The sequence below is a fragment of the Dendrobium catenatum genome, unplaced genomic scaffold (genome assembly GCF_001605985.2).
Source record: "Dendrobium catenatum unplaced genomic scaffold, ASM160598v2 fragScaff_scaffold_231, whole genome shotgun sequence".
NCBI classification, from domain to species: domain Eukaryota; kingdom Viridiplantae; phylum Streptophyta; class Magnoliopsida; order Asparagales; family Orchidaceae; genus Dendrobium; species Dendrobium catenatum.
The window spans coordinates 4,142,754-4,214,842 of NW_021318693.1; the positions used below are offsets into that span (position 1 = coordinate 4,142,754).

Genomic DNA, 72,089 nt, shown 5'->3' on the forward strand with positions numbered 1-72,089 from the left:
TCAAAAGGTTACACCGCTATTTTAGTAGTTTTTGACCGTTTATCAAAGTTTTGCTCATTTTGGTCCCTTACCTACCACCTATTCCACCTCTCGAGTTGCCGATCTCTTTGCCCATATAGTCGTCCATCTACATGGTTTTCCAAAAACCATTGCTTCCAATCAAGGCACCATTTTTTAAGCATTGTTTGGCATAAACTCTTTGCTTTAAGTGGTACCACACTACACTGTAGCACTGCCTACCACCCACAAATAGATGGCCAAACAGAAGCCATCAATCAATGTTTAGAACAGTATCTTCGAGTCTTTACCTCCACTAATAAAAAAATATGGTTCACCTTTCTAGGTTGGATCAAATTATGCTACAATACCTCCTACCATACAGCTATAAAAATGACAACATATCAAGCATTTTTTGTCAGGTTACCACCATCCATTCCTTCCTATATAAGAGGTACATTCAATATCGCTGCAACTGATACCCTTTTAATCGATTTATATACCCTACTCCAAACACTTCAACAAAATATACACCAAGCTCAACGCTGCATGAAAATCAAGGCTGATCGTCATCACAGAGATGAAAAATTAAAAGTTGGTGATTGGGTTATGGTTAAATTACAACATTTCCACAAATCATCAATCATCCAACATACCCATTCTAAACTCGCACGTTATTTTGGACCCTATCAAGTACTTTTTGTCATTAGTCCAATCTATCGTCTCTCCTTACCATCAAAAAGTCGAATACATCTAGTTTTCCATATTTCCAATCTTAAACCTTTGACCCACCAATCACCCCTCTTGCTCTCCCAAATTTCAACCACAACAACCATCCTCTTAGTTTACCATCCAAAATTCTCGCTTCACATTTAATTCACATCTGTGGACATCTTCACAAACAGGTTCTTTTATAATGGGCATTATCCCCTCTAGAAGATGCTCTTGGGAAAATTTTTCAGCTCTTTTTCCTCATTTCAAACTCTCAGCCTTGAGGATAATGTTGTTTTTCATGGTGACAGAAGTATTAGGCAGCAAGTTATTCAATTGGACTCCACTATAATTCAGAATAAATGGGAATATTAGATTAGAAATATGGAAGAACAGGACAAGGACAGCAATACCAACATTCAAGTCTATCGATGACGAGAAAAAGCTCACAAGATAGACCAGCAGATGTACCAACAACCAGCAGAAATTCCAAGTAGCCGCAGCAATCCACAATCCCCAATAAGTGCCCGCCCAGCTCAAACCGCAGCCAGCAAGTCAAGTCTGAAGTAATAAAAAGCAACATTTGTCTTTTATTAATGTATTTAATCATTTCTTGTATTATTTTCTTTAAAATAAGACATGTCATCGTTGGACCCAAAACCGGTTCAGCCTAGCCAAAATTTCGATTCAGGTCTCTATAAATATCCAATTGCAGTAAAAAACAAGAAAAGGAATAAAAATCTGTTTTCCACTTTTCTATTCTCTTCTCTCCTCTCTTCTTCTTCTCCAAGAAATCCACACAGACTCAAAAGGTGCCTCATCGTTCTTGTGTAATCAAGAAGCCTAACATAGACGAGGAGGTATTAAGAGGTGTGTATTCCCACTCTAGTTGTTGCTTCCTTTCCAGCTGGTTCGTGAAGAGAGATTTGTTCTTTAGATTGAGTACTCCTACTATGTTGTAATTATGCTTTTAATAGTCTACAGCAATCCTTTCTTTTGGTGGTGCTTTGAAAGAATCATTGATGATGACTGTTAATAGTCCCATCAGTGGCTATATGTGCCTCAGCGCGATGGATAAGTCATGAATAAATGGTGTGGACATCCAACCATCCATGCCTATCCGAGGAGCTGAAGATCGATGACTGTCATCGTCCCACGTTATCTTATATTTTATTTGAATTTTTATTTTTTTTATTATAAATTTTCCGTTTTTACCCTCACTTAAGAGGGTCGTCCTATGTAAGCCATAGGGGCATATGTGTCTTGTTTTAGTTTCTTAGGCCTATATATAGAGGCCCTTTCTTATGTAATGGGATGATGAATTATTGAAAGAAAAGTTTATTCTACTTGTGTGATCTCTTAGTGAGTTCATGAGAGGAGAATGATCTCTTTGTGAGTTCCGAGATTCCCAAGATCTCTTAGTGAGTTCTTGAGGAGGAAGTGATCTCTTTGTGAGTTCCGAGATTCCCAAGATCTCTTTGTGAGTTCTTGAGGAGGAAATACTTGAGGTTTGTAGCTCCCTAGATTTTCCTCTTTTTTTTCTCTTATTTCTCCTGGCATTTGTTTTCCCCTTCCCCATCTCCCTACACCCGCCGGCACCCAAACTTCCCCACCCGTCGTTCCCTAGGCACCACCACAATCACCGGCCCCTTTCCCACCATAGCTCCCAAAATCTAAATTCAATTCCATCATAAAATCTTTCCTAATTTAGCCCATCAATTTCGGAGGAGATTTAAAATTCAAAGATTTTAATTTAAATCCTCTCTTAAATCATCCCCCTCTAATTTAGGAGAGGTTCTCAATCAACATAAATCTGAAATTAATTTTCAGATTTATGTCACCAATCACCTTAATTGCTTGAGCCCACCTCCTTAATGCCTAACCCCTCTCTCTCTCCTTTGTCATTAAATGATCCCAATTAAGACTCCTTAATCACCTCCCTCTTGTCCCCATTCCATTAAGATGATTTCAATTATCATAACTCCCTTCCTAAATTAAGTCCAAGAGAAAAGAAAAGTAATTACCTCAATATGAAATTTGAAATTCAAATTTCAAAAACATTCCTTATTTGCAAATCTTAATTAGGAAAGTGCCTAAACTCAAGTATATTTGAAATTCAAATTAAATTGGATTTCATGATAGCTTTCCTAATTCCCATGAGTTATTTTGGAAGCTCTTAAATCCCTCCACAAAATCCTCCTCCCTCTCTTAATGCCGTCGGCCCCATGATTGGGCTCCACCTTGGATTTCCCTCTTAAGCCCAACTCCCATTTGAATTTGAATTCAAATTCAAATTCTTTCTCTCTCCACTCTCCACCTAAGCATCAATCAATTAATCCCTCCCTCCTGCCTTGGACCCGCCGCCCGCTTCCCCTATCTCTTACCTTCCTCCACGGAACATCCATTTGTCAAAAGGTTCAGTTTTTCCCTGCTGTCCCAGAATTCCAGCCAAGGAAAATCTGGATTCTGGCCGCCTAAAATCTCCAAACTGTGGGCTGCTCTCTCACAACCTGCTGTCCAACTGTTTAGGCCCTGTCCTGAGGAGTTTCCAAGGTCAAAAACTGCTGTCCGCTGATTTCTGCAGGCTTCCCAACACCGTATCTTTCATCCGAAAGACTCCAACTGCTGTCCACTTCTTCCCCAACACCAAAGCGACTATGCCGGAGCTCCGTATTAGTCTTTCCCTTTGGAATATTAAGCGTGCAAATTTCCTTTAAGCAACTCATCCATGCAATTATGTTTCACATCAATAAATGTCAGCAACGTCAAGCATCAGAGTTGTGTATAATGACCTAGGGCAAAGTTCTCCCATAAAGAGGTGACTCGTAGGATGGAATGATTTTTTCTAGAAAATCTTTGGAAATACTTATAGAATGACTTTCCTTCCCCTTATTTGAATGAATGATGGAAAGTGTGAGTAGCTCTTAATAATCCTTCAATTCGCAATGAATTTGTAAATGAAAAACCTCACTAATTTAGCAAGAGAAGTTAACCTAACTCTAAAAAAATAAAAAAATAAAAAAAAAAAAAAAGTTAACCTAACTCTAAATGTGCATGCCTAACCAAAGTTTCGCATGGGAAAAATAGCATAGAATTAAGTTGGAGATATAGTGAAAATGCATGATAGTCATTTACTGGTAGACATGCTCATAGAGGTCAATAGTTCCACCATAAGTAACTTGAATAATTGGGGAATAAGATGCTAGAGGACAGTGACAGAGAACAATGATGTTTCTTGAAAATTCTAATGTAGGAGAGATTAGGCTCTACCTCCTAAGGCAAACTCTACCTAGACAATGCAGTACTTGCAAAAGAGTGCTGAGTACACCATCAGTTAGAGACATCATAAGGCATCACTACTGCTTTCTCCCTCGCATGTAGCTAGAAGTAGGAGACTCAATTCGAATTGGAGAGTCAAGTTTAGGTCTGTCGCAAAACTGATCCTACCAAAATATGCTTAATCTAAACACAACAAAATATTATACAAGTTAAAATATTTAACCTAAAAAAAATTTAAAATATTTAACCCAAACCCGGCTAGACCTAACCCATCAAACCTAAACCCAACCATCTTGACCTGTTTATTATATAGATCATGCAAATTTTTTATATTAATATGACTCCTTTAACTCAAAATTGGATCCATTTAACTTGAACATGACTCGATTAAGATAAACCCGAATGATAATCAAGTCAACTTCAGATTTTCAGGTCAACCCAAACTTGACTCGATAAACTGATCAACTCAAAATTTCAGACTCAAACTCGGCCCAAATAATTATTAGGACAACATGAACTCAATTTTTTTGAGTTATATTTCAATCGAGCCATTTATTGGAATCACAAGCTAGAAGCCAAACTCGAGGGAGGGGTTCTGGACTAGCGAAATTGAGCTAACTGATTGAGCAAAAACTGCGATGAGCTTAAAATGCTTTAAAGTGCTTTACAATTTACATTTGTCCCTATGATACTCATTTTTGTCAATTCATTGAGCATTTTGGAAGTTGAACAGTTCTGAATTAATTGTTAAAATAATGTTGATCGTCAATTCTTTTAATTTTTTAATATCTGTATCTTAAAAAGAGTAATGTTATACAACCCAATTCATAACCCGTTAACAAAAAACAAAAAGGTTATGACAGCTGACGTACCTAATTGGCATTAAAAAAAAGATAGCAAACTACACAATCACGTGTGGGCTAAAACATGCTCTATCTCTCTTAATGACAGAGCAACAAAAAAATTTTAAATCCTTAGTCAGGCAGCTTACCATTCCACTATAGATAGCTTGATTTGTTTCACCCTAAAACGCTGAAATCCAATATCTTTTAAACACCGGTTGAGACTAGTTCTCCCAGAAATTGAATTTCTTAGCAGTAAGCAGTAAAATGATAGACAAAGCAAATCTAAATGACATTAAAAAATATTAAAAATAAGGATACAGTTGTTTTTCACAATATTAATAGCTGAAAACCAGATTGAAATGCAAAGTTGCAAGAAAAAATAACTCGAATGTACACAAAAAATGTTACATCGAGAAAGGCGTTTCAGTAAATAAGATAAAGGGACTGCTTACCATCAATCAGACATTGGTTCGAAATTCATAGTAATATACAAAATTATCCAAAGTGAAGATAATTGATCATAGAATATCTTACAAGATAATGAATGCATGGACTTAATTTTGTTAGTCACGAGTGCTCTATCAATTGGCATGGGAAAGATATAGCATTTGATTGATGGAAAAGACTAATCAATCATAAAAAAGAAAAAATTGGCAATGGAAAAGACATAGACCTATTATTTGATCCAAAAAGAGGAGTCTTACAAGATCTTAGAACATATTCATTGAGTTGATCTATGGGAACATCTTTGAGGCTTGACGTTTTCCAATTAAGATGAAATGTTCAAATCACACCAGTCTAGTTAACATTCATAACCGTTTGATTTAATTAACTATTTAAGACTTTAGATGAAAACAAAATATATAAATATAAATCATGACAGCGATAATTTAATAATTGTATAAAAATTCAGTATTATAAAAGAATCATACAATTGACTGGAATCTACACACAATAAAAAAAGGTCAAATTATACCAAATTTAAAAATAAACATTCTTGCTAGCAAATTAATCGCTAAATTAGAGAATACAAAATAATGCTAAAGAAAAAACTCATCAAATAATAATCCAAGCATGTGTCGGTACAAAGGGATAACTTTTCCTAAAAATTTGTAACATTCGATTGTACCAAGATTGAAAGGATCACACACAATCATTAGTCAAGCATAGAGAAAAAATAATTTAAGAAAATAAAAATACTAATGGAATTCATCTTTGCATGCCTTAAACACCTCCATTATGATCTCATTTCTTCAAAAGTAGATAATAGGAATGTAACACACCATGCAAAATATTGTTCCCTCTGACCCAAGTCACCTCAACTAAACTAAACCTCACAATTTTATCTTTCTTTGGGCATGTGTGTAAATTCCCAAAAGATCATCCATCTAAGAAGTGCTCTATTACGTGCATGCTTAATTATTGAGTTCCCAATGGGCATTTGCTCATTATACCAAAAAGTTTCTTGTATAGCATAGCATAACTCTTTGCTAATATATAGCCTAGCATTATGTCCTTCCTTTAAAGAGAGATTTGATTCATTCATGCCCTCCCTTTCGCTTAGAAGCATGCCAATAGAAGCTCATCTTCCTTATCTCAACTTGAACAATCACTCATCGCTATCATCAATCTACCCTCATTAGATTTGAGATGTTATAGGCCGACAAGCTTCCACTTAGATCATTCCTTCAGCACACATCATGGCAAAGGATTGTAATGGCACATATCACATTATGCAAATCTATTGTCCACATTTGCCCAGTTCATCCCATATTAGTTCAAACTTCATATTTTTAATATTTTTTGTAAAACTTCCAAAAGACAGACAAAGCCGCATAATAGTAGAGTTCTTATACGAAATCCATATGTTCCATCAAAAGGCATCTTGTGTAATCATACAGCCTAGTATTTTTTCTACTATTTTGATATAAGATGTGGTTCATTCCTTACAACAACAACATCATCGAGCATTTATCCAACTACGTCGGGTCGGCTATATGAATCTTTTTTCTCCATTGTCTTATTAAGACTCAAATTCTCATTTAAATCTAATAAAAAGATCATTTATGCTATTTTTTTTACCAAGTCTTTTTAGGTCTACATCTACCACTCTCAACATAAGTCAAATCTAATACATCTACTCTCCTAACTGAGTCATCAGAATGCCGACATTTAGTGACCAAACCATTTAAGGCGACTCTCTCTAATCTTATCTGCCACTGGAGCTACTTCGGCCTTTTCACGTATATGCTCTTTTCATAGTCTATTTCTAAGAGTAAAGCCACTCATCCACCTAAGCATCATCATCTCTACAACACTTAACATAATTGTATGCTTCTCTTTTAATGGCCAACATTGTATGCCATAAAGCATTGCAGGTCTTGCCGCCATCTTATAGAATTTTCCCTTAAGCTTGAGAGGCATTTTTTTTACACAAAAGACCCGATGCATTCCTACATTTTAACCATCCAACTTGAATTCTACTAATAATATCCTCATCTATTTCACCATCACTCTGAACAATAGACCCAAGATATCTAAAATGTGTACTCTTATTAATGACTTGATCGCCCAAAGTCACAATTTCTCCATTAGATATATTACTACTAAAATTGCAGCCATAGATTTGGTTTTAGACCTACTCAAATGAAAACCTTTAGACACTAAGGTTGACCTCCATAATTCAAGTTTACCTTCAAATCCTCTTCTAGTCTTATCAACAAGAGGAATATCATCAGCAAAAAACATACACCATGGCACATCCTCATGCAAATGTCTAGCAAGAACATCAATGACTAAAGAAAAAAGATATGGGTTGAAAGCTAATCCTTGATGTAATCCAACTAAAATAGGAAAATACTTGGTCCAACCTCTTTGTGTTTGAATACAAGTAACATCTACTAAATACATATCCTTAATGACTAAAGTATAAGCATTATTAACCAATTTCTTTTCTAAAACTCTCCATAGCACTTTTATTGAAACTTTATCATAAACTTTCTATAAATCTATAAATATCATATGTAGATCCTCCTTATTCTCTCCATACTTCTCCATCAAACCTCCCAATAAATGTATAGCTTCCACAGTAGACCTACCTAGCATGAATCCAAAATTGATTTTGAGAAACATTAGTATCACGTCCTAACATTTACTCAATAACTCTATCCCAAAGTTTTAAAGCATGACACATTAACTTAATTTTTCTATAATTCGCACACTCTTGTGCATACCTTTATTCTTAAAATTATGAATCAACACACTCCTCCACTCATCTGTCAACTTTTTAGTCTTCAAGATAATATTGAAAGTTTCGTTAAGTCAAGAAATTCCTTCATCTCCTAAGCATTCTCATACCTCTATTGGAATATCGTCATGTCTAACAACTTTTTCACACTTCATTTTCTTTAAAGTCTCTCTAACTTTGGTTTTACTAATATGCTGATAAAAATAAAAATCTTTATTTTCATTTAAGGTGCTAAGGTCATTAAAGTTAATCGTATTTTCACAATCTTCATCGAAAATCTAATCAAAATATCTCATCCACATTTTATGAATATCCTCTTCTAATAAAAGCATTTTTTTTATCTTCATACTTAATGTACTTCACTTGAACTAAATCCTTCTCCTATCTTTTTGCTTGACCAACTTATACATACATCTTTCGCCCTCTTTAGTTATGAACTTCTAGTATTTGTCATCGGGCAAGATGAAAACAATGATTGTTATTACTATGACCTTTTATCATGGCTTATTGAGTAGGTAAAGCAGTCAATGGCTCGACTGCATTTGAGCTTGTTGAGTCTGATATTACACCTGCTTGAGCATTGCACTAGTATTATAATATTTTGTACTTTTTTAAAACTTGATTTGTAGAGGTTGTCATACTAATAAAAAAATTCTACTCATTTGAACTTCAGGATCTTGAGAAATTTACAGATGAATATTCAATTTATACAATGATCACATATTTGCTTGCTTGAAGGCATTAGCTTATGTCTTGCATTTATATAGTGATATTGATATTGACTATGAGTGATTTTAAATGTTTATTTAGGGATCTCGATGAGTGCAAAATGATCCATCTAAGAAAAGTTGAACCTAATCAAAATTTTTGTGTGAATATATTTGTTGCAAGAGCTTTATCCGTTTATTAAGCTTTGGGTAAGTATAAACTATTAAATCTCATCATTTGGGTATCAATAATTTTTAAAGGATAAAGCGAAATGCTATAATAGTCAATTTTACAAAAATGCAAATTTAGGCAAATTATCTAATTGGATAAAAATTGATTCAAAATTTTATTGCAATTTAAGTATTTGAACTAGATTCTGATTTGAATTTTCAACTCCTGAACTCATTTGAATGGGAGATGGACAAGAGCATGAGCAGTATGCATGAGTTTGAGGGTATGACGGCTGTAGCTACCTGTAATTGAAAAACAGCAAAAATAAAGAAGAAAGACAGATAAAGATGATGCATGTTTAAGTACAGGCAAGTAGAGATCTTCATATATAATTTAGATCTATCACGCTTATTTGGTTCTTGTAATTTCTATAAGATATTAAGAACGTTTCCTTTTTATTTGGCTAGAGAGATTCAGAGCATCTCTTTGTGTTGAGACTGGATATACTAGATTTAGGGAAGAATGTTATCACGTGCCCTTATTATTAGTACACTTGTGTGCTTCTTGATAGTGAATCATATTCTCTCCCCACTCCTATGAATGTAGACTATTATTTTGATTGAACCACATAAATCTCAGTGCCTTCTAGGTGCTTGTTCTTTTTATTATTATTTCATGCATTCAACAATTGCTCTTGATAGCCACTTTCACATTAAAAAAAGTTTTTATAAAAATTGGCATGCACTCAATAATAGATGCTTTTAAGTTTCATGAAGAAAACAGCCACATGAGAGCAGCAAAAAATGATGATTTGACATTAACAGTCTACCAAAACATTTATCCATCAAGTATAAATACATTGTACATGCATGCATCCATCCATCCAGGCAAGCACGTATGCAAAAATCTAGTTCCAACAAATCCAAGAGAAAAGGGAGAGAAAAGAAATAGGAAAATTATATAGAGATGGCGTGTGGCACTAAACTAGGTGGAAAAGATTAAAATTTGAAATAGTCCAAGAAATTGGATAAACATCAACAGATGCTATCAATAGCATTATCCTGCATAACAATAGAAGTACTGAACAAGAAAGTAATAGGAAAAAAAAATCTCAGGTCTCAATTAAATTATCGAAATTACAAATTGAGAATAAAAATCCTTTAAGTTGAAATGTGCAAGCTATGCTCATCTGTGAGCAAAGAAACAAGAGAAGGCGTCCAGAATAAATTGATAATCAGAAACAGACTACACGAGTTGCATCTTCTATTTGCTAACAGATAGATCATTAAAGGGAACAAAAACATTAGATGCTCTATCAAGACTGTTTCAAACTGTATGCAACAAGTGATTCAAAAAAACAAGAAAGATTAAAAAGCAGCAATATCAAACCGTAGTCAATTGATATGAAGTACGTCGCATAGCCATATGATTGAAGCAAAGATACTACCAACTAAATGGAGCATCTCACTGCATTAACTTGGCTTAGGTTTCCTCTTAACTTTAGCTAAGAAACTATCACCAGATTTCTCAACAATTCGATTCTATAACATCATCCGGGTCCATCCATCTGGAGGATCCTTACAAAATAATAATTTATGCTTCCTGATGCACACATATAGAATCAGGCAAAAAAAATAGAACAGATCCACATGGAGAAAAGATGCAAGCATTCAGATATTAATATGACTCAAATCCTCATGTAAGCAGCAAATAAAAGCATTCAAATTCCTCTTCCAACAATCATTACAAAAACAAACACCGCCAAAAGTCAAAGCACGAAGCAGGAAATATCAGTGAAGATCACTATTAACCAAGCAAAAGAACCTCATCATCCAAAGAGCAGCTCGTGGCCCCTATTGATCTGACGCGGTACATTAGGAACCGCCGGATTTATAGCGGTAGAGCTTGCCAAACACGTGGAGCGCAGTAACAAACCCGATGAAGCACAAACTCATCACAAGCACGACCGTCGGCGACATCTTTAACCCGGGGGCATCATCAGTGTAGAATCTCAGCATGTTGCTCCCGCCAGCACCGCCGGTGAATCCCCCAGACCCCCCTCCGCTGCCGCTGGCGATCCTTCGTCGCCTCAACCCGGCGGCAGCAGCAGGCGTGCCACGGGGTCCCGCTGTAGTCGGGCGGCCCGCACCACCGGCCGATGATGTCGTCTGCGACTGCGAACTTCCCCTCGCCATAGTCGATCGCCCACTTACCGCTTAGGGTTTGAGATCTAACAGAGAGAAGAGAAGAGAAGAGAGTTGGATGGGATATTTGAGGCCTTATATATGGTCTCCCACCGCTTAGATCCGAGCCAACCTCTTCGTCTCCGCCAGAGAAAGGAGGTCGTCGTTCTCTTTTCTTTATGATAACCCGCCAGAACATTTTAAGTATGGAAGCATAGACACGTGACGGTTCCACGTTGGTTGGGTAGTTCTAGATTTTTATAAAGTATTAGTTATAACTTAAGAAAATTAGAACAAAATTTGTGCGTGGATATTCCATTTTTGTGACATATATTTAATTATAAGTCTCAAACGTTTTCACTTAATATAATTAAATTATTAAATAAATATATTTAAATTACTAAATAATGTAACTAAATTATTAAATATTTAGAAGTATAATAATTACATCACGGATATAAATTTGCTTATGAATGACATCCGGCTTTAGTGACAAACAATCTTCTAAATGGGAATTAAAGAATTTAGAGAGATTTAAGTTAACATGTTGAATGCGAGAGATAAATGAGTGAAAAGTATGCTCAAAATATGACTAAAAATCAAACAATGTCAAAAGTGTATATTTCCATTCTTTGATTATAGGGTTCACAGTGTCACACAAAAATAATAAAAATTAAAAGATAAAGTATGATGCTCAATGTGACTCATCATAAATTGTATATAACAATGTGTTATAGCTTGAAATTTATAAAAAGGATTGATTACAAAATTTGAAAATTTTAAGGTGCAACGATGCTACATTGTACTTGATGGCGCAATGATGTTAAGAGCATTTTGGCATCAGCGTGGTGGCACTCCACCTTTGAGTTCTTAGATTTTTGTTAAGAAATGGGTTTTGAGTTATCACAACAATGTCGGGGCGGCTCAAATGCTACATCGGGTCTCTAGTGGCTAGCACAGTGATGCTAGGTAGTTAAACGACATGGCACTATGACAAATTAGTAATTTTTAAAATAATAAAATATTTTAATTCATTCGCTAAAGCCATTCCACCGCAACCATGTCCCATTTCATGCATGCATTGACAGGGGATAAAGGAGCGGAAGGGAGAGAAATGAGGAGAGAGAATTTTGATCATGTCTTTTTCATCCGTCAATTTTATTATGATATTTCTTATGCTCGTGTTAGGTAACTCAAATTCTACATTTATTTCAATAATTTTACGTTATATCAATTAATCTCCCCAAAATCAATAAAAATATATTTTCTCTTTACTTATCATATGTTTATCATCTAAGTTTTTATGTATAATAGCTATCATCATCCTAAGCATTTTTACTGTAATACTATTAAACTTCAATGGATAAATTGATAGATTTTATTTTTTTTAGTTAATGCATAGTGTATAAATATTCCTTCATTTTATACATGATATTAACTTACATAGAGAAAATGATACGATTGATATTAGATAAATATGCATTTGCATGTAAGAATGGAAGATTGGCTATAAATATTATAATTAATTCAGGTTTGCTCTTAAAATGCAATACTCTGCATAGGATGGTGAGTCGACATGTTTTCCTTAAAATAAATGTTTATTGTGTAATTCTCGAGGTTAGCCTATAATCGATTGACTGATTATGCCGACGGGTTGATAATGACGACCCTTCATTGATTATTAAAAACCACCCGTTGAATTAAATGATAGATATAAATAATTAAAATATGTGATTGATAGATAACAATATATTGATATGATAAATGAATAATAGATTGAATGATGAAAATACCACTTTAAATATGAATGTCCTGTCTTATTATTCATAATTGTATTAATATTTGCATTTACATGACAACTTATGATTAAATTGAATTGATTCATAGATTATATATATAACTGATAGAATCAACATTTAGATTGATATAATATGATACAACATATGATAGAGATATTGCTAGATATTGATAAACATATTGATAAGCATATTAATATATTGTATTAATAGTTAAATGCGACACAATGATTGATAGAAACATATATCAGAACTATTAGTATGAATATAACTGATAGATTGGTGCTTGTTTATGTATTCAACCTCTGCTATTAATTTATAGACTTTTGCCAATTTTTTATAGATTTATAGAATCTTTTTTGCTTAATAGATACTCTATTTTTATTAAAAATAATCGCCCGTTAAATTAAATGATTTATAGAAATAATTAAAAGATGTGATTGATAAATAATAATGGATTGATATGATAAATGAATGATAGATATAATGGTGAAAATACCACCTTAAAGATGAATGCTCTATCTTATTATTCATAATTGTATTGCATTTACATGATAACATATGATTAAATTGGATTGATTCATAGATTATATATATATATATATATATATATAACCAACATTGATATTAATATAATGTGATATAGCGTGTGATAGAGACATTGCTAGATATTGATAAACATATCGATAAGCATATTAATATATTGTATTGCTAGTTATATGTGACACTATGATTGATAGAAATACATAACAAAATTATCACTATGAATATAATTGATAGATTGGTGCTTTTTTTTTTTCAAACAACCCCTCATATTAATTATAGACTTTTGCCAATTATTTCATCAATTTAATATATATATTTAAATTTACTTATTAGCACTTTAGTATTTATGTTATTGCAATTTCATCCAAAGAAATAGTCATTTTAAATTGATTGAAGAGGTAAAAGGTCTTACTAAAATTTCTTTTTTTTTGGGACATGTCTTACTAAAATTTCAAGGATGAGCTTCTAGTGAATTAATAAAAAGCCTTAACAAAAGGGAACGGCGAAATAAATAGAGACCAAAAACTGCAAACACGTAGACGGCGTCACCGAAGGTAACTCCCTCTCTCTCTAACCCCTCCGTTTTTTTTTCCATTCCCGCGAGCATCGTCTCAGAAACTCGATCCGAAGCCCTAAATAAATGATCGATGGGAATCAGCATCTTCTAAGGTGAAATTGCAATAAATGACTCAATATTAGTTTTATTATATATATTTTTATAAGTTATGGGAGTTTGGTCTTAAGTTTTGATAATTACAAATATTATTGGATATTTATTTATTTATTCTTGTATTATATATTGGATATTTATTTTTGTGTGCTACTAACCATTTCAAGTACATACACCAAGCAAAGAACTAAAGAATCACCTTAAGAAAGTGTAGCGTAAGTGCATAAGTTAGTATGTATTTTACAGAGTAAGTATTTTTCATTTTTCTTGAGTCAATTTATGTATTAAGTGTACGTTGGCTAAAAAACTATACACATACATAAAGAGAAGTAAAAGTGAATATTTACTTTTTATATAATTCATGTTATTTGATCCAAATCATAACATGCAATCCAAATCACATTATATAATATATTCAAATAAAAATTATTTAAATTATCTAATTAAATAATATTAAATTAAATTAGGTTATAACTAATCATACCGTATAACCATCACATTGTATATGATGATCAATTGTATTGAGAAACCCCGCTGCCAAATCATGGTTACTTAAAATAAAAAAAAGTCAAAATTTAAAAATTGACATGATTTCACCATATGAACATTAATTTAAATTGTCTAATTTAATTCAAAGGATTAAGGAATCAAATTAGATCTAATCAACATTAATGATCTACTGTACAAACCAGTTTGTACTGTGTCATTCACCCGAGAACTTACTGCATGACCATGATAATTCTTGGACGATTTATGATTTGATTTAACCAATCATATTGTATGGTATACACACCTTATTGTATGATCTAAATACTTAATTTGAAAATTATGATTTTTGAATGACCACTTTATAAACTTAGTATGTCTTTAGTGACAATAGTTCTTTAGAGTTTCAGAGATATCTTTGTTTAGTGAGAGAGCTTGGAGAGAGACCACAACTCAAATGAGAGAAAGAGGAGGTGACGTTAAGAGAGGGAGATTGCCTTGACGGACTTAATGGGCATAAGAGGGATCACACAATTCCTATGGCTAGCTAGTACCTTGGTTATGTAATTGTGTTTATTTATGCATGAAGCTCTTAAAGGAAAGCTCTATGAAGGAGAGTATTTGGAACGAAATACTCTCACTAGTTGAGGAAGTTAGGGATCAACATCTTTATCGGAGCAAGGAGCTAAAGGAGGAATGACAACTCCGTCGAACTTAGCGGTAAATCAACATCTTCGTCGGGCTAAGAAGGTGAAAGAAGGGATAACATCTTCGTTGGGCCGTGGAGGCCAGAGGAGGGAGATTTTTCATGGTCTAAAGAGTTTGTAAAGGTCATTCTATGCCTGGTCAAGAGAGAAGGGCTTCTTCGCCTAACTGTGTGTTGATGGAAGACAAATTTAATGCAATGCTCAAAGAGGAGGACCTTTGGGCGTGGACGTAGGCTGATTTGACCAAATCCCTATAATATTGGTTTGCATATTCTTATTTTTTATAGTTTACTTTTCTTGCAATTTTAGATTACTGCACTCTGGTTTGTTTGTTGATTATCTTTGTGAAATAATTTTTTGTGAATCTCTGGCTAAAGTTTTAAGTTTATACAAAGTTTTTAAAGCACAAAAAAATTGTATTTGATTTTGAGTTTAGTTTGAATGCTTTATTTTCTCAAACGCTTTCGTATGTTATATTTTAATCATCTTTTGATTTTAAAAGTAAAATATTTTTAGAAAATATTAAATAAATATTTTAAAATATTGGTTTATATATATATATATATATTTATATATCTTATCTCAATTACTCATTTCCTGGCCGTCAACTAAAATAAAACACTAAGTTGACACCATGTTTTTTTTTTCTTATTGCGATACAATGGAAGCTCTTTTATCTATAGAATAGATGTATGATATAAAGCTTAACCACTTAAATTATAATGTTTGAATACTTTTTTTGTATTGTGCATACCTCTATTTCTCTTTATTTCTTTTGGCCTTTTAAACCATTCCTTAACCTTGACGGGGTTCTTTGCAAGGTGATGACTTCCTCTCACACTCTCTTTCTCATTTAGCTTGTTTTCTCCCTCTATCAAGGAGCTTCTATGAACAACAATATTTCATTTTATCTCTCTTACTCTCTTTTGATCATGAATCTTTCCTTACTTTTCTTATTCCATTTATTCTCCCCAATTATGTAATTAGCTTGATTTGATTGCTCACTCTCAGTGCCCTACTCTCTCAATGCATCCTTTCTCACTCATGCATCACTCACCTTAGAATACCTTAGCTGTCTTTAGTTATTCACAAATCTTATCTCAAATAATGTGGTGGGTGTTTTTTACAAACTATGTAAAATATGAATATTCACGCAAACCTTATGAAAAATTTCAATAAGTTTTGCATATAATGAAATTACCTTTTGTATATTTATGATGTGTCTTTTTTAAGATATTTAAAGAATTGATTAAATCTTAAGACTAATTTGCGCCACAATTTAATTTAGTTATGTTTAATCAAATTATGTAAATTAGAAGTCATAACTCCTAAGTTGTATTTATATTTCCTTATAACATTAAAAAATAAAAATATAATTTAATTTTTTTCATCAATTTAATATCTATATTTAAATTTACTTATTATCACTTTAGTATTTATGTTATTCCAATTTCATCCAAAGAAATAGTCATTTTAAATAGATTGAAGAGGTAAAAGGTCTTATTAAAATTTCAAGGATGAGCTTCTAGTGAATTAATAAAAAGCCTTAACAAAAGGGAACGGCGAAATCAATAGAGACCAAAAACTGCAAACACGCAGACGGCGTCACCGAAGGTAACTCCCCCTCTCTCTCTCTCTAACCCCTCCGTTTTTTTCCATTCCCGCGAGCATCGTCTCAGAAACTCGATCTGAAGCCCTAAATAAATGATCGATCGGAATCAGCATCTTCCGCTCCTCCAAAAGTTTGATATTGAACCGACGAAATTCTGTTTTCTGATGAGAGCCAGTCTCGCCTTTATCTGTCCCTCTGTTTGCTGGCGTTTTTGCTCGATTTCTATTATATTTACTTCAGCAACATATTCTCTCTGTTTCTGACTTAATTTTTGCAGGGGAGAAATCGAGATAGGTCTGTTTGGGAATGGCAGCCTTTGCTGATGGCGGGGTATGATGATGGTTATCCCTTATCTTCGTATTGTCGAACAAATTCTTGGATCTGTTAGAAGTTTTATAGCCTGTCATTTACTGTACTTAGAAATTTATTTATCCTTTTTGTTTAGCCTGGATAGTTTGTTTATTGGCTTTTATAATTTATTACAACAAGCAAATCTAGCTACAGAGTTGTCGTCATCTAGCTTTGTCACTTTGCTTCGTCTATGAGGTTATTGAGGTGTGATCGTGTGAAGACGACTCTATTGGATGCTTGTTTGTTACTTTGTGCAAATGAATACGGCTGAATGTATGTTCTCAATTGCATGCTGATTATGGAAAAAGAAAAACAAAATTGTGAATAGTTGCAATTCTTTCTAATAAGAACTATCGCATGCTTCTTTAACAAACAATGAATTGTATGATGCTATAGGTTTTATTATTAATCCACATCTTGAATGTGATTGTTTGTGCACATGGTTTTGCTATAATCGTTGAAGTTTAATTTTTTTTTGGGTAATTTGATCATTTGATGCAATGGTTTTTCAATACACAATTTTAGGATAATCTAAACTTATGTTTGGAGCATGTTCTTCTATTAGGAAGCTAGTTTTGTTATTGCATGCTTCTCATGATTATATCAAACACGGTATTGCATTCATAGTTTATGGTTATGAAGTTTCAAAACAGTAATTGATGCGGAAGAAATCAACATTTGGGAGGTTAGGTGTACTGTTAGATTCGACTACTTAGGAAAAGAGAGTAGGTTAGGTAACTGAATGTAGCTCAATTGAAGCACTCTATGCTTTTATGTGACAAAAAAAGGAGATATTCAAAGTTGAATTGAGAGTTGTAGTATCAATTTTATAAGGTATATATTTAGAGTTTTGAGATATTGATCAATAGATTAATATATGAAGTACATGAAGAAAGAAACTGCCTAAAGAGCCATTGGGCTAAAGGAGCAATAAGCATAACCCAACCCGAGGGTGTTGGACTGACCAAACCAACCCAACGAAACTCCTTTGCTCGAACATTTTTCAAGACATCAATTCTTCCCTCTCTTTGGTATAAAAGTACCCAAGTTATAAAATATATCTTCATGAAAGGCTGCATCATTTAGTTACACCTCTTCATGAAATGTTGCATCAATTCACTCACACCTTCTCACGTAAAGAATACTTAAGCACCCAACCACATGTAAAAAGAAGGGGATGACTGCATGGATGGCCATCATGTGGCCATACTATTCCCATTCCATGCTTTGTACCCCATATTCTCATTGCCAGGTCCCAAGCCCTGGATGAGAGAAGTGGAGGATTGTATTAGGTAGTCGATAACGAGCGTAAAATTTGTCGAACAATCATAACCGGAACCCACTTAGTGGGATAAATGCTGGATGTTGTTGTTGTTGAAAATTCATTGTTTTCCACTTCACGCTTAGTTGAAAATTGATTGTATGTGCTTTTATTTTTCTTTTGTTGAAATTGTATCATCCTCTCCTTTCTATATATATGAAGTTCCTAACTTCTAAGCACTCAACTCTCATATTTGGTGGAATTCTACTTTTACCCAGGCAGGCTAGCAAGCTGGGCAATACACGTACACTCTTCCTTTAGTGGAGCTTCTTAGTTGAGGATAATGCAATGATTAATATATTTGCAAATGAACAGGATCCAACTAATATTCAATGCTTATACATATGATGATGGCCAATGGAACTTCTTAGTTCCATAATTTCTCCCTCGATGAAACTTTGTACTGTAAAACTTTATCAAAGTTTGTTTTGTTGCTTGAAAGGTAGCGCTAGGTCATTGTGTATGTCGTGAACAATGAATAAGTGGCCGAATGTCTGATTTTCATACAAAGAAAAAAAGAAATGGCTAAGAAATAATTTGGGATGGCCCAAAAAAAATGGAGGCTTGGCATAGCTGCCAAAGTCATCCATATTGCAAGTAGTAGAAAGATTTGATCAATTTCAATGAATATTGTTGGAGTTATATAGGGAGAAGTATCATTGAAAATATTGGGCAAAGGCCTTGAGCAAGTTGCAATCTAAATTGGCTAGCAGTTATGTATGCATGTGAATGGAAACATGATGCAACAACAATGCACATCAAGGAGGCAACAAGTGATTGCACACGGAAGGAGGTATTGCGAGCACAAATAATGAACAAGTAAATTAGTGTGGGGTGCAATGGAGATGTGTACGAGATCAAGTACATGAGCATGTCAGGAGATATGAAAGAGTGAGGGACCCGAGAATAAAATGCATTTGGTAGAAACAACATAACGCATGCGCATGTTATTGTGGGTAGGAAATCATGCTTGATTAAGAGAACGTTTGTTGTTATGAGAATGTGGGAGGTTGTGGATGTGAGAGGTTGTGAGATGGTCTCAGCTCGCACAAGGGCGAGTAATAATAAGATGCATGTGAAGTTGTGATATGGTCATGTACAAGATTGAGTGCATAGTGGTATGAAGAAGAGGCAAGAATAAGCAAGTGCAGTTATTGTGGCATTGGAGCGGAAACAATGTCTAAAGTTATGATTATAGGGGGGAGAGAAATTTTCATTAGTGTTACAAATTATGCTTCTTTTTATATAAGATTCATAATGAAGAACAATTGATAGTTTTAGTTGAGGTAAACTTAGTGTTACATTCAGGCTTTGGAATGGAGAAAAACCTACATATGTCTTAAGAAGTCTTATCTTGCAACAACATGATGTTGAATTAGGTGGGCATCAAAGAAAGAAGGGTATATGCTAAGCATGCTTGCCTATAGTGAATAGCTCACCATAGTGTAGATGCACCTTGTAGTCATAGCACATATTGTAATGTTAACTATTTTAAAATAGTACAAAACACTAGATCTTGAATAATTTATTAAAATATCAATAATATAAGGGAAAATATCATAATGCAAAAATGTACTATCAATGTCATATTAATTGAATTTGTTAAGCATACATGAAAATTATTGAAAGACAACATAAAATTCAAAGCCACTATAATTAAAAAAACTTAAAGCGTCAAAATAATAACACTATATATACTTGATTTCCTCTAGCTCATTGCTTCTAGAATGGAGAATCATGAATTTTGGATCAACTGATTGACAATGATTCATAATGATGACTATGATGTTGAATACGCTTTTGGATTGATGAATGAGTCACATTTTGGATCAAAGGTAACTTGTAACTTTTTTAGCATTAGTGCCATGGCTTTTTTCGACAATGATGACAATCATTGCTTTGGATTGATGACTCAAGTCATTTTTGTTATTGTGATAGATTATCATTATTGTTGCTCACATTTTAATGGGAGGTTGAAAGGTTAAGAATTAGGACCCTTTAAGATGCACGAGTGGGTGTGATTGGTTTGATGACATTAAATTTTAATTTATCTAAAAATATTTAAGAAAACAAAAGATAAACTAGGTTAAAAGAAATTAATAAATAAAAAATAAACTTGAAAAGTAGCATGTGTCATGTGTGCTATGCATTAAAGCACACTCAATCTGTACTATTTTGCTTTATTTTGCATTGCTATATTGTCACACATTAAAAAGCATGGGAGAGAGTCATTGAGCATATGTTATGACGTGATATTAATGTTTCTCAAAATTAGTTTGGATTCATGCCAGGTATGTCTACTATAGAAGTTATTTATTTGTTGAGAAGTTTAATGGAGAAGTATAGAGAGAGTAAGGAGGATCTACATATGATATTTATTGATTTTTAGAAGGCATATGATAAAGTTCCAAGAGAAGTGCTCTTGAGAGCTCTTAAAAAGAAAGGAGTAAATAATGCATATATTCAAGTCATTAAGGATATGCATGCAGGTGCTATTACTTATTGTTCAAACATAAGATGGTTTGACCAAGTATTTTCCTTTTTCAGTTGGATTATATAAAGGATTAACTTTAAGCCCATATTTTTTTGCTTTAGTCATGGATGTTCTTACTAGACATCTGCAAGAGGATGTACCTCAGTGTACGTTTTTTGTTGATGATATTCTTCTTGTTGATAAAACTAGAAAGGGAGTTGTGGAAAAAGTTGAATTATGGAGATCAACTCTAGTGTCTAAAGGTTTTTGTTCGAGTATATTTAAAATCGAATACAAGGAGGTATAATTTTAGTAGTAATAGATATAGTGGTGGATGTGACATTGGTGATCAAGTCACTAAAAAGAGTGTGCATTTTAGATATCTTGGGTCTATTGTTCAAAGTGATGAGAAAATAGATGGGGATATTACTTGTAGAATTCAAGTTATATGGTTGAAGTTGTGAAATGCATCGGGACTGTTGTATGATAGAAAAGTTCCCCTCAAACTTAAGGGAAAATTTTGTAAGATGGCGGTGAGACTTGCAATGATTTATGGCATAGAATGTTGACAATTAAAAGAGAAACATAAAATTAAGTGTTGTGGAGATGAGGTTGCTCAGGTGGATGAGTGACTTTACACTTAGAGACATAATTCAAAACAAGTATATATGTAAAACGTTTGGAGTAGCTCCGGTGGCAAATAAGAGAGTTGCCTTAGATGGTTTGGTCACATAAAACACTTGTCTCTCGATGACCTTTTTAGGAGAGTAGATATATTAGATTCGGCCTACCTTTTTAGGAGAGTAGATATATTAGATTCGGCCTATGTTAAGAAAGGTAGAGGTAAACCTAAAAAGATTTGGTTAAAAAATATTAGAAATAATATTTTTTAATTAGATTTAAATGAGAATTTGACTCTTAATAGGACACAATGGAGAAAAAAATATTTATGTAGTCGATCCCACATAGTGGGATAAAGGCTTTGTTGTTGATATGTTAGTTGTACATTGCTATGAGCTAGCACAAGAGATGTTATGTTATGCTATGGCTATAACACATTCTTTTGTGTGCTATTAATATGTATGATGATAATTGTGCAATTATGTTTCTAATTGTATGCACGGGCATTAGCCAATTGCTTTAATCTTATTTTTTAAGGAATTATTATAAATTAGCTAAATCGAGTCCAAGTTATCCCTCGTTTGAGCTCAACTTAGCCATTATTAGGGACCTTGATCTTGAGCTTAGCACTATTAGTTTGACTAGTTATTGACTTTGGCCTTGTCAATCAACTTAACAAGCTGTAAATGGGAGGAGGAGAAAGAGGTTGAGGAGGGTGAGGGTGTCAATGGGGGTGAGGACAGTACAATGTTTTGGGAGGAGAGGAGGAGGTGCAGTTTGTAGGGAGGAAGAGTGGGAGGAGGGTTGTTAATAAACTGCGTTGGGAGAAAGAGGATGGTGCTGTGCATTAGGAGGAGGTTGTGAGATCAGGAAAACAATAAATAGTCACTTCACGTCTTCGTAAGAGAGTAGCAGCAATGATGAATATGGTGGAGCTGGATTTAAGAAGGGTAGGAGCAATGATGGCTAAGAGGAAGAAGATTTGTGTGCAATATAATTGAAGACTTGGCTGCAACTGATACTAATATGATAGATTTTATTCATCGGAAATACAAATCATGTGCATTGCTATTAGTCTATTTCCTTTATGTCTTAGTTTCTATTTTTTAAGTTAGCTTTTGATGTAACATGCATATGATGATGGCGCTTATGAGAATGCGGTGTGTTTTTGAGTGTTTTGACTACCTCATGGTTTTGGTTTACTACTATAAGTTTGCTCAATTTAGCCATTGATTTCCTTAATTCAGATGTTTTCAATTTCTTCTCTTTCTTTTTAATCACAGGTTAGTCACTATTTTCAAAGAGTTCTGTTGCTATTGCAGTTGATTTGGTGTTTTGGTGGTGTTATAAAAATCAGTTCCCTGTTTCTACCTAGTTTTTTTATTCAGAGACATATACTGTTGTTATTTCCTTGTGTTGTCCTATTTACTCCTTGATTATGAAATGTAGCTCTAGATTGGCACCCGCAGTCTTGCAATTATAATGTTACTGTAACTATTGCCTCTACTTTAGCATACTGCATTTAATTCACCTGTTTTCTTTCTTCGACTTCCCTATTTGAGGCCATATTCAGTTGGTTCTTTCCTTGACAAATTCATATCGAATCTAAGTTTGCTGCTCTATTTCCTTATTTTTTATGGAATTTCAGATTTTGACAACTTTTATATTAAAATTAGAGTTGGGAAGCTGTGGATTTGATTTTTGTGTTTGTCTTTTTGTATTTTATCCTAGGTTTGCATTAGTGAACCTTAGACTGTAAAACATCTTTAGGTTTATCAAGCCAGTTAGAAGTAGGATATATTAATTAGATTTTTCAAAAAATAATAAATGATGCTATTTAAATAAAATAAGATAAGCTATGATTCTAAATAAACACATCATCAATATTGCAATGATAAAAAATTATATTCTTACATTTGATAAGTGGCATTCTATTGAGGAGTATTCCTAATAAATCAATAGTTTGGAACAGTTCTTTGGATATTATGATTTATTTGATTCTTTATGATTTTGACGTGGTTAATCAAAAGTGGCTTGACATACTCAATTATTTTGGTGAAGTATTATAAATGAAATTAAACTGACATGGGCTAACCAAATATCTATTCTTTAAGGGCAATATGCCTTTAAGTGAAAGGGGTCAACTAGATGAACAATTTATGTGTTGCAAGCAAAGGTGTATATGGTGTTGCGAAGATTATGATAGTTTTATGAGTCTTATAGTTAGAAATTATTTGCTTGGAGAATTTTTTGTTTTAATTATTTATTTCGTTAAAGGTCGCAGACAAGAGGTTAAGAATGAATTAAGCTATAATTTACTAAAGTATTATTTGATGTTTTATCTTGATCTTTGAATGTGAAGACATTATAATCATTTTGCAGGATTACCACACCTATACTTAAAAAAACCCAGCAAGAAATCGTGACATTCTTGTCGAAAACCTGTTAAACATAATTGGCAGGAAAATACTAATAGTTAAATTTGATCTAAACAATGAAATAGTAGTTTAGTGAATATCCTTTTGAAGTTGAATTAGATGAAGATTTATGGTTATCATTGGGTTCTTTGATATTGTGAAATCTGAATCTATACATATATTAGAATATGTTAATCAAGTTGAACCTTTACTTGAGCAAGAGTTATAATCTAAGTTTGAAGTTGAGCTTGAATCTTAACCTCAATTACTAATTGAAAATGAAATTGAAAGTGAACTTACGATTACATGAAAACCTAAATTCGAACTCGAATCTAATTTTGATTGTGGATTTGAGCTTTAACGTGAAATTATATCTACCCTTGAATGCGAACCTGGCTTTCAATAGAATTTGTAGGGTTGTCAATTTCGGGTCAACCCGAAACTGACCCGGCACTATTCGGGTCAACATGAACCCGACCCGTTTTTGTATACAGGTCGGTTTTGCGGACCCGAACCGACCCGCTTCGGGTTCGGGTCAACCCGAGCGGCACGTCGGGTCACGCTTCGGCTTTCGGTAGCAGCAGCCAGCGGCGACGGGCTGCGGGCGCAGAGGCGACTGGCGGACGGGGCACTGTCACTGTGCTGCACTGGGCAGCTGGATCACACGGGCAGCCGGGCATTGCCGCACTAGGCAGACGCGTCACGTACTCACGCATGGCACTCGGCAGCAAGTCGATGCTTGCGAGCAGAATGACGACGCCAGTAGAGGGGGCAGACCGGGCAGCCGGGTCATTTCCGGGTACCCGTTTTTTTGAAACGGATCGAAAACTTGAACCCGAACCCGAAATTTTCGGGTCGGGTTTTCGGGTCGAGACCAATATTGACACCCCTAAGAATCTGGATCTACTTTGAGTATGAACTTAAGCCTCTAATAAGCATTGAATCTAAACTTGAATGTGAAGTTGAACAAATTATTTCTATTATAGTTAATGATTCATTTGATCAAAATAAGAAAGAGATTCTGAACGGAAAAGTGAATAATCAATGTTGAGCAAACTAATAAAATATATATTATTTGTTAATATTATTCCTATGATGCATTTTAATTTTATTTTAGGTTTGTGGTTACTTGAATTTCAAACTCATATATAGAGAGTTGTGGAAATTCAATAACATTAATAATTTTAACAGTTTGCTAATAATTACTGTCTTAAAGAAAACATGAATCCAACTGTTCATCCATTTGGAAGAATCTGAAAGTGCAAGAATCTTCACTAATATTAGAGCTGGCTGAGCTAATTTTCGTTATAGTTGTCCTTCTATATAGACATATCATATTTATGTGGAGCTTCTGATTTTTAGTGTCATCTCATCGTCATCATAGGTCCTTAATAGTATCCCTAAAGAAACATATTATGCTATCATTTTCATGTTCTGCATGATTTGCATGAGAATGTTGAAATTCATAAAAAATAATAATTATTAGTTATGACAACAATAAGCTTACTACTTATGTGAATATGATTCATGCAGATTCAAAATAAGTGATAAGTAGAGGTATACATTGTTCAGTTCAGTTCCAATCAGACTTGCATTTAAAATCAACTAAACCAATCTTGAAACCAAAATTAAAACAATATTATGGCAAACCAAAATAAACTATCTGATTTGTTTCAGTTTATGTTTTATTTTTTAGTTTAAGAGCATAAATATTTAGAAGTTTATTCTTTTATTTTGTTTCACTTATATTTCAAATTGTTTTTAATTGTTTAGTTTTAGTTTGAAAATTTATTTTAAATTTATGGATCATTAAATGATTAAGATTTCTTAAAAGTAAATCAAAGAAAGATTGTGATTCTACCTAAATTAATCAGATGAATGCCTGGTAGTAAATATTAGGAATAAGATTTATATTTATTGTTATTATGCTTAGTTAGTTTGGCTTGATTTGTTTTGGTTTTATAAAACTTCAAACTTAAATCAAACAAAATAAATTGGTATAGAAAAAAAAAAAAAATCTAAACGAAACCAATCCCAAACAAAATGAATTGGTTCGAATTTTTAGGCTTCTTAGTATTTTTGCATACCCTTGATGATAAGGTAATAATGTGTTTGAATCGTGAAAAATTTTTGGTTCATCTTGGTATCCAAGACAACAAAATACTCCAAGAGATTCAACACAAAATGGATTTTTATTTATAGGAAAATCAATTCCGAACAAAAGCAAGATACAATTGTCCTCTTTCGAGAGGAGGACCTTCTCTCCCAAACCCTAGATGACGTTAGGATCCCTCACAAAAGAGAACTACAACACTCAAAATAAAATATGTATAAGAATAAAATAAACCCTACTATAGCTGTTAATAAGCTTCATTCCTCCCTCCTAAACCAGCCTCCTTCCTAATATTTTTCCCTCATAAATATGAAAATAATTAAACTAGAAAAGGATTTCAATTAGGAAAGGATTTTCTCATAATATAATGTTTTAATTCTTTGTCGGGCCCCACCCCCTTAGCGACTCCCCCTCTTTGTCCGCCGGCCCCACTTGGGCTGCAATTTGCTGGAGTGGCCAGTCCAGCGGCTCTTGGATCCACTTGGTGCGTACCTCTGATGCGTCCGCCGTATCAATTTCTTTTTAGGACTTGCAAGAAATTAACTAAAAAAGAAAAATGGGGCCATATAAAATCTTACAGCACATTAGGGTGAGTGTTTGTAAGCTAAATTTTTTAGAAAGTACTATTATTAGAACAATCTTCAATACATCTAATTTGAATTTATTTCATGAATATGCTATTAATGTTGTAGATCCTTCTTTCTTTCCATCTTCTTTTATAAATTCACATAGAATACCTTAGCATTCATGACTACTTACATCATTCAAGAACTATTTTACCTATCGAGATTTTGTTCACTTTTGATGATGGATATTAGGAATGTCCTGATTTTTTAGGTTGACAGAGACAGTTCTCACCATTCATGGTTTACCCTGTAGAAAGCACACTAGTTATGCAAATATTTATTTGATAAATATCAAATACTTAATTTGTCATATCTGAATTTTTTCAATAATACGCAGAATAATACAAGTTTAAGTCTTTATTCATTGGAGTTCTTTTGATGTCATTTTAGCTATATTTGTCTAATTTTATATTTTTCTAGTTTCTTTCTATTTAACATGCATCTGAGAATGGGATGTGCTCTTCAGTGCTTTGATTACCTCAATGGGTTTGATTTATCAGCGCAAATCGATTGATTCAACACTTGGATTCTCTTGTTTAGCAGTTTTCGATTCCTTGTTTTAATATGTGATATGTTTCTTTGGTTTCCTTTCAGTCGCTTCCAAGCAACTATTTGGTCGATTATTGTTGTTATTTTCGCTGATTGGGTGTTCTCATCCTTCCTATTTTTTGTCTTTGACTTTCCTTATTATAGCAATGTTGGGTTGGTAGTTTCCTTCTTTGACATTTTAATAGTGTAGCTAAGTTGGCTGCTCTATGTCCTTAATTCTGGTATTATAATTGGGATTAGCCTGTTAACTGCGATTTTGACCTGTGCTGTAAATCGAGAGTTACTATTTTGTTGGATGAGATTGGAAAATTGGTGTCTTGCTGAAATTTGATGATGCTAAATTCAAACTTGTATTTAATTGGATCTTGGAGGATTCTGAGAAGGTACTAATTTGGTTTTTGGTTTATAAATACCCATTGAACGAAGTAATTTTTTTATATAAATTTTATTTTCTTTGAATTTTCGGAGTGTGTTGTAAATATGGATTCTTGAAATGTTTTGGAAGTCTTAAAGACAATTTTCAGTAGTTGCTTTTTCTAAAGTTATTTTTGATTGGTTTGTACATGTTTGATATCTTATTAAATTTGTTACACACTAATTTTATTTTTGGTGGTGTGAATTTTAATTGTTGTGGAAATTTACATCCAGCCTAAAGATTTCCTGTAGAATTTTGTTTTTTCTTGATTTTTATATTATTATTTGGAGCATATTAAATGTGTGTTCGGATTGTGTATCAAAAGGGACTAATTGTTTCCGTAAAATAAGAGTTCGGCAACTTCAAATTGTGGCCTTGTTTTTTTTTTTGTTTCACATCACTTAAATTTACATTAGTAAATCCTAAACCGTATACAATTCTTCACTGCCTTTTTTTAATCCTCCAAGCATGAATGAGTGCCATGCAAATAAGGATTTTAGAATTTTGCAAGGTGCTATTTTGTTTAAGTTGGATACTTTGTAAATAATATACTTTTCTCTTGAATGACTTAATCCCTCGAGCTCTCCATTAGAGGATGAATTATTCTGTGCGGACACCAGATGGGGAGAACCGTCCGGTTTGTTTCTGTGAACAATGAACTGTGCTTTTACTGATCACAGAGATAAAATTGGACGGTTCTTCCCGTCCGGTGTCCTCACAGAGTAATCTCTTAGAGGGTGGGGGAATTTGTCAGCTGATCAGTTGACTCATGGATTACGTAATTTATTAAATTTTAAATTGTGCAATTTACATCTTGATATGTAACATCCGAATGACTTTTTCTTCTTACGGGTAGCTTTTTTGCATGTTAAATGCCATTCATTCTTACCTCACATTTTGTGATACTATTGCTTTCTAGAGCGAGAATATCCTAAACAGCGATGGCCATGTTTTTTCTGGTAGGATAAATTGGAATTGAATTTGCTGGGCACATTCTGAATGTTTGTTTCATATGAAAAAGTAGCCTGATGTAGAAAATTGATTTGTTTTTTTTATTGTTTGTGCGCAAGGTGATAGGGTAGGCATATTTGGCTTCAATTGTGCTGTTTTCTCAACCTTTAATATTCCTATACTTTGTCACCATCCCATAATTTGAGATATTCAATTCTTTTTAACTTTTGTATTGAATCAATTTGGGTCAGCATTTCAACATCAATCTAATTGCTTTGAAGGATTCCACATTTTTCTCAAATCCAATGACTTGGAGAATTGCCCCTTCTGCAGGTGAAATTATTTTGTGCGGACTCTGAAGGTCGTCTGGAGACCAATCAGAATGCGCCACGTCACCTCCTGCTCAGTATTGCGACTCAGTACCGAGCTCAATACCCCTGACATGGCGTATTCTGGTTGGTCTCCAGACGGTGAACTCGTTCGGCATCTGCACAGAATAATCTCTCCTTTTGTAGGCTCTGTATATAAATTATGTTTTGATATGAAAAGGATCAATAAAGTTTTTTTTAATGAATTTTATTTATTGTTTCCTTTTTTGGATTGATGATGATGATGATGATGATTTGTAATTTGGTTGTTCAGCTTGAGATTTATGCTTTTCATTAGATAAAAAAAAAAAAAAACTTCTGCCTATTTTCACTTTTGTGCATATGAACCGGAGTTTGATAAATTTAAATTTCTCATGTTTTTGTTTACTGTTCTTAGAACAAAATGCTTGGAGCATCTTTGAGGAAATATAACGTTACCCTGGACACGCATCACAAAGTCTTCCCGGATTTTGATTAGATTAACATGTCCATTGATATGATAATTTTTTTTTAAATAATCCGCCTTTCCTTTCATAAGCTTATATTTTTCACATGTTACCTTATTTGTTTATGTTTTTAAAATTTGACGAGCAATCCCTTATTTCATTGTTTTTCAATTTATATTTTCCGTTAGTATTCCATATTATTTTGGTGTTAATAACCTGAGGCAGACTGAGCAGGGAAACAACACTGTTGGAGAATCAAAAGGTTTAAACCCTGCACTGATTGTTCTGCTCGTTGTAGTTGCTTTGCTGCTTCTATTCTTCATTGGCAACTACGCTCTCTACGTTTATGCCCAAAAGACACTTCCTCCAAAGAAGAAGAAGCCCATCTCCAAGAAAAAGCTGAAGAAAGAAAGGCTCAGACAGGGCGTTTCTGCTCCTGGGGAATAAGAGCTTTGATCACAGTCTCGAATCCATCTCTTTCATGCCAACTTACATTTCTTGAAGAAATTCTAAGGTGTGGACTCTATAAATTTGTTAAAATAGGTACTTAATTGCAGCATTGCATCATGTGTTTTCCTTGCTCATGGTGCTTCGACTGAGAGAAGCTGTTTGCATATCAGAATAATTATTTGAAGTTGAGATTGATCTTTGTTCTTTAAATCTGCTTACTGATTGTGAATCTGAAGAGCCTAGCTCTAGCTTAGTTTTATTTTTTAGAATATTGAGTGGAAAGTCTGAAAGTATAAGTTGCAGCATAACCACTAGAGCTATCGAACGGCCATAAAACAGCTTTTTAGCTCAAAAAAGGTTGAGCTTGAGCTGCCAATAAGTCTAGTATAAGTTGCCGAGTCAGCTTTTGTTTAGCCTATCTCTTATTAAAAGTGGATCTATAATTTATTTCTTTGTCCTCTTATCTCTGGTCTCATTGGTCAAGTTTTTGATTTGGATTATTGAAATTAAATTTAGAAGTTGTATTTGAAATTTATTCAGATTTTTGGACTTAATTATAGCCACCAATGAGAATTGGACCATTAAGATGAGACAATCGTACCTCTTTGAGGAGAGATTTTTAAATGCGGCGTCCGAACGCGTCACATCATTGGATGCACTGACCCCCAGTTATGTGGCTCGTCCGAATTCGCATCCGTATGCGTTCGGATTCCGCACGGAATAATTTTTTCTCTTTTGAGAGGGTTTGCAACAAATTGACAGTTGCTTCCCTATTTTGCAATAGTAGATGATCTTTGAGTTCCTTATTAAGTTCATGATTGATGCGAGCTTAGGCTTTAAATTCCAATGCTTAGTTGGAACTAGAGGCTGAGCTTGGCCTGGAAGGACTCATTCTAGCTGTAAATTTGGTGGTTCTATCTCTACTAACCTCACTTGTTAGTTAGGGGCCTTTGTTGGAACTTAATTAGTATTAACGTTTAACATGAATGATTAACATTATGGGGTTTTCCATCACTATTTTAACCATGCCAATCCTATTTCCCAGCATACCGACAATATTAAGGCTTTGTTTTGGACCGATTTATTATTGCTTTTTAATATAAAAATTTCTTAATCTAAAAAATTTTATATTAAAATGCTGTTTCAAAAAGTAGTAAGAAAGCAATCTCAAACGAAGTCTAAATTAATATTAGAGCTGCATTATTTAGTACAATAACAAGACTTAGATATTAATTTTGGTTTGATAATATAATGGCTAAAATGAGTAACTAAACAAATAATGATGTTAAGAGGAAGTTATTTGATAATAAGCATATATGTTTGATTTGTTAGCATATAATATATAATTAATTAAGCTCAATTCATACTAATATTATCTTACTAATACTATAATATTTTATATTTTAAAGTTATGAGCACATAAAATATAATTTTATGAACTATTATTTATTAGAGTATTTAAATTAAAATTACAATTGTGATGAAATCAAAGCAAAACAGTAAAACACACTATTAAAATAATAATAGTAATATTTTTATTATTATTTGATGATACTAATTCTAACGGCCTCTCTTAATTTATTCCGCTTAAGAAAAATAGCCTAACCGACGGTGATGATATGAGCTTCCACCGAGAGCAACGGTGCCCATTAAAACAACCCATCGCTATAAATATTGAGAGAGAGAGAGAGAGGGAGGGCTCTTAACGAACGGTGCAGATACCCGAGCTTCCAGCGAGATCTCTCATCTCAGTCGTCTCCTTCCTGCTGTCTTCTCCAGCGTCCGATCTTCCCTCTCCGCTTCCGAGCAGCGCAGCAACGATCCAGAAAAAAAGATCCGATTTCTCTCTCCTCCCTTCCTCATCACGCGCGCGCGCGCGAATTGATCGAGGTACGCAGTTGTACGTACTCATAAAGCGTATGCTTGCTAGGGTTTCCGAAGCCGCTATTTGGGATGTCGAAGTTGTCGTTTCTGATTTCTTCTCCTTCGCCGGCCGGCGAAGCCGCGGCGGCGGTTCTAGGTTTTTGGCGATGGCAAGTCCCGGCGATGGGAGCCGCGAGAACGGCGAGCACAGCCCGAGATCCAACGTCCGAGAGCAGGACCGGTTTCTCCCAGTCGCCAACATTAGCCGGATCATGAAGAAGGCGCTCCCTGCTAACGGAAAGATTGCGAAGGATGCTAAGGAGACCACGCAGGAGTGCGTCTCGGAGTTCATTAGTTTCATCACCAGCGAGTTAACCCTCCCGTTTATATAAACATGTGGAATTTATTGTACTTTTAGTTTGGCTTTTCTTGTTTGTTTCGTGTACGATGAAGGGATTGATGATGCAGGGCGAGCGAGAAGTGTCAGAGGGAAAAGAGGAAAACGATAAACGGGGATGATCTGCTGTCAGCGATGGCGACACTAGGGTTTGAAGAGTACATCGAGCCGCTGAAATTATATCTGCAGAAGTATAGGGAGGTGATTTTCTTGAATAATAAGATGTAACTATTGAGAAACGATTGATTTGGTTTTTTGTTTTCCTTTTGTTCTATTGGCGCGTCTAATCGTGAATTTTGACCCACTTTTGGTGCGTTTGGTGGCACTTGGACGGATGCGTCAATATGCAGATGGAGGTAATGTTGTTATTTCCTTTACACCTTTAGACATTCTGTTTTTTTTTTTATTATTATTTTTTTATTTTTATTTTTTTTAAATTTCGTTGATTTAAAGCATTTTCCGATTGTGCTTTGATGTTATGCCACGTGAAGTGTAAGGGAGTTAATGATTAGAAGTTTGGTTTGTCTTGTTGTAAAATTTAGAATCCAAAGTTGCTCGACTTAATTTTTTTGTGTGCTGCTTCGCTACATTTGAATCTATTGGAGTATCGAAGTTCTACAGATAATTATGCAATTTGTTGGATACACCTTTTTTTTCCAAAGATTAGAAAGAATAGTTGGTTGAATTCTGAATGAAGTATAATTTCAGAGAAGAAGTTTTCTCTCACGTTTCATGTTGTATGATATGGTCTTTATTCAAATTTACATAAAACAGTAAAGGGACTAAAATATGTTTACTAGCCTTCCTTTTCCTTATTTGGCTTGCATGTTGAAACTAATTAGAGCTGCATCTATTGAATGAATTGATGCTCAAATTTGAATAAACATGTCAATGGTTAACCCCTATGGACAACAACAGATTTTCAGCTAACACACATGAAAGTTAGTACCAGGAAAAATTGGTAGTGGACCGATTGTAAGCATGGATTCAGGACTTGATTTTGCTGAATGTGTGAATTAAGGCTATTATGCATTTCCATGCTTACTACCAAGAAGACACAATTAAGGGTCGACAATAGCTGAACTCATGGGAAGTTTTTGAATTCAAATATATCTTAGTTTTCATTCCAAATTTTCTTAATGTAAAAATAATTATTATTTATTGATTTTACCATCACTCTCCCTCAAGTTTTGGAATAGATATTTATCATTAATATCCAACATTTATTCTAAAAGCCCCCTGTTTAATATTTTTGTGAGAATATCAGCCTGTTTTATTCCACCATTCTCAATCTCCCTTTGTAAATAGTTGATCAATTTTTACATGCATCATTCTATCATGTTAAACAGGATTGTTCATAATTGATTTGTTGTCACTATAGAGAGTTGTATAATATATATTGTGTTTATAAATCTTCCATCAACCTTTCCAACCTGATTACTTCACACACTCCTTGTATAATGGCATGAATGCTTTAGTACTACTTATAGCCACCATGGTTTATTTTTTACTTCTTCAAGTTATAAGGTTCCCACATAATTTGGTACAAAAACTTGAGGTGGATCTATTACTCTCACCCCTTACCCAATCTTTATCAATGTATCCCTTTATGTTCCTTTTTTGGGTTTTGTGGAACATTAAGCCTCTACTTGGATTTCCTTTAAGGTTTTTCAATATATGATTTACACAATCTTAGCACTTTTGAGTCGGTGAATGCATTGATTGACGTGCCGCACACACTGCTTATTTGGTCTTGATATTGATAAATAATAAGCCTGCAGACCAGCCTTGATATCCTTTCTTATGCACAATTGGTTTGTCATCAATTCCTTTCTTCTTCTAATCATTCTCGAGTGGAGTAACCACGGTTTTACGTCCTAATTTTCTAGTTTCTTTTAGGAGATCTGACTTCCAATCACTTGTTTTTTTGATAGTTGATAATATCCCAAATTTATTTTTTTTAAGAGCCTTCATTTCTTCAAGCACAACTTGTTTTCATTTTGTATTTAGAAGTGCCTCATATGCATTTGTGGTTAATACAAACTCATCGAACTATATAGTAAAAGCCTTGAATTGTGGAGAGTTTAGAGTATGCCAAATAATTTGAGATAGTGTTAGGTACGATTGCTTGTTCTTTTTCTAAATGCAATAGGTAAATCAAGGTTATGGTTTACAACTCTTTCATCTGGAGCATCCTCAAAGGTTGATGATTGGCTTTATTTTTGTATTTTTTGTTGCCTTGAATATATTATAATGAGTTTCTCCATAAGAGATTCACCCCCTTGGCTAATTTCTTTTAAGTTGGGTAGGAAATGGGATTTATATGTAAAGCAATGGATTTAAGAAATATTTTGAGATTTAAGATGGGAGATGGTGGAATCCTAACGATATTCTTCATTATTACTTCAATGTGCTGGCTTCTAGTAATGTGTCATCTATTAACATATGAATTTTCTTAGGGCTAGAGAGTAATATTTACAACCCTTTTGAGTTGGGGAGTTTCCATTGAATATGGATTTAACTATCTTTGAATCGAGTTTAGTTTGATTTTGTTGGTGGTTGGGTACAAAAATATTACACCAAAAAACTCTTGGAGGTAATGTATTTAAAATTCTTAAGTGAGCATATTCATCACGAAGGAAACTTAGAAGAGTTCTAACCTGCTAGATGTTGTCATTTCCAATACATTATGATTTTTTTTTCTTTCAACTATCCCATTTTGTTAAGGCGTATAAGCGCAAGAGCTTTGATGATAAAGCCAATTTTCATTCAAATATTGAGTGAACATGTGAAAGAAAAAAAATCTTTCATGTTATTTGTACGAAGGATTTGGATAGAATTTTGAAACATGTTTTTGCATGGAATTGTATGAACACAAAATAGGCTTCATATTTTTCTCTAATGAGTAATATCCAACATACCCTTGCATGGTCATTAATGAAAGTTATGAACCATTAAGTTCTTGTTAAATTAGTAGTTTTAATAGGTCCTCAAATGTTGCTATGAATGAGGTGAAACTCTTTGGATTATTTGTATGATTGTGGTGAAGGATTATTTCAAGTTTGTTTAGCAAGCATGAACATTTTGCATTTGAGGGAAATTTTCATTGTTAATAAATAAATTTTGATATAAGATTTTTCATATCGAAAAAAACTTGGATGCCCCAAACGCTTATGGAATAATCAAAATTGTAGTTTGAGGAGGCAAGAGAGATCCACTCTATTTGGGAGGTTAGGAGGGATTTGGTTTTGACAAGGTAGCATAGCCCATTTCTTTAATCAGCTTTGCCAATCATCTTTCACGATGCTTTATCTTAAAATGTACAATGAGAGGAGAATCATGTTACTTTACATTTCATATCTTTGGTCAACTTACTAACAAATAATAAATTGTAAGTTAAGTGTTCAAGTCTTTTGTCAACTTACTAACTAATAATAAATTGTAAGTTAAGTTAGGCACGCATAAAGCATCCTTCAATAATATAAATGACTGGATCCTCATCCCACAACTGGAGATTTCTTACCATTAGCCACTCAAACATTGATAGGGTAATCAATCTTAGTGTAAGTTTCAAATGATTTTTGTGATCCTGTCATATGATCTTATGCCCTTGTGCCAGTAATCCAAATTGTGTTAATTTTGAAGAGTAAGGAATAAGTTGCATTCCCTTATTGAGCAATGAAAGTTATAGAATTTTTTATGTATTGAGATTTGATTTCATTCTTTTTCTTTGGTTGATTAAGTAGTTGGTGGAGTTTCTCCTTTTGCTTAGATGTGAAATCAAGAGATTGTGTTGGATTTGTTTCTGCAATATAAGCCATCATGCTCACCCCTTTTTGGATTTTAGGCATCCAATTTTTTTTTGAGTTCTCATGTATCTTCCAACATTAATCATGGGTGTGATATAGCTTGTGACAATGCTAACACCCCTTTTTTTCTTTGACTGGGGAGCTTTCACCTTCGTACCTTTTGAAGGCAGCCATTATTGTGGAGCTAATGAGTGCTGAGTTTTGGGTATTTAATGAGTTTAGTATTTGGTTCGTTGTTTCCCACCTTTTTATTTCTCTCGTTACTTCAACAAAGAGTCCCTAATTGTAGGAAGAGGGATATCCAAGTAATCTTCTCCAAACTTCTCTAGGCGAGAGTTGAGACCTTGAATGAAATCAAATATTCATTATTTCCCCAATTATTTTCTATATTTTTCTGCATCACTAAACGACTCCATTCAATTTCATAGAATAGATTCATTTTCTGCCAATATTTAGTTTAGGAGTTGTAGTGTTCATGGACATTGTTGTTACTTTATTGGGTATTTCTGATTTCTTTTATGATATCAAAATACTAGGCTTTGTTTTCTATATTAGAGTAAATCTCTTGAACAACATCCCATATTTCTTTTGCAATTTTGGAGAGGTAGATTCTTCTATTTTTGGCTCCAAGGAATTTATGTGCCAAGCTATAATAATAGAATTCTCTGCTTCCGAAGAATTGCAATTAACCATATTGTTTTGTTATGGATCCCCATCAGGTATCTAGCCTTCCCTCTTCCTCTTATCACAAGCATGACCTATTTTAACAACAATAATAACAACAACAACAATAACAACATCAAGCCTTTATCCTACTATGTGGGGTCGGCTACATGAATCTTGTTTTTCCATGTGTCCTGTTAAGAGTTAAATTCTCATTTAAATTTAATAAAGAAATATCATTTCTAATATTTTCTAACCAAGTCTTATTTAGGTTTACCTCTATCTTTATTAACATAAGTCAAATCTAATATATCTACTTTCTTAACTGGGTCATCAAAAGGCAACTGTTTTATGTGACCAAACCATCTAAGGCAACTCTCTCTAATCTTATCTTCCACTAGAGCTACTCCAACCTTTTCAAGTATATGCTCCTTTTGTATCTTGTCTCTAAGAGTAAAGTCACTCATCAGCTTCAACATTCTCATCTTTGCAACACTTAACTTAATATCATGATTCTCTTTTAATGGCCAACATTCTACACCATAAAGCATTGCAGGTCTAACCATCATCTTATAGAATTTTCCCGTAAGTTTGAAGGGGACTTTTCTATCACACAACAGGCGCGATGCATTTCTCCACTTCAACCATCCAACTTGAATTCTACTAATAATATCCCAATCTATTTCACCATCACTCTGAACAATAGACTTAAGATATCGAAACCATGTACTCTTATTAATGACTTGATCATCCAAAGTCATAATCCCCCTCACTAGATCTATTATTACTAAAATTACACTTCATATATTTAGTTTTAGATATACTCAAACGAAAGTCTTTAGACTCTAAGGTTGATGACCTCCATAATTCAAGTTTACACTCAATTCCGTCTCTAGTCTTATCAACAAGAAGAAAATCATCAGCAAAAAGCATACACTAGAGTACAACCTCTTGCAAATGTCTAGTGAGAACATCCATGATTAAAGAAAAAATATATGGGCTTAAGGCTGATCCTTGATGTAATCCAACCGAAATAGGAAAATACTTGGTCAAAACACCTCGTGTCTGAATACAAGTAATAGCTCTTGCATACATATCCTAAATGGCTTTAATATAAGCATTATTAACCCCTTTCTTTTCTAGAACTCTCCTTAGCACTTCTCTTGGAACAAACTTGATCATATGCATTCTCTAAATCAATAAATATCATATGTAGGTCCTCGTTATTCTCTCTATACTTCTCCATCAAATCTCTCAATAAATGTATAGCTTCCATAGTAGACCTACCTGGCATGAATCCAATTTGATTTTGAGAAATATTAGTATCACGACGCAACATATGCTCCATAACTCTCTCCCACAGTTTTAAAGTATGAAACATTAACTTAATTTCTCTATAATTCACACATTCTTGCGCATCACCTTTATTCTTAAAAATAGGAATCAACACACTCATTCTCCACTCATCTGACATCTTTTTAGTCTTCAAAATAATATTAAAAAGTTTAGTCAACCAATAATTCCTTCATCTCCTAAACATTTTCACACCTTTATTGGAATATTATAAGGTCCAACAGCTTTTTCACCATTCATTTTTTTTAAATCATCTCTAACTTCGATTTTATTAATATGCTGATAAAAACAAAAATCTTTATTTTAATTTAGGGTACTAAGGTTTCTAAAGTCAATTACATTCTCATAATCTTCATTTAAAAGTTAAAAAAATATCTCACTCACCTTTGTTGAATATTTTTTTCAAATAAAAGTTCTTTTTTATTTTTATTCTTAATACACTTCATTAGAATTAAATCCTTACTATTATCTCTTTGTTTAGCTAACTTATGCATATATCTTTCTCCCTTCTTAGTATCTAATATATTATATAAATCATTACAAGAAAAGATTTTGCATTGCATTTTACGTTCTTAGACTCCTTACGGGCCTCTTTATATATTTCCCAATTATTTGAATTTTTACCTCTAAGCCATTTTTTATAACAAATCTTCTTATTTTTAATTTTTTCTTACACATTTTGATTCCGCCACCAACTTTTTTATTATTAGTAGCGTTTCTTTTTGATATTCTAAGCACATATTTTGCAAGATTTTTAATTTCACTAGCTATGTTTACCCTCATACTCATGTACATGCAAAATCTTAAGATCTAATATCTTACTCTCAAAAATATTTTATTTAATATTCATTAAAAGCCCATATCTAATTGTAGAACAATGTTTAACTTTATTTTTTATTTTCTGCCCCTTCATATTTTAAAAATCTAAAATTAATTTGTGATGTTTGGTACATAAAATTTCACTCAGAATAACTTTACAATCATTGCAATAAAAATGATATATTTTTTTATATATTTGAGTTTTACTATATCCATTTTTATAAGTGCTGAGATACTTATCATTTTTCTTAAATAAGATATTAATAATTACAAAATTATAAGCTAAAGAAAAATCTAATATGATCTTACCACTTTCGTTAGTCCTCCAAACTCATAGCTACCTTGAATGTTTTTAAAATCATCTACTTCTCTACCAACACGACCATTCAAATTTCCTCCAATAAATTTTTTTCTTTAAGAGGTATCTTTTGTTTTAATTTTTCTAAGTCATTTCAAAATATTAATTTGAACCCAAATCTAAACCTACTTTAGGAGTATAAGTATTTATAATATTAATAATCTTAGCATCAACAACAATCTTTAAAGCTATAATTCTATCTCTATTTCTATTAATTTTTACAACATTATGTTTTAATCTCTTATCTAGAATCTTACTACACCATTTCTAATATGACTCTTACTAGAATACATTAGTTTAAATTCTAAGTCATCAATCTCCTTAGCATTCTTCCTAACACATTTAGTTTTATGAATGTATAGAATATTTATATTCATATGAATCATAATATGTATTAATTCTATTAATTTGCTTGTAAGAGAATCTATATTTCAAGTCATATCCTAATTTTTGTTTTATGGACTAGCTTTTTTGCCCACATTCGTCCATGATGTGGGAACCCTTACCTATTTAACATTGCACCTGGGTGCCGGTGTAGCGGCCCCTGCATACTTGTCATTGTATTCTGGTCATTCAACACTTCGCTTCCAAGAAACGCCCTAGCATTAACAAAATGTATTAAATGATTCATGTCATGATTATTTGACGAATTTTTCATTGGCTGTCGACTACCTAACGCAACTCTCGATTTTTCTCATCCAGAACTTGGGACCTGGCAACGCCAATGTTAAATTATTTTAACCATTCACAAAAATTATTTCTATTTAGTTTGTGTTGAGTGATTTGGAGGCATTGATTGTCATACATGGGATGACAATATGATCCAAAGTGACATGACAGAAGGATACGCTTCTCATGGAGGAGAGTTTCTCTGCGGCGGCCTATTATTCATGGAGCTCCATGATCTCCACGTGACATCATATTATCACTTGAAAACTAACTCTAATACCATGAAGCATAATTTCTAAGAGAGGAAATCGTCTCTTGCATTTCATGTTGTCTTACATGGCATTTATATACATATATATAAAAACAATAAAGAGACTTAAATATAAATAATTAAATTGCATTTGATTCCCTTCTTTCTTATATGCTGTTAATGCTGAGACTAATTGGAGATATATCTATGGACTGAATTATTGTTTAAATTAGTGTAAATATGGAAATGTAGAATTCATGGACAACACAAGATTCTGGGCCACCACACATGGAAATTAGAGCGGTGCGAAATAGGCATTGGACCACACATGGAAATTAGAGCGATGCGAAATAGGCATTGGACAGGCTTGAAGCATTTATTGAGGACTTGATTTTGCTTAAGTTAATTAAGGATGTTATGCATTTCCATTCTTCCAACCGAGTAGGTGCTGTGAAAGGGGAGGCAACAGCTGAAATCATAAAGAGTTTTTTAATTCACCATATTTTGTCTTTGTCTTTACCAATAAATTTACTGCTATTATAACTCGTTTGTTCTTTCAAAAGCAAAAAAGGTGAACAAATGCTTCCGCTGTGAAAGTGGACTGACATTTGGAAGACATGCTTTTTAATCCCTGTTCTTCTAGGTCGTTTAACTTATTAATAAGTTCCATTTTACTTCATATTTGGCAGGGTGATAGCAAGTTGTCTACCAAGGTTGCAGATAACGCTGGTAAAAGAGAAGCAACAGGCCTTCAAGTTGCAAATCAACCTGGTACCAGCACGCAAGTGGAGTTGAAGGTACTTTCCACAGTTGATTTGATGTTTTTAATCTAGTTGTAATTCTGTTTCCATTCCTGTTTCTTGTTGTCTTTAATTGGCTGAGCTGTAAAATGGATTTGCAGATGCCTAATCACAGTTCTTTTGCTCATGGCATGACTTACATGCAATCTCAGGTAAATTTATATCCGTCAAATTGTTTTGCTCTATAATTTTATGGATGAGTTAAAATTTTAGGATGAATAACAAGTATGAATGCTGTTTCTATGAACAAATTAAATGGGATGGTAGGCCTAAAGCTTTTTGAATGTCTGCTTTGTTTTTGGTATTCACTTAGAAGAACTAGCCACTATAGGAATCATTTGTACTGCCATTTTACTAAAATGCTTCAATTTTTGTTCAGGTCACATAATGATGAGAAAGTTTGTTATTTATATGATCAAAATCAAAATCTTTTAATCCTTAAGGTTAAGTGTGAGTCCCCATGATTTCTTCTCTTGGGATTAAATCTACTAACAGTGGAGCAAGCCCTCCATGGCACAATCCTAGTATCAAAATCATTTAATTCACATTTAATAGAAATAATTATTTATTAATAGAAATAAGTCCCAATTATTAATTTTAATTCACATTTAATAGAAATAATCATTTATTAATCAGTATTATTAGTAATTTATTTATACTTAATATATATCATAAATTAATAATTATTTATATTTATTTTTAAAATTATAGAATATATTATTTATGTATGAATTTATTTATTTTTAGTCTCAAAATTATTATTTTTTCATAATTATTACATCATTATCTTATCATTTAAATATTTCAAAATTTAAAGAAATTATATATTTCTATATATTCAAATTTTTTCATGGAAAAAGTACATCATGATACATTTATCATCTCACTCAACTAATCCCATAGATAGGTTGGCTCAATTTTACTTAAAAGAGATTGTCAGGTTTCATGGTATACCTAAAATTATTGTATCTGATAAAGATGGAAGGTTTACTTCTAGACTATGGAAGAAAAATAATAAGGTTTGGATACTAAATTTAATTTTAATAGACTCTTTCACCCACAAATAGATGAAAATTTTGAGAGGACTATATAGACTAGAAGCAACTAATTTTTCCTTAAATGTAAAATTTTGCATGATTAAAAATGCAATCATGTTTTTTTTCGTTGTTCATTAGTAAGCTCTAGTTAAATGGTTAAAATGAAAGACAAGTGTAACTCTTTCAATATAGATCATGGAGTGTGACACTATTCATGCCTTAGACAATGCTAGTTATCTTTTCAAAAAAAAAAAAAGTCAATGCTAGTTAAATTTAGTTCATATAAAATAATATTAAAAGTCACTTTTAAGGCTCTTTGTCATCCTTGAAATTAAAAGAGCATGACCAAATGTGACTATGATTTAAATTTAAGTATATATAACTTCTTGGGATATTGATTTTAATTATAACTACTTAGGATAACTATGCAGGGTGTCTAGATTTTCTTTCTTTTATACAATGTAATTTAATTGAGTTGTAAATGTGAAAGTTAACTTTGAGGTGCGATTTCACCATCTTACTTGGAGTCCAAAGATAACTAATTTATATAATAATACTGGGCAGCCTTCAATCTAACTTTGATTAGCTTGATTACCTAATCGTGAACCCATCATTTATCTTTTTCCAACTTCAATCCAACTTAGTTGAGTTCTATTATTTGGTGTAATATAGTACCTTATAAGGCTTCATTTGAATACTAAATTGGTTGAGTGTGAGTCCCAACGCTTCAACCATTACTGATGTTGTTTGGTTGAATCTAATTGTTCTAGTAATTTTTTTACTTTGCAACATTTCATTATTTTCCATATATTATCATTTAGTTATCCATAGAGATTTTTCTTTTCAAAATCATGTGATATTTAATAATTCTTAATAAAATGTAGTTGATGTTAGTTTGATCCTACTAAATTTATTCTCTTGAAAAATGCATATTAAAAATGTTATTGTTGATGTTAGATTGATTTAATCAAATAAACATCGTCATTGCGATTGTTGTTATTTTTGTTAGCTTTATGCATTGGCTGATTAAATTATTTAATTCAAGTTATTGAATATTTGAAAAAGAAGGCGGAATATATTGGTGTTATACTTGGCCGCAAATATCATTAATTTAGATGGGGTATAGAGTTTTGTTTTTTATTGGACCATAAGACTAAGGATTGTCCTATGAATTGACAGGTTCTAGAGATACTTTTTCTATCAATTCTACATCCTGCAAAGTCTCGGAGTATCCTATAATTTTAAAGGTTTAAAGGACGGGCTATGTCTAAGATACCAAATTCCTAGGTTTTGGGTTCCTAGAAGATATTTATGAATTCTCTTAACAATAGTCATATGGGACTCCTTAGGATCATTTTGAGACCTAACACAAAGACAAACACTAAACATAATATCCTTTGTTGCACGGATACTCCTATTTCCGAGGCGTGCTGTATCAGACACGTGTCGGATACGGATACGCCTCCGATACGGCACGGATACGTGTCGGATACGGCTTTGCCGCGTCCAATTAAAATATTATTTAAATTTGACTGGACACGCGTATCAGATACGCGTGTCCTATTTAAAAAAAAAAACACGGAGACGCAATTTACCCTATTCTTTTCGGCTTTCAACCGTTTCCGCTCAATATCCATATTCATTTATGCGGCTGAAACATTTCAAAGAGCTAGGTTTTTCGTTTCCACACAAGTGTTCATCTTCTTTGTTATAGTTGAAGGAGCGGCTCGATGACGCAAGTATAGAAGCAAACAGGATCATCCTTTGTCGACAAAGAGGCTTGACGATGCGAGCATTAAAGTCGATAGGATCATCCTTCGTCGACGGAGCGGCTCGACAACACGAACAGTGAAGGCGACATGAGCAGTGAAGGTTTGTTTTCTTCGTCGTTCTTCGTTTTCTTAATCATAGGCTCGGTATCGAAACTCGGTACCACTTGGTACCGAACGGTACTGGAACTCAGTATTGCTCGGTACTGCTCGATACCGAGCTGTACTAGAACTCGGTACCGCTCGGTATTGGAACTCGGTACCGCTCGGTATTGGAACTCGGTACCGCTCGGTATTAGAACTCGGTACTGTAACTCGGTATTGCTCGGTACTACTCGGTACCGAGCGGTATTGGAACTCGGTATTGCTCGGTATTGAAACTTGGTACCGCTCAGTATTGACTTACTTTTATTTCAATTTTTTTGTCATTTCAAATATTACACTTTGATTACTTTCTTAATTTTTATGTATTATTTATATATTATAATGCCGTATCCGCGCCGTATCCGTATCCTGTATTTTTAAGAATTGGCGTGTCCCGTATCCGTATCGTGTCGTATCCGTATAGCCGTATCCGTATCGGTGCAACATAGATAATATCAGATCTGCTAGCAGTCGAATACATAAGAGATCCTATACTTAGCAAAATCCTATTCATTTATCTCTCAACCTATTAGTATTATGTTATAACCCTTGGCATTTTGAATCCTAACCTTTATTTTCAATTGTTTTAATTATAATTGATTATTAAATATAATTTTATTCGTATCAAATATATTGTATTTATTATCATAATGATATATGAATCATTCATCTAATTGAGTCTCTTAATCTTCTGTTAAACATTCTTAACTATTTTTAATCATACAAATTATAGAATAACCGAATCGATTAACTCACTATTGAAGATAGAGTTACTAGTACATCAGTTTCAAATCAAGGAAGATGACTGTACAATTTTTGTATTAAAAAGTTGCTTTAGAAAGCAATGAGAAAGCTATCTTAAACAAAGTCTTAGTCTCATTTTCTTAGAAAATATAAAACATAGAATATGATTAACTCTTATTTCTTTTGTTCCACCTAGGTTGCTGCAAAACTCACATTTTTATAGCATATGGGTATGCTGATACCTATATTTACAAAATGTTGAATTCGTTTATTCTGTATACAATTACAAAATCTTAAGATTTTGTCTGTGCATGAGGATATTAACAATAGTATTTTTGAGAGTAGGATTTTAGATATTAAGATTTTGTCTGTGCATGAGGATGCCAATATTATGTTGGAAAAAGTGGCTTGTGATATTAATGAATATTGCAAAAGATGTGCTTGGAGTTTCGAAGGGAAAAACTCTTAATAGTAAAAATAGTTGGTGGTGGAATTCAAATGTGTAAGATCAGATAAAAAATAAAAAGATTTGTTATAAAAATTGGTTTAAATGTAAAAATTATGATAATTGGGAAAGCTATAAAGATGCTTGTAAGGAAGTTAAGAAAGCTATTTGCGATGCAAAGAGCTTAGATTTTAATGATTTATATAATAGATTAGATACTAAGGAGGGATAAAGATATATGTATAAGTTAGCCAAATAAAGAGATAGAAGTAGTAAGGATTTAGTTCAAGTAAAGTGTATTAAGGATTAAGATCAAAAAGCACTTTTCTTAGAAGATGATATTCAACGAAGGTGGATGAGGTATTTTGCTAAACTTTTTAATGAAGAATGTGAAAATACGATTGACTTTAGTGACTTTATCACCCTAAATGAAAATAAAGATTTTTGTTTTTATCGGCGTATAAGTAAAACCAAAGTTAGAGAGGCTTTAAAGAAAATGAAGTGTGGAAAAGTTGTTGGACTGTATGCATATTCCAATAGAGATGTGGAAATGCTTAGGAGATGAAGAATTCTTCGCTTACTAAACTTTTTTACATATTTGTTTTGAAGAACCAAAAAAGATGCTAGCATCAGTGAGTGAATGAGTGTGTTAATTCTATTGTTTAAGAATAAAGGTGATTGCACAGGAGTTGCGAATTATAGAGGAATTAAGTTTAATGCTGTCATTACTTTTAAAACCTATGGAGACGCGAGTTATTGGAGCATAGTTTGCGCGCGTGATAACTAATGTATCTCAAAAATCAATTTGGGTTCATGGTTCATGCCGGGGTAGCGCTACTATGGAAGCCATTACATTTATTTGAGAGGTTTGATGGAGAAATATAGAGAGAAAAGGAGGATTCTACTATGATATTTATGATTTAGAGAAGAAAGCATATGATAAAGTTCCAAGAGATGTGCTATGGAGAGTTCTTGAAAGAAAGAGTTAATCAAGCTTATATTCAAATCATTTATAGGATATGTACGCAGTAGCTATTTACTGTGTTCAAGCCAAAGGTGGTTTTGACCAAGTATTTTCCTATTTTGTTGGATTACATCAAGGATCAGTCTTAAGTCCATATCTTTTTGCCTTTAGTCATGGCATTTTCTCCACTAGACATTTGCAAGTGGATGTTACCTTGGTGTATTTCTTTTTGCTTGAAATATTCTTTACATGTTGATAAGACTAGAGAGGGAGTTGAAGTTGACTTGATTATGGAGTTCAACTTTTAGAGTCTAAAGGTTTCACTTGAGTAGCAATCTAAAAACTTGAGATATATGGAGTGTAATTTTAGTAGCAATAGACCTTAGTGAGCGGCATTGTGACTTTGGCGATCAATCATTAATAAGAGTACACGTTTTTAGATATCTTGGATCTATTGCTTCAGAGTGTGGTTAAATTGATGGGGTATATAATCAACATTTAATTCAAGTTGGATGTTGAATGGAGGAATGGCATCGGGGCTTATTGTGCGCGATCAGAAAAAGTTCCCCCTCAAACTTAAGGGAAAATTCTATAAGATGGTGGTGAGACCTGCAATGCTTTATGGTGCCGAATGTTAGCCATTAAAAGAGAAGCATAATACTAAGTTAAGTGTTGCAGAGATGAGGATGCTTAGGTGGATGAGTGGCTTGACCCTTAGAGATAGGATACGAAATGAACATATACGTGAAAAAGGTTGGAGTAGCTCAAGTGAAAGATAAGATCAGAGAGAGTTGCCTTAGATGGTTTGGTCACATTAAACGAAGGCCTTCTGATGATCCGGTTAGGAAAGTTGATGTATTAGATTTGACTTATGTTAAGAAAGGTAGATGTAGACCTAAAAAGACTTGGTTAGAAAATATTAGAAATGGTCTTTCTTTATTAGATTTAAATGAGAATTTGACTTTTAACCGGACACAATGGAGAAAAATGATTCATGTATCCGACCCCACATAGTGGGACAAAGGCTTGATGTTGTTGTTGTTGTTGTGTACAATTACAAAAAATAAAATTCAATTAACTCAAAAGTCTTACTTAGAAATAATTCTACATTTAGAAGATCCTCCTCAAATTTAACCGATTTATAAGTCTAGTTACATAGAGTCATCTTTATATATACTTTTTGTTCTACACTTGAGAAGATCACCTTTAAATATAATTAACTCAATAAGTTATAAGCAAGGATTCCTGATGACTCCATTTATCACTAGAATTTTTTATATGGCACTTTTGACGAGAATAAAAACAGATTGAAGCCTTATAAGGTACTATATTATTATGGTTGGACTAGTCCGCTTATGTTTTATGATTAAACCAAGTCAAGCTGCTATTTTTTCTTTTACCTCAAATTCGATTCGTCCTCACAGTTAATGACAAGTGATTATTTTGTAAATATTCAGATTAGTGTTTGTGTGTATGCAAATTGCAGTGTACGTGTCGGAGATTTTTGAGATGTTTGATGGGTCTTCTACTGCAGCTTGTTGAATCATAACCTTGCTAATCCAATATATAGGTTGGCTCAAATATACTTATTAGAGAGTTATGACAAATGGGCTCTGACTAAAAGGCCTAGTAAATAGATAATTTGGATTCCCTTTGTTTGTAAGGATTTAGCTTGGTCAGATGTGGTACAAACTGAAACCATGACGATAGTTGATGTAGGCAAAATTGGCATTTAATAGTGGGCTGTTTTTTCTTCTATTGGGCTTGGCCCATTTGTCTATGGTTGTTTGGTGTTTGGAGGATGGGGGCTAATTGGGGTGTTGTCTTTTTGGCTTTGCTGCTGGGTTCTTATGTGTCGAGCTCCACTTCTTGGTGGCTGTTCGGTTTCTGGCTGTTCCTTTCGTGGCTGTTCAGCTCCTGGCTGTTCCTTTCCTATCCGTTCCTTTCCTGGTTGTTCGGTTGTGGTGCTGTCGTGCCTTTCCTCTGTTAGCTTGCGAGCTATTGTCTTCTTCTTCTCTTCTTCTTATAATTCATCTCGAACTTCTAATCTCTTTCTTCTATCCATGGTAGCCGCCTCCACATGTATCATTCATCTCAAAATTTCTTTAAATTGCAAGGTGTCCCTGAGTCGTGTTTTATTTTAAATTATAAATGTTGTTGTCTCGTGAGTTGTAGCGTCGATGTCTCATGTTTGTCGTTTACAATTATCTATAATATGTCTTTAAAGTGATGCCTAAATCTTTCCAAATACATTTATTCAATTAGAAAATTATTTGAATTCAAATTCAAGAGAATTTGAAAATAAAATCTTTCCAAATTAAAGTGGTCTAAGTTTGGAAAGTCCATGAATTATTTTCCAAAGCACCACCCCAATATTTCTTTCACAAAAACCAGCCCTCCCACTTTGGAAATATTTCCAAACCCATCCCTAGCCTACCCACCCTCTTTCCTTACCCAATAACCCACTTAAATTACTTCCTAATCAAGGAATTTCTATTTGGGAATTAATCTCAGCTTTTTCCTCCAAGATCTTCTTCCAAACTTTAAGCCTAATTCACCCAAAACCTGAGCCCAATCTTCCCCAAGCCTTTCCCCTTGGCCGGCCACCTTCCCTTACCTTCTCCCACTTGGATTCTTGGGAGAAAGCTGTCCCGATCTTCATATGCCGTTGTTTACAAATCTCTACTTGCTGTCCAGAAATTTCTGGATGCTAATAGTGGCTGTCCACCCTTCCAAACCCTAGAGAGCTGCTGTCCAAGACCACCTGTTTGCTGTTCAGAGACTCCAGCAGCAGTTCGCTGCTGTCCAGCCCTTTTGGGAGCGACCGTGGTTGCCTGGAACTATCAGGAATCGCTGTCCATAGTTGGCAACTTGCTGTCCAACGGTTCGAGCGTGGATTTGTTGCTGTTCGAGCCGTCAAAGACGCCACCAACGGCTGTTCAAGCTTGCGAGAAGGTTGAATCTTAGCAAAGGGTGAACTCTTTCCTTCTCTCTTACCTTCTTCGTTGATCCTTACTTGTGGTTTTATTTGATTCATGCAAAATCTTGCCAAGCCCCACTAAAAGCTTAGTGTTTAGTAGGAAGTGTGTGCGAGATCTTTCATAACACTATTCTTATTGTTAGATTAGAGATTTCTTGTTGAAACTTATCTCGTATGCAATGTCAAGTGTAATTGATTATTATGTGGTTTTTACTTTTTCGATAGTAACTTGGCCTAAGCTTGTGTTTTATTTCATTGTTTGAATCACCATAAAGATTTAATTCATTTGCTCTTACTCATTAAATAACTCTTATGCTTCAAGGTTGCAAATGCACGCAAATGTCAATCATATAAAAATATTTTGAGCTGCAAAAACATTATCGAACCCCTTTTAGATTAAATGAATAAATTATAAGTTATTTATTTAAATAAATTATTGGTGAAATATGTTACACTAACATGTATTTTATTTGATGCACACCAATGAGGATGCCATAACACGCAGCACAATCATATTTATTTTGAACCAGCACGATTTTGTACAACTTTTCATTCGAGGCCCATTTTGTGTGTGGTTTTAATCTCTTCTATAATTAATAACAGCAACAGCGGAATTATTATTATTATGTTGATTGCTAATTGATAGTTCCACATAGCAATAGTTAAGAGTACGATGGTACCAAAGAGACCAGCACTAAGAGCGCACTGAGGCAGGGATTAAACACTGGCGCTTTATCCTTTTTTTTTAGTTCATATTGGAGAAAACATAATTGGTTAGGCTTGGAATGGATTTACCAAGTTGAATTCAATTTTGTAGTATACCTGTTGAAGTTATTTCCTAGTTCTGTATTAAGTTGCTTTCATTTTTCTTTAGGTTAAGGCTTCGTTTGCGGCGGCTTTCTTATTGCTTCTTAAAGCAGTTTCTTTGTATAAAAAATTAAATTTTGTACTAAAAATTTAAATTTTGTACTAAAAAATTACTTTAAGAAGCAGTAAGAAAGTCGTCCCAAATAAAGCCTAAGTCAGAGGTTAGAGTTGGTTATGATTATTGCATGAAAAAACGCTTCCTTGTTTCCACTGTGTAAAAACCAGGTGGTCCAGATCAAACTGGCTTTGTAGCCCGGTTCAGTTGGGCTGGCTGGCTATTGTCCAGTTTTATACGAGAAATTATTCTATGAGGACACCGGATGGTCCGGAGATCAATTAGAATGCACCACATCATCCGGTATCGAGCGGTACTGAGCACTTGTACCGAAAAAAAAATGACATGGTGCACAGAATAATTTTTCGTTTTATACACCCACTAGCTAAATAGAAGTAGAGAAGGGAAATTCATTCTTTTTTAGTGAATATTTTGAGGTTTACTGAAAATTGTTTGTGTAGCTTGTTAGATACCAAGTTGAGATCTAGGAATGCTGAATTTTTTTTTTTAAATGGAAAATAATAAACTAGGATGAAAATTTAGAAGTTGATATTTTTATGGGCCTCTGTGCACCTTTGTTCCATTTAGCTTTTTCAATTTCAATGACTTATTTTGTTCAAGCTTGCCTTTTGATTAGTTTCTCTGAAATTGATTTCTTCCACGCTCTTTTGATTCCACTGTAATCCTTATTCCGTATTGTGTTAATGTCATTCTTATAACTGATTATCTCGACTATCTACTTTTTTTTGCTCTAGTTTCATGGTGGAGACCTCTCTGGATAAATGGGATTTTGGTCGTCACCTTGTAGTTCAGGTGAATCTCTTCGTGATTAATCTATAGTATATATTCCAATTTTATTCTATAATAATAATAATATTATTATTATTATTATTAAATAAATTTTTTATTCTTATTTCTTTTCATTGGGATGACTTCATCAAATAGCATTAACTAGTGTACCTCAAATTGAATAATGTAGAAAGCACCTTTTATACTAAATGTAAAAAATAAGGACTTAAGTAATATATTGAATTTATATTATTGTTTATTACTATAAGTAACAATAATATTTTAATTATACACTATTATATTGATATTGAACAAGAAATTTATAATTGAAGTTGCCTCCCAAGCCCTTAAATATAGGAGAAATTATTTTGTGCGGACACCGGATCGTTTGGAGGTGAATCAGAGCGCGCCATATAATTTGATACACAACGAGTATACAACAAAGGCATCTGGTGTCTGCACAGAATAATTTTTTCAAATGTAGTGGTTCACTTCCATTCACTTTCCACCAAATAAGTGCTTGCCTATGGAGCTCTAATTATTTGCCTAAAAATAAATTCTCCCCTCACTCCATTATTATTTCAAATATTAATCAGTGCACAATAAGCGCAACATAAATTCCTATTACCTCCTTGATACCTGTTGAGTTCCTCCAATGACTAGTCAATCTTTACCGGAATTTGTTGCAGCAAAGAGGACAGAAGATCGTATGATACGAATTGTAGTAGTAGAGGTTATCCAGCCGGACATTTGGTCGTGATTTATTCTTCATTTCGTCTCAGCTTAGAACCTTACGTCGTTAAGGTTTATTTTTGTAGATATAATCAAATGTAAACTAAGGGTATTTTTGTCCTGTTCTCTGTACATAGAACCTGGTATTTGCATTGCCTCAGCTGGTGTCTTGTCAACGGCAAATTATTACGTCCGGTGTCCGGATTTCTCATCCAAATACATCGGGTCCCAGTGTATTTGGGTGACGTGGTGCGTCTGGATTGGTGACCGGCACCGGACGTAATAATTCGCCCTTGTCAACGGTGGAGCTGTTGCTGTGGAGGAAATTGTCTTTATTTATCACTAATTTATTGCCCTTCAAATGATAATTTGCCTTTGTTTAAAAAAATGGCTTTGCCCATGGATTTGATGGATCCAAGTAGAAAGCAAATGGAACAAATAGATTCATATTTATAAATGTTTTCGATGTGAAGTTATGAATGTGATTGTTGTACTGATATTCCATGAAGTATAAAACGCTTTCAAAAATGTCAAAGAAGATTTCCACTATTAAGGATTCGTCTGGGACTGTTTTTTTATTGCTTTTTAAAATTCCGTTTTAGTATAATTTTTTTTTATTTTTTAACTAAAACTTCATTTTAGAAAACAATAAAAAAATCGTCCCAAACGAGAAGCCTAAGTAGGTTCTGAAATTACCTTCATCGCAATTTGGTCGTTCACTTGTTGAATATATAACAGCTTGCAGCTTTATTTCAACAATAGACACTGCATGCCTTATTTCATTGTGGAAATCAGATTTGTTCAGCTTACAAATCATTAAAATAACCAATGGTATGTACAGTCAGCTTATCATGATATTTTCTTATGATTTGGATGCTGAATTATATCTTTAATGGTGAAAAGTAATTCAGTTAGTTTTCAATAATTTGGCTAACAATTCTTTGAGGCATCATAGTTTAAAAACAATAAAATTGTTAATGCTATTATAGTTATATAAATTATGATATATCATCTAATTATTAGGATAGTAATAATAATAATATTCTACCCTTATATTATGAAACTGTTTTTTTATAGATTTTAATGCTCCCTAAAATTCCATAAAATGTGTTAACCACTTAACCCTTTAGCTTGGGGTGTTGAAAAGGGTTGATGGGACATGTTGAGTACCACTTGAAATTGATCCTAACATAATCTAATTAAAGTTCTATTATAAATTTTTTATTTTTTACTAGAAATATGTTTTAAGAAGTAGTGAGAAAGCCGTTCCAAATGAAGCCTAAATGAACCTAACCTATTGAAAAAAAGGGTCAGTAACACCAACATAAACATAACTTGCTAGTAACCTTAATAACCCGAGCATAATCTTTTAATCCTTATTTATTTATTTATTTTTAATTTATTAACTACAAAGTTTATGATTTTTAATAAAAAATAAAAAGATTATTCTAACAAGTAAAAAAATAAAGGGAAAAATATTATATGGATCAGTTTCAGATCAAAAATGAGTTCGTAAATCTATTTGAATCCTACTCATTTAATAAATTATTAGGAAAGCCTGAGCCTAACCTAATTAAATAAGCCAATTTAATTATGATTTTTTTTTATCCGATTCGAGTTGGATCATTTATTGACATACATACTTTTGGCATTCAACTACCAATAGTATTGGTTTTTAATTTCAAACTTAGCCTTCGTTTGACATATCGTTTTTTACAACTTTTTAATACAAAAGTTATTTTATTTAGAAATTTTTGTATTAACAAGTTGTTTTAGTAGTAAGAAAGCTGTTCCAAACAAAACCTTAGGCTTTATTTGGGACAAATTTCTTACTATTTTTTAAAGTATTTTATTTTTGAAAGTGAAAGCTTTTGTATAGCAGCTTACAAATCATTAAAGCAGTTTTTTAATAAACAGCTGTGCCAAAGGAAGCCTAATTCACGCGCTTATCCTGGTTGGCTAGTTCGCATGTATTGTGTTGTGTATCGTGTATGTGATTTCACGGTAGTGCTTCCTACCATCGGTCCTTTCGAAAATATTCGTCGTATTTTCCCGCTTATATACCATTTAATTTCAAGCAACTGAAGAACAAAATAATACAGAAGTTCACAGAGATCGAAAGAGGTCGAGAAGACCTCAAGGACGTGGAGAAATTGAATCGGCGTGGCTGAATCACAATGGAGATAAGAAGATCATCGGGTATTATTAGTTTGCCATCCCTCTCATCTAGGGTTAGGGTTTCTGCTTATTTTCCTCACACCAAATTGGGAAGCTTATATGATTGTTCTTTTTAAATAATAGTTACAGAGTAAAGATACATTTTTTATTCGTAATGTGATGCAGGTACCTTGAATGAGTACTTTCCAGAGAGCCATTTTTGTGCTACACCTGATGTGAGAGGCAATGAGAACATTTGCCCTGAGAATGAAGTTATGTCACCTGTTGCATCGAAGAGGAGTAGAAAAGATGGAAAATTGAACTTGAGGAAAAGCTTAGCGTGGAACCCGGCCTTTTTTACTGAAGAAGGTGATTTGTTATGCAAGCTCCACTTGAAATATCGATTTTCAGGTTCTGACCTTGTTTACGTAACTAGGTGTGCTAGATTCAGCTGAGTTGTCCGTAATCAGTGATTCAGTCACCAGGCGAAGCAGTAGACTTTTATCGAAGACCAATGGGGAGAGCTCTTCAATGACGGAATTTAATAACTCTAGTAAGAGGCCGCCGCTTAATAATCTTGAAGAAAATTTTTTGAGTAAAGAACATGCAATTCGAATGTCTAGAAGTAGCAACAAGAGGGCTGCCAACTTGTTCTCTATAACAGAAACATCAAAACATGATGGACTGCAAATGTCGATGGTTAGTTTAGTGCCTTCTTCATCTATCTGAAGTAGTGAATTTTTCTAATTACGTCAACTTTCAAGTCTTCATTGCTCCAATACAAGGCAAACATTAAAAATAATTCGAGATTATTTTTAGAAAGCTCTTAATTATTGTTGCGTCCTGGAATATTCGCGGCGGTAGAGAAATAAAAAGTTTAATATCTTAGCGTTGTAAGAAGATCCAGCACACACATAGATAAAGATAGATGATATAGCATTTATGAGACACCAAGATTTTTACGTGGAAAATCCCTAAAAAGGGAAAAAAAACCACGGGGCCTAGCCTAGTTTGAATGAATCCACTAGTATTGCAGTTGATTACAAATTAGGCCCTTCATTTGGGGAAGGCCTTAAGTTGATGTACATCTTATATAATACATTATATGATAAGAATGCAAAGAGTCTCTGCTGATGTGCTTGTTTGGTCTGAAGGACTGTAGTCGGTAGGCGACGTAAGTCAGAAGGATCGTAGTTAGCGGGCGACAGAGGTCAGAAGGACTGTAGTCAGTGGGTGACATAAGTCTGGAGGACCGTAGTCGGCGGGCAACGGAGGTCGAAAGGACTGTAGTATGTGGGCGACGTAAGTCTGGAGGATCGTAGTCGGTGGGTGACGGAGGTCGGAAGAACTGTAGTCGGTGGGTGACGTAAGTCAGGAGGACCATAGTCGATTGAAGATAGAGGTCGTAAAATTCGTTGTCTGACGATGGAGATCAAAAGGAAGATGTCAGGTAGAAGTTCAACTATGGATGGAAATCCCAATTTTGATATTTATCCGGCGAAAGTTCGACAACAGGTAGAAGTCCGACATCTGGTAGAAACTTGGCGACGAGCAGAGGTTCGACTTCGGGTAGAAGTCTGACGTCAGTTGGCGGCCGAGGAGAACTCCGGCGTCGCTTGGAGTTCGGGAGAAACTCCACCGTCATTTGGAGGTTGGGCGAAATTCTGGCGTCACCTGGAGTTTGTGTGAAACTCCAGCGTCACTTGGAAGTTGGGCGGAATTTCGACGTCACTGGAAGTCGGGCGGAATTTCGGCGTCACTTGGAGATCGGGCAGAATTCCGGCGTAACGTGGAAGTCGGGCAGAATACCGACGGTTGTCGAGGAGTTTCTTCCCTCCTATTCTCTTCTACCTCTTGCTTGACCCCCCTCATCATGAGAAATGAGGGGTCTATTTATAGATATTATGGAGTTGCATGACTTGTAAATTGTTGAGAGATCAGGGTAAATGGGGGAGTGGTTGGATGGACGGCCGATATTGAATCTCTTGATCGTGTACCGTCCGTCAGACATTTGAAGGTCTTAATGATGTCGGAATTCGACGATCTTGGGCTCGTTGGATTCGTCTCGTCGAGCCGCTCGATTCGACTATCAAAACATCATATTTGGAAACCGTTTGGTAACTCAAATTGTGGTTCGAACTTTCCAACAATGCTTCGGGTTCTTGATTTGGACTCATTTGAGCTCAGATTGAGTTGACTTTGGTGTCGTTGGGTTTGTATTTCTGAGACGATCAGTTTGACTTTAAGTTTGTTGAAATCAGAGTTCAGATGATCCCAGATTTAATTTTGGAAGTTTCCAACTTGATTTTTGCCTCGAAATTCGTGCCCGATCAAGATAATTTTTTGATGACATCAATTATCTTATGATATATTTTAATTTTATCACATTTTAGTTATTTGTGGGTCTGGTTTTTGATTAGGTTGTTTCTGCATGACATCATACTATTTAAATCCTATATATATATTGTATCTATTAATTTATGTAAGTGCCTCTTGTAATAGCCCACATTTAATAAAGGAAAAGGTTTTTCCAGTGCAAGCTCTCCCTCTCTTCCCTCTCCACCTCTCTCTCATTCAAGATCAAGAAGAAGAGATTCTTCTTCCTCATGCAAGAATCATAATAAGTATCAGAGCCTCGTTGAGGCGATCTTGAGGAATAAGGAAGATTCTTGTATTCAAGGGAGCAGGAAGAGCTTTCGGAGCGGTTCGTTGCGAGGCGAACGCGAGCTTGGTGCGGTAGTGTGGGTAGGTTGGACCCATAGCGGTGCAAGCGCGAGGTGCTGCAGGCGCCTAGTCAGGTCTCGGACGTGTCACATATTACTCGAAACAAAGGAAGCCGGTGGAGGAAGCGGATGTGGGGATGAAGGAGGAGAATTCAATCCCGTCTGATAAGTCCAAGCAGAATATTGACAGAGCGGGAAGCCAAACTTTTACAATGAGGGAATTGTTGAACAAGTTGAAGAATAAGACAACGGTTGAAGGCTGACTTGTGAAGTGGAAGAAGAACAATATAACTTGTAATGAAGTTTGTGAAAATTGGACTGGATAACAAATCTGAAGGAGAGATTCACAGTTCGTAATAATATTATAAATAAATAAATTTAACATAAAGATCTCAAATTTCAGCCAAATTCAAGATGTCCAAACCCTAGGAAAAACAACTATTTAATGCATACAAATCAAAAGGAAATCCCTAAACAGCCCCTACATTCAAATTTCCCTCTCAAAACGCTAAAAAACGCTTCCTAAAATGTTCTAAAGGGCTGGTCGGGCCGCTCGATCTCCGCAGGAGGCGGAGATCTCCGCCTAATTTTGCGATCTTGGCCCGTGAACCGGTCCCGCCTGGACCGGCTGGACCGGTCTAACACGACCCTATTTTGCAAAATTTGAATCGGTTCTCTGGTTCGACTGCCGGTTCAAGCGGTTCTTGGATGGTCAAATGTTATTCCGGTTTTATACACAGATCGAACCAGTTGGTTGGTCGGTTCCTAGTTCAACCAGTCGAACCTGCCAGTCCGGTCTGATTTTAATAAGCTTGTATAGAACTACTTCATTAACATATCTTAAATATTTAGCATGTCCAAAGAGTTAAATATTCAACATGCATGCTCTTAGTGTAATAAAAAATATATGGGTCTTACAATCATCCAGAGCATATACTTCACTCACTCATATTTAAATCATATCAATAATAATGTTACTTACTTAGATGCTTGTGGGCTTGATGAAATGTGCTAATATATTCATAACACTAATTCCATATAAGAAAAATTTTCTACCACCAAAGGTGAATTTTTATGCTTGTGATATTTTTCCGGCATAATTTATGCATCTTGCATAGGTCAGCTTATTTGGATTACAAAGGTCATAAAAACGAGAAAGAAATTCATATGCTTTAAGGATATTGGGTTAAGGTTTTGATTTTTTTTTTCTTCAAATCTCTATTCTTTCTTTATAGAAGTTTGAGATTATCGATCTCCTTCTATTTCTCTTAAAATTTGCTTATAACTTAGAGAGTTGAGAAATTGAATATGGGCAACAGTTTTTTAAAGAAACCAAGGAGATGTCTCTCAAAATTCAAGTTTCTTGGCATTTTAAAATCAAAATTCAAGTATCTTGGAAGTATTTTGGCTTAATATGGGCCTCAAAGCTATTAGATTTACTTTGATATGAGTGTAGTATATGAGTAATCAATAAAATTTGTATTGCACTTGTCTCAAAGCAAATCCAACAATTTTGAGTCCCATCATAATCAGAATTTTGGTTATGTTATACTAATCTAGTTTTTTCCATTAAAAACTATATGATCAAGAGAAGAATATTGAGTGCAATCTCGAGATGCATGCTCTTTTGATTAGAGAGAGAAATCAAGAGTCTATTACCTATGAGGAAGAAAAACAGTCTGACAAAGAGAAACTAATTTAAATTCCTACTTTAACTCATAATTAAAGCACAGACAAATAGCATTCATTCACCATCTACTTATAAAAATAGGATAACAAAATCAAATCAAACAACTTAAATTCAAATTTATATGACTCCTAAAAATCCTACATCTAATCTTAAAAAACATAATCCTAATACTAAGGTTGTGTATTGGTCTGATTTAGATTTGCTTGTTTTTGCATGACATCACATTAGTGTAAATTCTTATAAATGCATGTTGTATAGGATGATGTTAGGTGCCCCTTGTAATAATCATGGTTTAAAATTGCGCAATAAGAGGCACGTCTCAAGGCGCGCCTCAGCACAATTTCGCCCCTTTAAGCCTCAAAGCCCACGCAATGAGTTCAGGATTTGAGGCGTAAGCCTCAAGTTTACTGAGGCGCGCCTCGCCTCATGATTGAGAGGCGTCCGCCTCTAAAAATAAAAAAAAGCTAATGTACATGCTCGGTACATGCTCGGTATTGCTAAGTACATGCTCGGTACTGCTTGGTATCTTTCCATACAAACAACTTACGAACTTTAAAAATAAGCAGAACTTCAAAATTACTCTTATAATAAAATTTTGTTTCGGGGGCGTTGCCTCCAGAAATCACCCTCCTAAAAATCCTACATCTAATCTTAAAAAACACAATCCTAATACTAAGGTTGTGTATTGGTCTGATTTAGATTTGCTTGTTTTTGCATGACATCACATTAGTGTAAATTCTTATAAATGCATGTTGTATAGGATGATGTTAGGTGCCCCTTGTAATAATCATGGTTTAAAATTGCGCAATAAGAGGCACGTCTCAAGGCGCGCCTCAGCACAATTTCGCCCCTTTAAGCCTCAAAGCCCACGCAATGAGTTCAGGATTTGAGGCGTAAGCCTCAAGTTTACTGAGGCGCGCCTCGCCTCATGGTTGAGAGGCGTCCGCCTCTAATAATAAAAAAAAGCTAATGTACATGCTCGGTACCGCTCGGTACATGCTCGGTATTGCTAAGTACATGCTCGGTACCGCTTGGTATCTTTCCATACAAATAACTTACGAACTTTAAAAATAAGCAGAACTTCAAAATTACTCTTATAATAAAATTTTGTTTCGGGGGCGCTGCCTTCGGAAATCACCGCCTTGGACCCCCAGCAAACCGATATATTATTGTATTAATGTTATCTTATTATCGGGATATTTTGATTTCACTTCATATATTGCGTATTTTTATGCTTTATATATTATTTACTCATCAGTATATACAAATCTTATCATTTTATGTTTACGTAATTTTTTTATTTTGAGGCTTACGCCTCAAAACGCCTTGAGGCTTACGCCTCAAAACGCCTTGAGGCTTACGCCTCGCCTCACGAACAAAAAACTCCTCAATATTTGATTACGCAATTTTAAACATTGGTAATAACTCCCTCTTGTAATAACCCCTTAATAAAGGAATTGGAATTCCTGTGAGCTGCTATTCCTCTCCCTTCCTTGTCCCTCTCTCTTTCTTCCCAAAAGTTCAAGAAAAACTTCTTTCTACCAAGAATGACATAACAAGTGGTATCAGAGCATGGTGGAGCTGAACCGGCAAAACAAGAAGAAAACGGTTCTTGTAATCAAGAAAGAGAGGAGCCATTCGTTGTCGATACCGCAGACGAGCGTGCTCACATGGAATTGTTTGTGTGCGGGGCAGGAGGTCTGACTTCACAATTCCTTTCTCGTGAGGCGGACAATGGAGCAAGAACGGCAATGGTGCCACGGGCGTGGTTGTATGATCTACGTGGGAGCATATCTGGTGGACTTGAAGCATCTTGGTGACACGATTCGAACAAACAGGTTGATGTGCATAGGTTCGGGGTTCGGTAGGTCCTTCTCCATCTCTCTCCATCTCTCTCCATCTCTCATTCAAGATCAAGAAGAGAGGGAGAGCTTGCATAGGAAAAACATTTTCCTTTATTTAATGTGGGCTATTATAAGAGACACTTACATCATCCTATATATGTGATTTACATTAGTTTGATATAATCTAGGAACAACATAATCTAAAATCAGACCAATAAACAACAATCTTTACATTGGTCCTATTTAAGGAACAAAGAACCACATGTGTGCTTGCTGCGATCCGACTTGCTCCTTGCACTAACTCCACGAGCAAACCTCTGAATTGAGCCCAATCCCGCTCACAAACGGCCTCCTCTGTGTGTTCCGATCCACAGCTCCAGTTTGCGCTCCCGTGTGTTTTAACCTACGCGCACCTGCATCCGCCACTACTCCTCTCATGACCGCACGCTTATGCCTTTTGCAGCTTCAACTCCTGCATGACAAGCTATAGCACCGAGCACGCTCTAGCTCGCCTTGTCATCCTCAGGCACCCGTACGTGCTAAAACGTAAGACTTCGCACAAGCCACCCGTCTGATCCCGAGTTCACGACCAACCTACGGCCTTGAGGTTCTTGATCTTGTCTCTTTTGTCTCCGCTACTTCGGCACACCATAACTGATGATCCTGCTTGCTAATGTTTCATTTTTTGAACTCCACCTCAATAGATTTAAACTGATCTTTAACCAGAACAAATTCTTGCTCTCCTACCCATCTGCTTGCGGTCAACATTGCAAGTAAGCTTATTGAAATTGGACCGGACTAGCCGATTCAACCGATTGAACTGGGAACCGGCCTACCAGCCTGCTCGGTCTGTGTATAAAACAGAAATAAAATTTGACCGTATGAGAATCGCTCGAACTGGTGCCAGTTTTGCAAAACCGGGCCGTTTAAGTCCATATAAATTTGAATCGGTTCGGCTCATATTTAATCAAATGAAATAATATAATAAATTTATATTTAAATATTTCACTTAATAAATTAATTTAAATTTTAGTTAAATAAGAATCAACAATGCTTTATCAACTATGTTTTATCACATGACCCAACATATCATGTGATTTGTTTTTCCATACGAATCAAAATGCTTATATAGAAAAAAATAATGCTAATATATAGTGTCTAGGTGTTGTGGGACTAAAAACTAAGGTAAAATTTTCAAGTTCACTATATATGTACTACATAATTTTACATATATGTTTTTAATTAAAATTTAATGATGCAAATAATATTTATTTTTTATCTATTATTTTTTTATTTTATTTAATTACAGAATATAAGAATTGATTTATTTTAATTTTTATCTATTATTTAATAATAAATAATATGACATGAATTTATAGATTTAATTTTTATAATGTAAATTTTGTATACTTTTCATAAGTATGAATTATATCTAAACTTATAACATAAATTAGAAATTATTTATATTAAATTTAAAAATATATGTCATATTGTAATGCTAATTTTGTTTATTTTTAAGAATAATATTATTTATTATGTCATTCGGTTCAATCCTGGTCGAATCATAAACCTCTCCTTCCGGTTCGTTGTCCGATCCTGTTTTCACAACCTTGATTCTATGACCTCCCCGCTCCTCCATAGAAGCCAAACTACCAAGATAGGGGTTATATTTAACTCTTTGGAAGAAGAGTACTATAGGTCTATAGAAGTTGATGCAATATCTGACATACATTGAAAACAATTCTGTATATTCTAGAATATTCTAAATTATTAAGGATTTATTCAATTTTTATTAAAATTTATTATCATGATTATATTTATTTTAAAATTTGGTGATGGAATTTTTAAGAGTTATTTAGATTTGATTTAAGTTTTGATTTTATATTGTAACTCTTTTTTATAAATAGGAGTTGAATGAATGCTATTTGGATGATTATGAATTATAAATTAAAAGAAAATTTTTCTTTGATTTCTCTTTTTCCTTTCGGTATCCTACATTACGGGAAATTGACTCCCATTCATCTTCTCAAGTCCTTTTTCTTTTTTCCCCGATTACAATAGCCTACATCTCAATTCTGTCACTATTGCACTTCTACTGATTGTATGATTTCTAATCCCAAGAAACCGAAATACTTAGGTTTTGTTTGGGATGACTTTATACTACTTAATGCAGCTTTCTAGTAAAAAAAATTATTTTTTTAATAAAAAGCTGTTTTAAAAAGCCGTCTTAAATGAAGTCTTAGAGACACGTTGGGTCCTTTAAAAAAAACAATACCCTTTCATCATCTTGTCAATTCCCTAAGAAATCACGTTAATTCGAAGAGGAGGAAAAAGATCAAGGAGACATGTACTATTGAAATCTCCATCTTTTTTTGTTGTCACTTCCCAATGATGGCATTTCTGTAAATTTTAAATCTGGTATTTTCTCTTTTACTTGCTGTTTCGATTCCCACAGACCTTGATAAAGACGCCATCCACAAAAGGCATAACAGGAAATGTGCCAAAATTGGACGCTGCTTGCTTGTATCCTGAACGTGTTGTTTTTCAAGTATAAGCAATCTTTTTATGGCGCGTCTCAGTGTTTTTACCATATTTAAATCATTTTGAATTTTTTGAAGTTGATCAATATACGTTATGCAATCTTGACTCAAATTTTGCATAGAATGTTGGAAAAAGAAAAAAAAGCAAAAGTACAGATTGAGCAAGATACAAGCATATTGAAGTTGAATTCTTGCCCATCATATTCAAATAGATCACAGAGGAGGATGAGTTGTTCTGCCCATACAGGCATGACGTTCGTAGTTAAAGAAAATGCACAAAATTTTCGTGGGTTGCCTCCTGCACCAATCCATGCCAAGCAATCAACCTTGAAGATGCCTTCTTCACAAGTAAGATTGGAAAAGGAAAAAGCAGCAAAACCACTATTTGAGAAGGACCCGATTTTATTGAAGCTGAATTCTTGCCCATCACCCTCAACTGAATCAACAATGGAGACAACTTCTTCTGGTTCTGCTGGAATATTCTTTTCAAGTTCTCAACAAACATTCAATGTTCCTGGTTTGCCACCTGCGCCAATCCAAGCTAGGCCTTCTGCTTTGAGGATGCCTTCTCCATCACTAGGATTCTTTCAACAGGTACCAATTTTTACTGCCTTGCTTTTTTTACTTAAGTCTCTTGCAAATTTTGAAAAGTCTCTGCGCTGCCTTATGACTTCAATTGTCTTTCCGCCAATGGATAACGAGTTGGCTGTTAGACTCCATATGTTTTTTTTTTTTTTTGGAATTTTGAGCCTTATAAAGCCAAACTCCCACACCCCTCATAGCACCGGCACTTGAATACACAACCTCATAGATAGAGACAAAGTTCCCAACCAATGAGCTGTGCTCAGGGCGAATAGACTCCATATTTTCCATAGCTAAAACTTTTACTACGGACACAAGTGCTAAACTCCAAAAATGCTTTTCGTACTGTTTATAGATAAAGAAAGTGGAATAAGCTATCATACTTAGAGTGCTTGTAGATAAATCTCATAAGCTGGTCTATGTTAATGTGAAAGAATCAAGAAGGAAGATGGCTGATCCAAAAATCCATATTCTTATTGTTTGAAAAATTGTAGTTGGGTCAGTAAGGTGAAATAGGAGCTAATTTTTTTCAGAAAAGATGAAGCAGCTTTTATTAGTGTAATTTTTAGTGTATGTATGATGAGTCAATCAATTGAATACTTTGACAATTGGCTAACATTTGATACAATCTTGTAGAATTTATCCATCATCTGAATTCACTTAGTGCTTGTTTGGTTACATATAAAAAGTGGAAAAATATTGTTGACCTCTGCATAAAATACAAAAATATGCCAAATAAAAAAATTGAAGTACCTGCAAACTATCTGCTATACTTCCCAGAAATCCCGCCGAAATTCTTTCTAAATCCCACAAATACTATAGAAATGCCGTTGAAATACTGTACATGCGGCGCCGGTTATGTCACTTACCAGAAATCCTTCGCAGAGCATAATTTATTGCTCTTCGACGCCTTTAAAACCCAACCAAACGATGCCCGCAGTTGCGTTCTTCGACTTCCCCACACGAGAGCTCCTTCTGATATCTTCTACGAGCCTTCTCCGATCTTCTCCGGTCTAATCAGGCGAAAACCTTTAGACTCTAAGGTTGACATCTATAATTCAAGTTTACCTTCAACTCCCTCTTTAGTCTTTTCAACAAGAAATATATCATCAGCGAAAAGCATACACCAAGGTACATCCTCTTGCAAATGTCTAGTGAGAACATCTATGACTAAAGCAAAAAGATATGGGCATAAGGCTGATCCTTGATGTAATCCAACCAAAATAGGAAAATACTTGGTTAAAGCACCTTGTGTTTGAACACAAGTAATAGCTCCTGCATACATATCTTTAATGATTTGAAAATAAGCGTTATTAACTCCTTTCTTTTCAAGAACTCCCCATAGCACTTCAGTGGATACAACATGCCTTTATAAATAGATGTATCAATTTCTTCATACATATCTTTAATGATTTGAATATAAGCGTTATTAACTCTTTTCTTTTCAAGAACTCTCCATAGCACTTCAGTGGATACAACACGCCTTCATAAATAGGTGTATCAGTTTCTTCATAAATTGGTGTATCTTTTTTAATCTAGGTGTATCGAATACAACACACATTCATAAATAGGTGTATCGGTGCATGTCATCATAGTCTTATCCTAACTATTTGGGGTACATTTTATTGGTTTTGGCATAAGCTTTACTATCGGTTATCAACACATAACATAGACTTCAACCCAATAATTTTCTTATCGTGGGTTGGAATGGACATGGAGGATTTGTTTTTTGATGATTTAATATCTGCCTTTCATCATCATACCTGCATTTATATATTGTATTTATACTTGTGGTGTAGATGCATGCATTCATAGTTATGTATGTACCTCATATTTATTTATATATTCATGTATTTCTATGTTTAATATTCATTATATATTTATATATTGTGGGCTTCAACAATTTACTCTCAGCCTCTTCATGGCCCCCTTTTTTTTGGGTCGTTGAGGATAATTTTAATGAATAGGTTCCAATGCAAATTTTCAGAAGACATATTGAATTTTAAATAAGACACTACCCGGAGATTCCGCCCTCATTTTGCGAGGACTTTATGGACTGGGTTCAAATTTCCTATAGGTTCAAGCCTCTATAGTTAATTACCCCTCCTTTTAATGAGAGAGAATTTTCGATTAAGGCTAGTTGTCGTATAGATATATATTATCCACAGATACATAGCTTCTCGTGTATAGTAATAGTAGAATTTAGTATTTGAAAATTGAAATTTATGTCACCACGCACTTAAAGCGGATGGTGGGGGGAATTATGATAGACCTGATCAAGATCTCATAGTTCTGTCGTCCTAGGTCTTCATGATCTCTGGTCTACTTAGTCAGAGAAGGTAGTCGACCCAACCTGAGAGATGGTTCCTTGTCGACAATCATGATTTGCTTCACCCAAGGATACCTTGTAGAATTTCGGTGAATATTTGTTTAAGGAGATAAATTTGAAACTACCTTAGTTAACAAATGGCTTTGTGCCCTATCGATCATATATTTTTGATTCATTACTAAAAATTTTTGCGTCATTAGAGAACATATGGGATCTGACCATGACCATAATTTAGTGGTGTCATTTGGCGAAAATGCTCGGACAGAGGGTTCCGGTCGTAATTGTTTTGCGTGTGGTGTCATTTGATAGCAAAACCACCAGTTAGAGGACATGTGTCATGGCTTTTCTGGCAAAATACGGTTTGAGAATGAATCCTAATGATATTCTCGACCAGACATTCACTCTTTCTGAGCTGAAGTGATTTTTAGATTTGTCCACATCGGTAAATTGTTGCGGAGGGTGGATGAGTATTTTGCTTTAAGTATTTAGGTGTTTTATTTCATTTTTAAACATTAATATTATTGGGAAATATGGAGCTTTAGATCTTTGATAGATATTTAAATATTAATCCATCCGATTGAGATTTACATTCAACACGGCCATCATCGGGGTGATGTTGAAGTCGATTTGAATGTATTTTATGGTAATTTGAGGGGCATTTTAAAAGTTTAGAGTTCCCACCGGTTGAGATTTTCTGTCAACATGGTCTTCTTCCCCTTTGGTGAACATGAACAAACATAGCAAATTTAAACTTTTTCTCCCTTGTGAGAGTGGACTCGTGTCTTTTGGCCCCAAAATTTTCCCTTTTGATCGCCTTGCTGCTTGCGTTTTTTTCCTCGGTCGCTCTCTTGTTGCAGTTGATTTCGTTGATCCATATGCTTTTTTCGGCTATATTTCTCACTTGATCGTCTGTTCCTTAGGGTTCAATTAAGCCAATTATGCTAAACTGGTTTAGTTATGTGTATCACGCTTCCTCAAACTTTTGAGAAATTATTTTGTTTGTCATTCGAACGGGAAGAACGGTCCAGACTGTGAGTGTACACACTGTGTGTAGTGTGTACACCAAGGTTTTAAAGGCGAAATCGGGAATCGAGGCGTTTTTTCTAAGCGAGACGAGGCGAGGCGTAAGCCTCGAGGCGGATTGAGGCGTAAGCCTCAAAACGATTAAAATAAATTAATTTAAAATTATAAATAATGACAAAAAATATCAGAATATTATGTTAACTATGAATTTGAAGATTTGTTTTAAGATAATATTACTGGAATACAAGATTTAAAATAAACTCACTTAAAAATAAAACATCCCCTTATGATCAAGACCCAAAGCAGGCTCATCATCACTTTGATTGTCTTCAGAAGAATCTTCATAATTAATGTAAAAGTCATCTTCCAACTCTTCTTCATCTATAATATTTTTTCCTTTATCTCCTATATCAGTTAATATTTCATTAGCTTTAAAATGAAACAATAGTAACATACAAAATAATTTCATTATATTTAAGAATACCTTTAAATTTTTTTGAAGCTCCAATCCACTTTGTTTCTTTTTTTTTTATATATTTGAGTAGTTGCTTCATTGTCTTCTTCATTGACATGACTTTCTCCTTCTGCTTTAACTTCAGAGTCAGATACATCAGCATTCTTAGAGTAAACACATTCATATCAGATTGTAACTCATCACACAAGCAAATAGGGTCAATTTCATCTCAATATTTTCTTGATTTCTGCCAATTTGAGATGTCTATCTTTCAATTTTTTGTTAAACATAACTAAAACTAGTTTGTTCATTTGATCTGCCGCAATCGATTCTTCTCTTTTGTATGAATTTGATTGAAGATACTCCAATTACGCTCGCATGCAGAAGCCGAACACGTTAGGCTAAGAACTTTAACTGCAAAAGCTTCAATTCAGGAACATTCATCCAAACTGAGCCCAACAACGTTCTACATGAAGTTCAAACATAATATTTTATGTATATTTGGTTAAAGTTGAAGACTTGAACATAAATATTAACATTAAAAATTTATTAAATACACAACTACAAACATACAGGGAGATCGTGTTTTGTAGCATGCTGTGCTGCTCTAAATCCAAACATTCCCTTCTTCAAATGAAAATTCCTCAAGTTGATCATTCACTTTGAGATAGTCTTCTTCAGAAATGAGTCCGTCCATACATGCATACAAACCAGGTTTTCACCACTTTGTCAACATGATAATCCTTATCGTAATGAAATTGGGGATTTAAATAGTACGCAGCAGCATGTAGGTTGTTGGTGTAATTGTCGATCCCACTTTTTCATCTATAATATCCTATATTTCTTTGTAGGCACTTTCTTGACCTCCCAATTCTTTTGCTAATGTCTTCTTTAGCCCTATTCATTGCTTCATAAATAAATCTCATAGCCGGGGCCCTCTCACCATCAACCATTCTAAAGCACCTTTACTAATGGTCCTGTTGTCTTCAAAGCATAATTTGTACTGCGCCAAAATTGAAATCTTCTTTCATAACAATCTTTTAACTTGTTTTCCATTCTATTTTTGGCCCATGAATTTTTATCCCACTCTTTAGAAGCAAACATTGCTTCAAAGGTTGTCTTAACTCCTTGAATCTCTGCAATGTTAAATATGAAGTAGCAAATCTTTGTAACAGCAGGGCCTAATAATTTCCTTGTCAGTGAATTTTCTCATCAAGCTGAGTACCCAAGAATTGATTGTATATTAAACTTACTAACGAATTTGGCCTTTAATAGAGCTGATTTATAATTGAAGGCAACGTGTCCCAACCTCTCAAGGCATCAAGTCACATATAATGTGCAGCACAAGGAGTCCAGTAAAGGTGAGGCCTCTTCTCCATTAACATTCTTCTCCTGCAGCTTTGTATGCACTTGTATTATCAGTAACAACTTGTACTACTAAGGCATCTCCCACTTCCTCCACAAACTTCATCCAACATTTCAAACAATAATTGTGCATCCTACAAAGCTGAAGGCATCTACTGATTTTGAGAAAAAATGTTCCAATATGGATTATTGACGAAATTAATAATACTTCTATGTTAAAATATCTGACCAACCATCTGAATTATTGTCACTTTCTCCTGTCTCAATCCAAGTCTTCTTAACATCATCACCATTTTTTGAAGTTGTCTTAACCTTCCTCATTCAGCATCCAAGTCCTAAGCCATACATGCTTGGGAAGTGTTAATCCTTTTCCATAGCTTCCAACAGATCGTAACATATTGATCCACGACGGACTCCTAACAACATATTAAATGGAATTCCATTTTCATTAATGAATATGGAGATTCCAAACAAACTCTATTCCTGAAGTTCTTTTGTAGTTGTTGAGGTTGAATATCCTGAGTATTTATGTTTTTTGTCGTTATCAATATTTAGCATAAATCTATCCATGGGCCCCCGACTGCCATTGATCAGAAGAACATAGATTGGCTTCCAGTACTTGAACCTTCATGCCTGTGATCCATAATAGAAGAGTTTCCTATCATCTCTTTCATATCTTTTGGTGTGACTCCTTTGTTGGTGGCAAACTTCTTTAAATAAATTGTACATTCCTTCTTCACCTCATCAGGAACTTTTGCACCATGGTCCCACATTGACATGAGTGCAGGCTAGATAATCCTTCAATGTCTTTGACGCCACCAGTTATGCGTTTCTCACAGAAATTTATATTTCATGTTAAAACATATCCATTCTTTGCACCTTCGCCTGACACTTCAACTTGAGTTCCATATTTCCATGCAGGATCTTTCCTTCTTGTGCCACTATAGTCTGCTAACAATATGATATATTTTTAACAATTATTTGTACTACCAAAAACCAATAATTAAAACTAACATGAAAACAAAAAAATATCCAGTCTGCTGGGGGGTCCAAGGCATTCTACAAAAATTATTATTATAAGAGTAATTTTGAAATTCTGCTTGTTTTAATGCTCAATACTGGCGTACCGAGCATGTACCGCCTCAGATCCGAGCGTGTACCGAGCATGTACTTGCTCTGTAACCGAGCATGTACTGAGCATGTATCGAGCATGTAAATGAGCGGTTACCGGCATGTACAATCTGATGAAGCGAGACATGAAGCAAATAACGGGAAGAAAGATCGTTACCTAACCCGTGAAAAAAGAACCTTCGATTACAAGAAGCTGGCAGAAGAAGAAGCGAGACATGAAGCAAATGACGGGAAGATTACGGGAAGCAAGAGAAGAAGAAGAAATAAATCGTTACCTTCGATCGCCTTGACCGAACTGTTCGCTCCAAGTTGGCGGAGTTCGCCTTTTCAGTTCTCACCCGAAGCAGAAGCAGGTATGTTACCCTAATACTCGACTCTTATATGACTCTCACCGCTCGGTCTATATACTTACAAATCGAAGCGGGTGCTTGTTTCGCTTCGAGGCGTTACGAAACGAAGCATACGCCCCATGTGAAATAAGCGCATGCTCCGCCGAATCCAACGAGGCGTAAGCCTCAACGCGCAAATGCTTCGCCTCGCCTTAAGTCGCGCCTTAGTGCGTACGCCTCTTACGCCTTTTTAATCGTTGGTGTACACTGATTTTACATACAATGTGTACAAATGTGTATACAATGTGTACACTCACATATCCGGACGAGTGTTTCCTGACCAGATGCCGCACAGAATAACTTATACCTCCGAAAGTGGAAATTTCCTTTTCCTCTCACATGGAATTCCCTTAGCTAAAGTGATGTAAGATGACAGCAAAAAATAAAATTTTGACTATGTAGGATTTGGATTAAGAGAAAAATTCATTCTTGCATAGAAGATGTCATAGCCTCGTACGACTAGGTTTCCTTCGAAGAACATTTTTGTAGTATATTCTTAGAATTTGGAACCACACCTCGAAGGATATTGTTAAACTCATACTAGCAAAGATTGTTGGAATCACTGAGAAAGAAGAAAGTCCATCACTTCTTTGACTACACAAAAAAATAAAGGTTGTATAATTTAATGTTGAGATTGAATTGTACTGTTAAAAGTGTAAAGCTCAATGAGATGTATAGAAGCCATCTCACTTTAATGTGCAAATATAATATAATATATATATATATATATATATATATATATATAATTAAAAGTTTTACAAATATAGATTTTGTACGTTTATTTTATCATTTTTAATTTGATGATAGCATTTCCTTGATTTAAGTTTTTTTTTTTGATTAATTATGTATTTTTATGAATAATTTAAATCCCAATGCACGTTTAATTAAATTAAATATAGTAAAATTTTAATTAACTGATGGAGGTGGACAGGAGAGACGAGCGTTATGACATGCATGATTGGGGTGAGGAGAAAATGATGCCCTTAGATGTAGGGTTGTCAAAATCGGGTCACTGGTCCGGTTCGTGTCCAACCCGAAACTGACCTGACACTGTTCGACCCGAGCCATTTTTACAAACTGGTCAGTTTTCTGAACCCAAACCCGACCTGCTTCGGGTATGTTTTACTAAATTTTTTTTTATTTAATTCAATTTATTTAATCCTAAATCAAATTAAGGGAAGATTTACTTCAATCAATTTAAAATAAATCAAGCTTAATTTATTTTGGGCAACAATATTTATTATTTTTTAGAAATATCATTTACTTATTTCATAACAATATTTTAAAACTCTCCTAAATTAATTAAAAACTGGTCGACCTGGGTTGATTTCGGAGTTCCGGGTAATCCCGAACCCGACCTGGTTTTACAAACATGTGAAAATCCCTAACCCGAACCCGACCTTCGGGTCAGGTTTTCGGGTCGGGTCAAATATTGACACCCCTGATTAGAGCAAGCTATATGTCACCGTTGCTTTGAATTTTTTTTTTGGGAATGTTTGAATAAATATACCAATCTAGAAAGTGCGTGCCGGTGCTGCTTACTGGTAGAGTTGAGCGTTGCTGACAGAGACAGAGCTGAGCGCAGGAGAGAGACAGCCTTCTCACGCAAACTTTGAAAACTTAGACCAACCAAAAGTATCATTCAAGCGTTTCTCCTATATGTTTCTTGCACGTGTGCTTCTAGCACGTGTTTTGGCGCTTGATAACGTAGAACATGCCCTCATCAACGAGACAATGTGTGAGATCGAAGTGAAGCACCACCAGATCTTACACAACGCTCTCACTATAGTTTTCTAGTTGAAATTTATGGTCTATTTAAGAGCATTTTCCATCAATCTAAAGAAGTTATATTGGATGTATTCTTCATGTCCTGAATCTCACTGCATCATAAATCGTCTGTGTTAAAAAGGTTTTGTCTTTATATCTCTCACTAAGTTGGATTTTCTTAATTTTTCAGAAAATGGTTACTTCCTCTCACAGCACTCAACTCCATAGAACTTCTCAATTGCCCATATCTAAGGCTCAGTCCCTAAGAAAATTGGTCAATCTTAAGCGCATGGCTCCTTCTAAGCCTCCAATGGCTCAAACTGAGCGACAAACAAGAAAAGGTACTACTTCAACTAAAGCCAAAGTCTATCTTTGATTTTTGAAGCACAGCAATTTTATTGAGTGCAGAAGGCTCAAATCTTGCAATTTCAGATTTTGAAGCACATGCAAACATGGAGATAAAACAGTTCAATAAAAAAGGTATGATATCATCCAATGCTTGTGGGAGATCAAATTGCCTATCAGATGC

At 34.3% G+C, this 72,089-nt stretch overlaps 4 protein-coding genes across 15 annotated transcripts in view; 3 read left to right on the top strand and 1 right to left on the bottom strand.

Annotated features, from left to right (window-relative positions):
• Positions 1 to 10,481: 10,481 nt before the first annotated feature.
• LOC110097969 (protein transport protein Sec61 subunit beta) lies at positions 10,482 to 11,252 on the bottom strand. The gene has a single exon (XM_020824656.2). It carries the CDS (start codon positions 11,151 to 11,153, stop codon positions 10,833 to 10,835), a length of 321 nt encoding a protein of 106 aa, XP_020680315.1. The 5' UTR covers positions 11,154 to 11,252; the 3' UTR covers positions 10,482 to 10,832.
• A 2,736-nt stretch (positions 11,253 to 13,988) lies between these two features.
• Positions 13,989 to 30,288, top strand: LOC110097928 (DNA-binding protein S1FA). Of its 8 annotated transcripts, none has more exons than XM_020824634.2 (3): positions 13,989 to 14,037; positions 17,236 to 17,288; positions 29,844 to 30,288. In XM_020824634.2, exons 2-3 carry the CDS (start codon positions 17,265 to 17,267, stop codon positions 30,054 to 30,056), a joined length of 237 nt encoding a protein of 78 aa, XP_020680293.1. In that variant the 5' UTR covers positions 13,989 to 14,037; positions 17,236 to 17,264; the 3' UTR covers positions 30,057 to 30,288. The 8 variants fall into 8 exon arrangements, with proteins under 8 accessions (XP_020680293.1, XP_020680261.1, XP_020680284.1 ...); XM_020824602.2 differs by having other exon boundaries at positions 14,022 to 14,037; positions 29,835 to 30,288; XM_020824625.2 differs by lacking the exon at positions 13,989 to 14,037 and adding an exon at positions 16,859 to 16,960.
• Positions 30,289 to 31,750: 1,462 nt separating this feature from the next.
• On the top strand, positions 31,751 to 52,048 carry LOC110097910 (nuclear transcription factor Y subunit B). 5 transcript variants are annotated; one of them, XM_020824582.2, is made up of 8 exons: positions 31,751 to 31,949; positions 32,080 to 32,292; positions 32,391 to 32,520; positions 32,670 to 32,675; positions 40,930 to 41,037; positions 41,142 to 41,192; positions 50,801 to 50,858; positions 51,524 to 52,048. In XM_020824582.2, the coding sequence occupies exons 2-7, from the start codon at positions 32,090 to 32,092 to the stop codon at positions 50,825 to 50,827; spliced, it is 525 nt and encodes a 174-aa protein (XP_020680241.1). In that variant the 5' UTR covers positions 31,751 to 31,949; positions 32,080 to 32,089; the 3' UTR covers positions 50,828 to 50,858; positions 51,524 to 52,048. The 5 variants fall into 5 exon arrangements, with proteins under 5 accessions (XP_020680241.1, XP_020680232.1, XP_020680220.1 ...); XM_020824573.2 differs by having other exon boundaries at positions 31,752 to 31,949; positions 32,062 to 32,292; XM_020824561.2 differs by lacking the exon at positions 31,751 to 31,949 and having other exon boundaries at positions 31,966 to 32,292.
• Positions 52,049 to 53,528: 1,480 nt separating this feature from the next.
• LOC110098171 overlaps positions 53,529 to 72,089 on the top strand; it is a 20,769-nt gene continuing 2,208 nt past the window's right edge. The window contains exons 1-7 of the mRNA XM_020824906.2: positions 53,529 to 53,765; positions 53,910 to 54,092; positions 54,160 to 54,422; positions 62,436 to 62,503; positions 62,643 to 63,114; positions 71,751 to 71,901; positions 71,993 to 72,089. The exon at positions 71,993 to 72,089 is cut by the window's right edge and continues 524 nt beyond it. Of these exons, the coding sequence (XP_020680565.1) occupies positions 53,744 to 53,765; positions 53,910 to 54,092; positions 54,160 to 54,422; positions 62,436 to 62,503; positions 62,643 to 63,114; positions 71,751 to 71,901; positions 71,993 to 72,089 (1,256 nt within the window). The 5' untranslated portion in view covers positions 53,529 to 53,743. The remainder of the gene's footprint in view (positions 53,766 to 53,909; positions 54,093 to 54,159; positions 54,423 to 62,435; positions 62,504 to 62,642; positions 63,115 to 71,750; positions 71,902 to 71,992) is intronic.

Excerpts from the sequence above, each read along its gene's own strand:
- LOC110097928 (XM_020824602.2), top strand. The coding sequence starts at position 17,265 with ATGGCAGCCTTTGCTGATGGCGGG. Across the intron at positions 17,289-29,834 it reads CAGCCTTTGCTGATGGCGGG|ACTGAGCAGGGAAACAACAC; the intron begins GTATGATGATGG and ends AACCTGAGGCAG.
- LOC110097910 (XM_020824561.2), top strand. The coding sequence starts at position 31,979 with ATGCTTGCTAGGGTTTCCGAAGCCGCTATTTGGGATGTCGAAGTTGTC. Across the intron at positions 41,038-41,141 it reads GCACGCAAGTGGAGTTGAAG|ATGCCTAATCACAGTTCTTT; the intron begins GTACTTTCCACA and ends ATGGATTTGCAG. Across the intron at positions 41,193-50,800 it reads TGACTTACATGCAATCTCAG|TTTCATGGTGGAGACCTCTC; the intron begins GTAAATTTATAT and ends TTTTTGCTCTAG.
- LOC110097969 (XM_020824656.2), bottom strand. The coding sequence starts at position 11,153 with ATGGCGAGGGGAAGTTCGCAGTCGCAGACGACATCATCGGCCGGTGGT.